Source organism: Amblyomma americanum, chromosome 3, assembly GCF_052857255.1.
Source record: "Amblyomma americanum isolate KBUSLIRL-KWMA chromosome 3, ASM5285725v1, whole genome shotgun sequence".
Taxonomy (NCBI): domain Eukaryota; kingdom Metazoa; phylum Arthropoda; class Arachnida; order Ixodida; family Ixodidae; genus Amblyomma; species Amblyomma americanum.
Window position 1 is genome coordinate 42,082,853 of NC_135499.1, and position 72,089 is coordinate 42,154,941.

Below are 72,089 nucleotides of genomic sequence, written 5' to 3' on the forward strand. Positions count from 1 at the left end.
AATGGCACTGCACTTGAACAGCAGTGAAACTGCACTTGAACTGCACTGAAATTGCACTGATACTGCACTTGAAGTGCATTGGGACTGCACTAGAACTACACTGGAACAACAAAGGAACTGTACTGACACTCCACTTAAAATGCACTTATACTACACTGTAACTGCATTGGCACTGCACCGAAACTGCACCTGAACTGCACAAATACTGCACTGGAACGGCACTGAAATGGAACTGAAAATTCACAAAAACTTTACTAACACTGCACTGAAACTATGGAAAATGTACTGCCACTACGCTGAAACAGCACTGGCACAACATTGAAACTGCACTGGAAGTGTGGAACTGCACAGGAACTGCACTGCCACTACACTAAAACTGCACTGAGACTGCAGTGACACTGCATTGAAACAGCACTGACACTGCGCCGACACTGCACTGTAACTGCATTGAAACAGCACTAAAACTGCACTTGAACTGTATTGTGACTGCACTGAAACTGCATTGAAACTGCACTGAAACAGCAAAGACCCTACACTAAAACTGCACTGCAGCTGCACGTACACTGCACTAGCACTGCACTTGAACTGCCCTGGAACTGCACTGAAGCTACACTGAAACTACACCGGAACTGCACTGAAACTGAAATTGCACTGAAACAGTACTGAAACTGCACTGGAAGTCCACTGTGACTGCACTGGAACTGCGCTGACACTGCAATGACAATGTACTTGAATTGCAATAAAACTGCACTAAAACTGCTCTGGAGCTGCGATTTAAGTGGACTGATACTGAACTGAAACTGCACTGAAGCTGCAGTGAAACTACACTAAACTACACTGGTACTGCACTGAAATGACGGCAATGAAACTGTACTAGAACTGCACTGGAACTGCACTGACATTGCACAGGAATTGCACAAGAACTGCAATGAGAGCACACTGCAACTACACTTGAACTGCACTAGAACTGCACTGAAACTACGCTGAAACTGCAGTGGGACTGCACAGTAACGACACTGAAACTTCACTGCAACTGCACTGAAAAGCACTGAAAGAACGACGAACTATAATTGAACTGCACTAAAACTGCACTGACACTACGCTGATACTGCACTGGAACTGCACAGAAACTGCACTGACACTGCGCTGACACTGCACTTGAACTGCACTGCAACTGCAGCGAAACTGCACTGGGACTGCACTGAAACTTCACTGACGCTCCAAATGAACTGCACTGACACTACACTGATATTGCACTGGAACTGCACTGCGACTGCACTGAAACTGAAATGAAATTACACTGGACGTGCACTGAAAGTGCACTGACACTGCATTGAAACTACACTGGAACTGCACTGGGAGTAAACTGGAACTGCACTGGGACTGCACTAGAATTGCACTGAAACTGCACTGACACTGCACCGAAACTACTGACACTCCACTTCAACTGCACTGACACTACACTGAAACTGCATTGTAACTGCACTGAAACTGCACTTGAACTGCACTACAACTGCACTGAAACGGCACTGAAATTACACTGGATCTGCACTGAAACGGCATTTAAACCGCACTGGAAACAGCACTGGAACTGCCTGAAACTGCAAAGAAACTGCACTGACACTCCGCTTGAACTCCACTGACACTACACTGCGCAGGAACTGCATTGGGACTGCACTGAAACTGCACTGTTACTGGAACTACATTTGAACTTCACTAAAATTGCACTGACACAAAGCTGGAACTACACTGGATATGCACAGAAACGGCACTGAAATTGCACTGGAACTGCACTGACACTGCACATGAACTGCACTGGAACTGCAGTGAAACTGCGCTGGAACTACACAGGGACTGCACTGAAACTTCACTGAAACTGCACTGACACTCCACTTGAACTGCACTGACACTAATCTGATATTGCACTAAAAGTGCGCTGGGACTGCACTGAAACTGCATTGAAACTGAAAAGAAATTTCACTGGAAGTGCACTGAAAGCGCACTGACACTGCATTGAGACTACACTGAAACTTCACTGGAAGTGGACTGGAACTGCACTGGGACTCCACTAAAATTGCAGTGAAATTGCACTGGCACTACAACGAAACTGTACTAACCCTCCGCTTCAACTGCACTGACACCACACAGAAACTGCATTGTAACTGCACTGCAACTGCACTGTAACTGCACTGAAACTACACTTAAACTACACTGGCGCTGCAACTAAAACGGCACTTAAACCGCACTGAAATTGCAATGAAACAGCACTGAAAAGTGCACTGGAACTGCACTGGAACTGCAAAGATAATGGACTGACACTCCACTTGAACTGCACTGACAATACACTGAAACTGCACAGAAACTGCAGTGAAGCTCCACTGATACTGCACTATAACTGCACTGACACTGCATTAAACTGCAATCAAAATGCACTGAAACTGCTCTGAAACAGCACTAGAACTGCAATGAAAGAGCACTGACACTACAATGGAACTGCACTGAAACTGTACTGCCCTACACTAGTACTGCATTGACACAACACTGACACAAGTCAGACTGCCCTGATAGTACACTGAAACTACACTGGATATGCACTGAAACGGCACGTAAACCGCGCTGAGATTGCACTGAGAACTGCACTGGAACTGCGCTGGAACTGGACTGGAACTGAGCTGAAACTGCACAGAAACTGCAGTGAATTGCACTAAGCTACACTGGAACTGCACTGAAAAGGCGCTGAAACGGCCCTGAAACTGCACTGACACTGCACAGGAACTGCACTGAAACTGCACAGAAACTGCAAAGAAACTGCACTGACACTCTATATGAACTGCACTGACACTACAATGAAAGTGCACAGGAATTGCACTGGGACTGCACTGAAACTGCACACAACTGTACTAAAACTACACTGGAGCTGCACTAACTCTGCACTGCAACTACACTGGGACTGCACAGAAACGACACTGAAACTGCACTGAAAGGGCACAGGAACTGCACTGAAGCTGCACTGGAATAGCACTGAAATTGCACTGGAAATGGACTGAAACTACACTTGAACTGCACTTAAACTGCACTAAATCTACACTGAGACAGCACTAAAAAACTGCAATAAAACTGCAGACACTCCACCTGAACTGCACTGGCACTACACTGAAACTGCACTGGGACAGGACTGGAACTGCACTAAAACTGCAATGATATTGCACTGGAACAACACTGAAACTGCAGAGAAACTGCACTGGAACTGCACTGATACTGCACTGACACTGCACTGACGTGCACTCCAATTACACTGACACTGCTCTGTAACTGCACTGAAAGAGCCCTGACACTAAACTGAAACTGCACTGACTGCACTAAATACTGCACTGAAGCTGTACTTCCACTACACTGAAGCTGCACTGACACAACACACACGAACTGCACTGGTACTGCATTGAAACTGCATGTACACTGCACTGACATTGGTCCTGAACTGCACTGAAACTGCACTGGAACTAGACTGGATCTGCACTGAGACGGCACTTAAAGCACACTGAAATTGCACTGAAACTGCACTGGAACTGCAGTGTGACAGCACTGATGCTGCACTTGAACTGGAAGAAACTGCACTGAAACTGCGCTGGAAGTGGACTGAAACTGCACTAAAACCGCACTGAAACTATACTATACTATACTGGAAGTGCACTGCAATGGCACTGAAACTGCACTAAGAACTCCACTGAAACCGCACTGAAACTGCACTTGACCAGCAGTGAAACTGCATTGACACTGCACTTGAACTGCACTTGAACTGCACTAGGACTGCACTGAAACTAGACTGGAACTGCGAAGGAACTGTACTGACACTCCGCTTAAAATGCACTTACACTGCACTGAAACTTCATTGGGACTGAACCGAAACTGCACTTGAACTGCACTGATACGGCACTGTAACAGCACTGAAACGGAATTGAAAATTCACAGAAACTGTACTGGCACTGCACTGAAACTGTACTGGAACTGTACTGCCACTACACTGAAACAGCACTGGCACAACAGAGAAACTTCACTGGAAGTGCACTGCAACTGCACTGAATCTGCACAGAAACTGCACTGCCACTACAATAAAACTGCACTGAGACTGCAGTGACACTGCATTGAAACAGCACTGACACTGCGCAGACACTGCACTGGAACTGCATTGAAACTGCACTAAAACTGCACTTGAACTGTATTGTGACTGCACTGAAACTGCATTGAAACTGCACTGAAACTGCAGATAACCTACACTGAAACTGTACTGAGGCTGCACATACACTGCAGTGGAACTGCACTTATACTGCACTTGTACTGCACTGAAACCACTGAAACTACACTGGAACTGCACTGAAACGGCACTGCTACTGAAAATGCACTGAAACATCACTGGAACTGCACTGGAAGTGCACTGTGACTGCACTGGAACTGCGCTGACACTGTACTTGAACTGCAATAAAACTGCACCAAAACTGCTCTGGCGCTGCACTGAAGCTGCAGTTAAACTACACTGAACTACGCTGGTAGTGCACTGAGATGGCGCTGAAAGAGCACTGAAACTGTGCTGGAGCTGCACTGGAACTGCACTAGAACTGCACAGGAATTGCATTGGAACTGCACTGAAAGCGCACTGAAACTCATGAACACATGAACTGCACTAAAACTGCACTGAAACTCCACTGAAACTCCACTCAGACTGCACAGAATGACACTGAAAATGCACTGAAACTGCACTGGAAAAGCACTGAAACTGCTCTGAAGAAGGACACAGGGGCGCAACAAAAACACACGGACAAGAAGTAGACAGGGACGAGCGCTCGTCCCTGTCTACTTCTTGTCCGTGTGTTTTTGTTGCGCCCCTGTGTCCTCCTGAAAAGATATGAACCAACACGCCCAAATACAAGTGCTCTGAAGAAAGGACTGGAACTACAATTGAACTGCACTAAAACTGCACTAGCACCACGCTGAAACAACACTGGAACTGCACAGAAACGGCACTGAAACTGCACTTACACTGCGCTGACACTGCACTCAAGCTGCACTGTAACTGCACTGGAACTGCACTGAAACTTCCCTGGAACTGCACTGACACTCCACCTGAACTGCACTGACTCTACACTAATATTGCACTGGAAATGCACTGGGACTGCACTGACACTGCACTGAAACTGAAATGAAATTTCACTGGAAGTGCACTGAAAGTGCACTGACACTGCATTGAAACTACACTGAAACTGCACTGGAAGTGGACAGAAACTGCACTGGGACTGCACTATAATTGCACTGGAACTGCACTGACACTACACCGAAACTGTGCTGGCACTCCACTTCAAATGCACTGATAATACATTGAAACTGCACTGGAACTGCACTGGAACTGCACTGAGACCACTAGAACTGCACTACAACTGCACTCATATGGCACTGACACTACACTGGAGCTGCACTGATATGGCACTGAAAAGGAACTGGAACTGCACTTGTAATGCACTGTAACTTCACTGGAATTGCACTTAAACTGCACTGACACTGCACTGGGACTCCACTAAGACTGCACTGGTACTGCACTGCCGCTACACTGAAACTGCGCTGGAACTGTACTGCCACTACACGGAAACTGCACTGACAACACTATAAATTGCACTGAAACTGCACTGGAACTGTACTGCCACTACACTGAAACTGCACTGACACAACAGTGAGAGCAGACTGGAGCTGCACTGGAAGTGCACTGGTACTGCACTGAATCTGCACTGGAACTGCACTGAAAGAGCACTGACGTTACACTGGAACTGCACTGAGGCTGCACTGACACGGCACGTACACTGCACTGACAGTGCACTGAAACTGCTCTGAAAATGCACTGAGACTGCGCTTGAACAGCATTAAAACTGCACTGAAACTACACTGGAACTGCACAGAAAAGGCACTGAAACTGCACTGCCGGTGCACTCGCACTACACTAAAGCTACACTGACACTACACTAATATTGCACTGGAACTGCAATGAAAGGGCACTGAAACTGCACAGAAACTACACTGCCACTGCACTGAAACTGCGCAGAAACTGCAATGGTACTGCACCTGAACTGCACTGAAACTGCACTGGGACTGCACTAGAACTGAACTGAAACTCCACTGGGACTGCACTAGAACTGAACTGAAACTCCACTTACACAACACTGCAACTGCACTGGCACTGCACAGAAACTGCTTTGAAACTGCACTGCAACTGCACTGAAACAGCAGACACTACACTGAAACTGTACTGGAACCGCACGTACACTGCATTGACCCTGCACATAAACTGCACTGAAACGGCAGTGAAATGGCACTGAAACAGCACTGAAACTGCACTGTGACTACACTGTAACTGCACTGATACTGCACTTGAACTGCATGAAAACAGCACTGTAACTGCACTGACACTGCATCGACACTGCTCTTGAACTGCACTGAAACTTCCCTATAACTGCACTGAAACTGAATTTAAGCTGCACTGGGACTGCACTGATACTACACTGAGACTGCACTGAAACTGCAAGGAAACTGTACTGACACTCCACTGACACTGAAACTACACTGACACAACACTGACAGAACAGTGAAACTGCACTGGAACTGCACTGAAACTGCAGAGAAACTGCATTGCCACTACACTGATACTGCACTGACACTACGCTGAAACTACACTGGAACTGCACAGAAACGGCACTGAAACTACACTGAAACTGCGCTAACACTGCACGTGAACTGCACTGACACTGCAATTAAACTGCACTGAAACTGCACTGAAACTTCACTGGAACTGCACTGACAATTCAATATTGCACTGAAATTGCACTGGGACTGCACTGAAACAAATGAAATTTCACTGGAAGTGCACTGCAAGTGCACAGACACTGCACTGAAACTACACTGAAACTGCACTGGAAGTGGACTGGAACTGCACTGGGACTGCACTAATATTGCACTGAAACTGCATTGACACTACACAGAAACTGTACTGACATTCCACTTCAACTGCCCTGACACTACACTGGAACAGCACTGTAACCGCACTGAAGCTGCACCTGAACTGCACTACAACTACACTGAAACGGCACTGAAACTACACTGGAGCTGCACAGAACCGGCACTGAAAAGGCACTGAAACTGCACTGGAAATGCACTGTGACTTCACTGGAATTGCACTGAAACTGCGCTAAAGCTGCACTGACACTGCACTGCAACTCCACTAAGACTGCACTGGAACTGCACAGTAACTGCACTGCCGCTACACTGAAACTGCGCTGACACGACACTGATATTACACTGAAACTGCGCTGGGAGTGGAATGGAACTGCTCATTTTCGCCCTCAGCACAACACGAACGGGACACAAGACGAAGGACTAGAACAAACAGGCACTAACAGGTGCTAGTCCTTCGTCTTGTGTCCCGTTCGTGTTGCGCTGAGAGCGAAAATGGACACTTACCAACTTGCCCAAATTTCCGCCTTGGTGAATGGAACTGCACTGGTACTGCACTGAAACTGTACTGCCACTACACTGAAACTGCACTGACAACACTAAATATTGCACTGAAACTGCACTGGAACTGTACTGCCACTACACTGTAACTGCACTGACACAACACTGACACAACACTGAAAGCAGACTGGAAGTGCACTGGACGTGCACTGGGACTGCACTGGAACTGCTGTGAAACAGCACTGACACTACACCGAAACTGCACTGAAGCTGCACTGACACTGCACGTACACTGTACTGAGAGTGCACAGAGACTGCTCTGAAAATGCACTGAAACTGTTCTTGAACTGCACTAAGACTGCACTGAAACTACACTGGAACTGCACAGAAATCGCACTGCAACTGCACTGAAACTGCACATATGGTGCACTGACACTACACTCGAACTACACTGACACTACAGTGAAATTGCACTGGAACTGCAATGAAAGGGCACTGAAACTGCACAGAAACTACACTGCCACTGCACTGAAACTGCACAGAAACATCACTGGTACTGCACTTGCACTGCACTGAAACTGCAGAGACACTACTGCAGAGAATGAACTGCACTGAGACTGCACTGACACTGTACTGCCACGACACTGAAACTGCACTGACAACACTAAAGAATGCACTGAAACTGCAATTAACCTGTACTGCCACTACACTGAAACTGCACTGACACAACACTGACACAACAGTGAAAACAGACTGGAAGTGAACTGGAAGTGCTGTGGAACTGCACTGAAACTGCACTGATGCTGCACTGACACTGCACCAACACTGCACTGAGAGTGCACTGATACTGCTCTGAAAATGCACTGAAACTGCACATGAACTGCACTAACACTGCACTGGAACTGCACAGAAATGGCACTGAAACTGCACTGGAACTGCACAGAAACTGCACTGCCACTACACTGATGCTGCACTGAGAATTCACTGACAGTGCACTGAAACAGCCCTGACACTGCACTGACACTGCACTGAAACTGCACTAAAAACTGCACTGAAACTGCACTTGAACTGTACTGGAACTGCACTGGAACTGCACTGCCACTACACAGAAACTGCGCAGGCACGACACTGATATTACACTGAAACTGCACTGGCAGTGGAATGGAACTGCACTGGGACTTACTGAAACTGTACTGCCACTACACTGGAACAGCACTGACACAACACTAGAACTGCACTGAAACTGTACTGCCACTACACTGAAACTGCACTGACACAACACTGACACAACACTGACACAACACTGAAAGTGCAATGGAACTGCACTGGTACTGCACTGAAACTGCTCTGACACTGCACTGAGGCTGCACTGGAACTGCATTGAGACAGCAGTGACACTACACTGAAACTGCACTGTGAATACATTGGAACTGCACTGACAGTGCACTTGAACTGCAAGAGAACTGCACTAACGCTGCACTGCAACTCCACTGGAAGTGGACTAAAATTGCACTTAAACTGCACTGGAATTGCAGTAAAACTTCACTAAGCTAGACTGGAACTGCACTGAAATGGGACTGAAACAGCTCTGAAACTGCACTAAAACTGCACTGGAATTCCACTGAAACTGCACTGCCACTGCACTGAAATAGCACTGACACTACACTGGAACTACACTGAAACTGTACTTAAACTGCACGTACACTGCACTGACAGTGCACTTGAACTGATATGAAACTACACTTGAACTGCACTAGAACTGTTCTGAAACCGCACTGCACTGCACTGAAACAGCACTGACAGTACACTTAAACTGCACTGAAACTGCACGTACACTGCACTGACACTGTACATGAACTGCACTGGAACTGCACTGATACTACACTGAAACTACACTGAGACTGCACTGAAATGACACTGATGTCGCGCTGAAACAGCACTGGAACTGCACTGTGACTACACTGGGAGTGCACTGACACTGCACTTAAACTGCAGGAGAACTGCACTAAAACTGCACTCCAACTGCACTGGAATTTCACTGAAACTGCACTAAAACTTCAGTCAAACTTCACTAAGCTACAATCGAACTGCACTGAAATGGCACTGAAACGGCCCTGAAACTGCAATGAAACTGCACTAGAACTCCACTGAAACTGCACTGACACTGCACTGTAACTGGACTGAAACTGCACTGAAAATGCGCTGAAACTACACTTGAAGTGCACTAAATCCGCCCTGAAGCTACACTGACACTACACTGGAACTGCACAAAAATGACACTGAAACTGCACAGAAACTGCACTGACACTGTACTTGAACTGCACTGGAACTGCGCTAGGACTGCACTGAAACTGCAATGAAACTGTACTCACACTCCACATGAACTCCATTGACACTACACTGATACTGCACTGGAACTGCACTGAAAGTGCACTGAAACTGCACTTGAACTGCACTATAACTGCACTAAACTACACTGAAACGGCAATGTAACTGCACAGAAACTGCACTGAAACTTTACTGACACCGCACAAGAACTGCACTAAGAACTGCACTGAAACTGTAATGCCAATACACTGAAACTGCACTGACAAAACTGGAAGTGCACTGGAACTGCACTGGAACTGCACTGAAACTGCGCAGGAACTGCACTGCCACTACCCTGAGAATGCACTGACACTGCACTTTAACAGGACTGAAACAGCTCTGGAACAGCACTGACACTGCACAGACAATGCACTGGAAGTGCTCTGAAACTGCATTAAAAACTGCACTGAAACTGCACATGAACTGCAGTGTGACTGCTCTCATACTGCACTGCAACTGCACTGAAACTGCACGGACACTGCACTGAATCTGCACTGACACTCCACTGGAACTTCTCTGAAAATGCACTGGAACAGCACTGACACTACACTGAAACTGCACTTAAACTGCACATACACTGTACTGACAGTGCATTTGAACTGCACTGGAACTACACTTGAACTGCACTGAAACTACACAGAAACTATTCTAAAAATTCAAAGAAACGGGACTGAAACTGCACTGATGCAGCACTGACACTGCAATTGAACTGCACTGAAAATACACTGGAACTGCGCTGTAACAGCACAGAAACGGCACTGAAATTGCACTTTAACAGCATTGAAGCTGCAATGGAAAGGAACTGCACTGTGACTGCACTGGAACTGCACTGACACTGCACTTGAACTGCAATACAGCACTAACACTGCACTAGAACTGCTCTGGAACTGCACTATAAATGTACTGTGATTGCACTGAAAATGCACTGGAAGTGGAATGGAGCTTCACTGAAACTACACCAGACTACACTGAAACTGCACTGAAACTACACTGAAACTGCACTGAAACTGCTAAAAACTACTGACACTGCAGTTCAACTGCACTGAAACTGCACTAGAACTGCACTGATACCGCACTTGAACTGCACTGAAACTACAATGAAACAACACTGGCACTGCACTGACACGGCCCAGAAAAGGCACTGAAACGGCACTGAAACTAAACAGAAAATGCACTGAAGCTGCACTGATACTGCACTGATACTGCACACAAAACTGCACTGAAACTACTGCCACTACACTCAAACTACACTGACACAACACTGACAGAACAGTGAAATTCCACTGCAAGTGCACTGGAACTGCGCTGAAACTGCACAGAAATTGCAGTGCCACTACACTGAAACTGCACTGAAACTGCACTGACACTGCACTAAAGACTGCACTGAAACTGCACTTGAACATGGAAAGAAAAATGATAGGTGTGACGTTAAGAGATCGGAAGCGGGCAGAGTGGGTGAGGGAACAAACACGGGTTAATGACATCCTAGTCGAAATCAAGAGAAAGAAATGGGCTTGGGCAGGGCATGTAATGCGAAGGCAAGATAACCGCTGGTCTTTAAGGGTAACGGAGTGGGTTCCAAGAGAAAGTAAGCGTAGCAGGGGGCGGCAGAAGGTTAGATGGGCGGATGAGATTAAGAAGTTTGCAGGCAAAGGGTGGATGCAGCTGGCAAAGGATAGGGTTAATTGGAGAGACATGGGAGAGGCCTTTGCCCTGCTGTGGGTGTAGTAGGGCTGATGATGATGATGATGCACTTGAACTGTACGGTGACTGCACAGAAACTGCAATAGAACTGCACTGAGACTTCACTCACACTGCACTGGAGCTGCACCGAAACTGCACTGGAACTGCACTGCCACTACACTAAAACTGCGCTGACACGCCGTGATATTACACTGAAACTGCACTGGAAGTGGACTGGAACTGCAATGGGATTGCACTGATTCTGCACTGAAGCTGCAATGAAACTGCACTGAAACTGTACTGCCACTACACTGAAACTGCACTGACACAACTGACACAACAATGAAACTGGATTGAAAGTGCACTGGAACTGCATTGAAACTGCTCTGAAACTGCACTAAAACTGCACTGAAACTTCTCTGAAACTGCACTGAAACAGCACTGACACTGCACTGAAACTATGCTGAAACTGCATTTAAACTGCACGTACACTGCACTGAAACTGCACTGAAACTACACTTGACTGCACTAAAACTGCACTGAAACTACACAGTAACTGCACGGTAATGGCACTGAAACTGCACTGAAACTGCTCTGGAATGGAACTGCATTTTGACTGCACTGTGACAGCATTGCAGAGGTAGCGATGGCGTAGAGGTAGAACATCCACCTCGCGTGCAAGAGGACCGGGGTTCAAATCCTAGTGCCGCGCAATTCTCCACCGGGTTTAAAAAAAATCCGCGTGTCGATGGAATTGCATAACCAGGCCTGGAGTGAGGCCTGATCTCGGTAACCAGAACCGACAGCGCACTCTCACCAGAGCAGTATTTGGCCACCCTGGTGTAGTACTTGGCCACAACCTTCTATGATCAAACCAATTAACCCTCGGCCCTCAGTCCCCAGCGGCTGCAGAGCAACTGACCACGGCGGCGGTCAGACCTGTGACGCAGCGGAAGGTGCTAAGAATCTCTGGCTCCGGACAGGCCGCCATTGGAAACTGAACCTGGCAACGTTTAACGCTAGAACTTTAGCTAGTGAGGCTAGCCTAGCAGTGCTGTTTGGGGAAATAGCGGGAATTAAATGGGATGTGATAGGGCTTAGCGAAGTTAGGAGGACAGGTGAGGCGTATACAGTACTAAAGGACGGACACATACTGTGCTATCGCGGGTTAGAGGATAGACGAGAACTAGGTGTGGGTTTCCTCATTAATAAGGATATAGCTGGCAACGTAGAGGAGTTCTACAGTATTAACGAGAGGGTAGCAGCTATAGTAATTAGGCTGAATAGGAGGTACAAGCTGAAAGTGGTGCAGGCCTACGCACCCACATCCAGCCATGATGACCAGACCGTTGAAAGCTTCTATGAGGACGTAGAATCAGCAATGAATAGAGTAAAATCACAGTACACTGTACTGATGGGCGACTTCAATGCGAAGGTGGGCAAGAAGCAGGCTGACGACCACGCGGTAGGTGACTATGGGATAGGCTCTAGAAATAGCAGGGGAGAGTTATTAGTCGAATTCGCGGATAGAAATAATTTACGGATCATGAATACCTTCTTCCGCAAACGAGAAAACAGGAAGTGGACCTGGAAAAGCCCCAATGGTGAGATTAAAAATGAAATCGACTTCATACTATGCGCTAAACCTGGCATCATTCAGGATGTGGCCGTCCTCGGAAGGGTGCGTTGCAGCGACCATAGAATGGTAAGGTCTAGAATTAGCCTAGACTTGAAGAGGGAACGGAAGAGGCTAGCGAAGAAGAAGACCATTAACGAGTTAGCCGTAAGAGGGAAAGCACAGGAGTTTAGGATAGCGCTGCAAAACAGATACTCGGCTTTAACTGAGGAAGATGATCTTGATGTTCATTCAATGCACGATAACCTGACATCAATAATTACGGAGTGCGCAGTAGAAGTAGGCGGTAAGACAGTTCGAAAAGATACCGGGAAGCTATCTCAGGTGACGAAAGATCTGATTAAGAAGCGCCAAAACATGAAGGCATCTAACACTACCGAGAGAATAGAAATAACGGAGCTATCAAAGTTAATAAATAAGCGCAAGGTAGCCGACGTAAGGAAGTTTAATATGGAGAGAATCGAGCATGCTATAAAGAACGGAGGTAGCCTAAAAACAGTGAAGAGGAAACTAGGCATAGGTAAAAACCAGATGTATGCATTAAGAGACAAGCAGGGCAATGTCATTAGCAATATGGATAACATAGTTAACGTAGCCGAAGAGTTCTACACAGACCTGTACAGTAGCCAATGTAAACAGAGCGCTAATGAGAAAGACAGCAGTGCACAGCAATGCGTCATCCCGCCAGTAACGAAAGATGAAGTAAAGAAAGCCTTAAAAGCAATGAAAAGGGGAAAAGCAGCTGGGGAGGATCAGGTAACAGCAGATCTGTTGAAGGATGGAGGGGACATCGTGCTAGAAAAACTAGCCACCCTGTATACGCAATGCCTTATGACCTCGACTGTACCAGAAGCTTGGAAGAATGCAAACATTATCTTAATTCATAAGAAGGGAGACGCCAAGGACTTGAAAAATTACAGGCCGATCAGCTTACTATCCGTTGCCTACAAAGTATTTACTAAGGTAATCGCTAATAGAGTGAGGGCCAAGTTAGACTTTAATCAACCAAAAGATCAGGCAGGCTTTCGTAAAGGATATTCCACAATAGATCATATTCACACTATCAATCAGGTGATAGAGAAATGCGCAGAATATAACCAACCTCTATATATAGCTTTCATCGATTACGAGAAAGCATTCGACTCAGTGGAAACCTCAGCAGTCATACAGGCATTGCGTAATCAGGGGGTAGAAGAGCCTTATGTCAAAATACTGGAAGATATATATAGCAACTGCACAGCTACTATAGTCCTCCATAAAGTCAGCAATAAAATTCCAATAAGAAAGGGGGTCAGGCAAGGAGACACGATGTCGCCAATGCTGTTCATCGCATGTTTGCAGGAGGTTTTTCGAGGCCTGAATTGGGAACAGTTGGGAATAAGAATAAATGGAGAATACCTAAATAATCTGCGATTTGCTGATGACATTGCCTTGCTGAGTCACTCAGGAGGTGAACTGCAAATCATGATCAACGAGTTAGACAGGCAGAGCAGATCGATAGGTCTAAAAATTAACATGCAGAAAACCAAGGTAATGTTCAACAGCCTAGCAAGGGAACAACAGTTCACAATTGGCAGCGAGAGCCTAGAAATTGTGCCGGAATACGTCTACTTAGGGCAGGTAGTGACAGCTGATCCGGATCATGAGAGGGAGATAACTAGAAGGATAAGGATGGGGTGGAGCGCATATGGCAAATTCTCGCAGATCATGAGTGGCAGTTTACCAATTTCCCTCAAGAGGAAAGTGTACAACAGCATAATCTTACCGGTACTCACCTACGGGGCAGAAACGTGGAGGCTAACGAAAAGAGTTCAGCTTAAGTTAAGGACAACGCAGCGAGCCATGGAAAGAAAAATGATAGGTGTAACGTTAAGAGATCGGAAGCGGGCAGAGTGGGTGAGGGAACAAACACGGGGTAATGACATCCTGGTCGAAATCAAGAGAAAGAAATGGGCTTGGGCAGGGCATGTAATGCGAAGGCAAGATAACCGCTGGTCTTTAAGGGTAACGGAGTGGATTCCAAGAGAAAGTAAGCGTAGCAGGGGGCGGCAGAAGGTTAGGTGGGCGGATGAGATTAAGAAGTTTGCAGGCAAAGGGTGGATGCAGCTGGCAAAGGATAGGGTTAATTGGAGAGACATGGGGGAGGCCTTTGCCCTGCAGTGGGTGTAGTAAGGCTGATGATGATGATGATGATGATGATGATGATGATGATGATGATGATGATGATGATGATGATAGGGCTTAGCGAAGTTAGGAGGATAGATGAGGCATGTACAGTACTAAAGGACGGACACATACTGTGCTATCGCGGGTTAGAGGATAGACGAGAACTAGGTGTGGGATTCCTCATTAATAAGGATATAGCTGGCAACGTAGAGGAGCTCTACAGTATTAACGAGAGGGTAGCAGCTATAGTAATTAGGCTGAATAGGAGGTACAAGCTGAAAGTGGTGCAGGCCTACGGACCCACATCCAGCCATGATGACCAGACCGTTGAAAGTTTCTATGAGGACGTAGAATCGGCAATGAATAAAGTAAAATCGCAGTACACTGTACTGATGAGCGACTTCAATGCGAAGGTGGGCAAGAAGCAGGCTGACAACCACGCGGTAGGTGACTATGGAATAGGCTCTAGAAATAACAGGGGATAGTTATTAGTCGAATTCGCGGATAGAAATAATTTACGGATCATGAATACCTTCTTCCGCAAACGAGAAAACAGGAAGTGGACCTGGAAGAGCCGCAATGGTGAGATTAAAAATGAAATCGACTTCATACTATGCGCTAAACCTGGCATCATTCAGGATGTGGCCGTCCTCGGAAAGGTGCGTTGTAGCGACCACAGAATGGTAAGGTCTAGAATTAGCTTAGACTTGAAGAGGGAACGGAAGAAGCTAGTGAAGAAGAAGACCATTAACGAGTTAGCCGTAAGAGGGAAAGCACAGGAGTTTAGGATAGCGCTGCAAAACAGATATTCGGCTTTAACTGAGGAAGATGATCTTGATTTTCATTCAATGCACGATAATCCGACATCAATAATTACGGAGTGCTCAGTAGAAGTAGGCGGTAGGACAGTTCGAAAGGATACCGGGAAGCTATCTCAGGTAACGGAAGATCTGATTAAGAAGCGCCAAAACATGAGGGCATCTAACCCTACCGATAGAATAGAACTAACGGAGCTATCAAAGTTAATAAATACGCGCAAGGTAGCCGACATAAGGAAGTTTAATATGGAGAGAATCGAGCATGCTATAAAGGATGGAGGTAGCCTAAAAACAGTGAAGAGGAAACTAGGCATAGGTAAAAACCAGATGTATGCATTAAGAGACAAGCAGGGCAATGTCATTAGCAATATGGATAAGATAACGTAGCCGAAGAGTTCTACACAGACCTGTACAGTAGCCAATGTAATCAGAGCGTTAATGAGAAAGACAGCAGTGCACAGCAATGCGTCATCCCGCCAGTAACGAACGATGAAGTAAAGAAAGCCTTAGAAGCAATGAAAAGGGGAAAAGCAGCTGGGGAGGACCAGGTAACAGCAGATCTGTTGAAGGATGGAGGGGACATCGTGCTACAAAAACTAGCCACCCTGTATACGCAATGCCTTATGACCTCGACTGTACCAGAAGCTTGGAAGAATGCAAACATTATCTTAATTCATAAGAAGGGAGACGCCAAGGACTTGAAAAATTACAGGCCGATCAGCTTACTATCCGTTGCCTACAAAGTATTTACTAAGGTAATCGCTAATAGAGTCAGGGCAACGTTAGACTTTAATCAACCAATTGATCAGGCAGGCTTTCGTAAAGGATATTCCACAATAGATCATATTCACACTATCAATCAGGTGATAGAGAAATGCGCAGAATATAACCAACCTCTATATATAGCTTTCATCGATTACGAGAAAGCATTCGACTCAGTGGAAACCTCAGCAGTCCTACAGGCATTGCGTAATCAGGGGGTAGAAGAGCCTTATGTCAAAATACTGGAAGATATATATAGCAACTGCAAAGCTACTAAAGTCCTCCATAAAGTCAACAATAAAATTCCAATAAGGAAGGGCGTCAGGCAAGGAGACACGATCTCGCCAATGCTGTTCACCGGATGTTTACAGGAGGTATTTCGAGGCCTGAATTGGGAACAGTTAGGAATAAGAATAAATGGAGAATATCTAAATAATCTGCGATTTGCTGATGACATTGCCTTGCTGAGTCACTCAGGAGGTGGACTGCAAATCATGATTAATGAGTTAGACAGGCAGAGCAGATCGATGGGTCTAAAAATTAACATGCAGAAAACCAAGGTAATGTTCAACAGCCTAGCAAGGGAACAACAGTTGGCAGCGAGAGCCTAGAAATTGTGACGGATTACGTCTACTTAGGGCAGGTAGTGACAGCTGATCCGGATCATGAGAGGGAGATAACTAGAAGGATAAGAATGGGGTGGAGCGCATATGGCAAACTCTCGCAGATCATGAGTGGCAGTTTACCAATTTCCCTCACGAGGAAAGTGTACAACAGCATAATCTTACCGGTACTCACCTACGGGGCAGAAACGTGGAGGCTAACGAAAAGAGTTCAGCTTAAGTTAAGGACAACGCAGCGAGCCATGGAAAGAAAAATGATAGGTGTAACGTTAAGAGATCGGAAGCGGGCAGAGTGGGTGAGGGAACAAACACGGGTTAATGACATCCTAGTAGAAATCAAGAGAAAGAAATGGGTTTGGTCAGGGCATGTAATGCGAAGGCAAGATAACCGCTGGTCCTTAAGGGTAACGGAGTGGATTCCAAGAGAAAGTAAGCGGAGCAGGGGGCGGCAGAAGGTTAGGTGGGCTGATGAGATTAAGAAGTTTGCAGGCAAACGGTGAATGCAGCTGGCAAAGGATAGGGCTAATTGGAGAGACATGGGTGAGGCCTTTGCCCTGCAGTGGGTGTAGTAAGGCTGATGATGATGATGATGATGGTGACAGCATTGACACTGCACTGACACTGCACTCGAACTGCAAGAAAACTACACTAAAACTGCCTTTGAACTGCACTGTGACTGCACTGAAACTGCACTGGAAGTGGACTGGAACTGCACTGAAAAAGCACTGAAACTACAGCGAAACTGCAGTGAAACTACACTAAGCTACACTGGAATTACTGAAATGGCATTGAAACGACAGTGAAACTGCACTGACACGGCAGTGACACTTCACTGACACTTGCTCAGTTGAATTGCAAAGTCAGTCTTTCGTCGCTCCGTTTCGCTTGGCGTTCCTTCTTTATCTTCGTCGTACTTGACACGGCGCATGCGCACAGCTGTTGCAGCTCGGTTTCGCCGGCGCACCGCGCCGCCGGCAGCAGCAGCTGCTCCGCACCACGTGGCTGGTCACCTGACCAACGACGGGACCACGTGGCGGTGGCGGCGCCGCCCCGTTCACGTGCCACCGCCACGCTGAAGGCTCAAAATGCTACTGTAATGTAGCTATCGCTACAAAACACCTTGACGGAGCGTCTGACCGCCCTAAGAATCTTCAACGCCTTTACGGAATTAACAAAAGCCATCCGTGCATCTGAAACACTGACTTCAGACCACCCAAGCTTGACGAGCTCTCCTACGCCGAGTAGGCACAGTTGCGGACATCCGTGCACTACCTGCTCTGTCCTACCTAGAAAAAATTAATGTGGATTAGCGCAGCTAATCCAGAATATACAAAGCGGAAGATGTCGGCGTTCACTGTGTTCATTGGCGTTGGCGTTGACAATGTTCTAGACGGCGATGTATTTGAACAAAGGAAGGGCGCATAACTAGCTCCCTGGATATGCGCACGCCTCATTCGTGCTATGATACATGTGGCGGTGGTGAGAGAATGTGGCCTTAATGCAATAGCGCTGACAGCGTTGTGGATGACATGCGGCACTGCAGCAATAGCTGGGCCGCAGCGTTCATTTGGTGATCAATCTCTCGCGATCACCCATTCAACTGCAAAAGCCTCCTTTGATTGCGTTCTGCACACTGGATAGGCAGCGTGCCCTCCCTGCCACCCTGGGAGGTGGCATGCAGCTAATGGTTTTGGGGAAAGGAAATGCAGGAAAACCATTAGCTGCATGCCACCTCCCAGGGTGGCAGGGAGGGCGCGCTGTCTATCCAGTGTGCAGAACGCAAAGGAGGTTTTTGCAGTTGGACACCAACGCCACGTACTTTTTTTTATTTGGTTTTTGGGGAAAGGAAATGGCGCAGTATCTGTCTCATATATCGTTGGACACCTGAACCGCGCCGTAAGGGAAGGGATAAGGAAGGGAGTGAAAGAAGAAAGGAAGAAGGAGGTGCCGTAGTGGAGGGCTCCGGAATAATTTCGAACACCTGGGGATCTTTAACGTGCACTGACATCGCACAGCACACGGGCGCCTTAGCGTTTTTCCTTCATAAAAACGCAGCCGCCGCGGTCGGGCTCGAACCCGGGAACTCCGGATCAGTAGTCGAGCGCCCTAACCACTGAGCCACCGCGGCGGGGACGCCACGTACACGAAACGAGATTGAGGTCTCCACTGACCCACGGAACCGGTTGTGCACCTTTCCTTTCGTGAAAATTAACGGCCTTTGCAAAGTTGTAAACGCTAATGAACTCTATGAACGCCGTCGGCTCACTTGTTTTGTTTTTAAAGGAAAGGAAATGGCACAGTAACCGTCTCACATATTTCGGTGGACACCCGAAGCGCGCCGTAAAGGAAGGCATAAAGGAGGGAGGGAAAGGAGAAAACTGAAAATTGAAAGTTAATAATAATTGGTTTTGGGGGAAAGGAAATGGCGCAGTATCTGTCTCATATATCGTTGGACACCTGAACCGCGCCGTAAGGGAAGGGATAAAGGAGGGAGTGAAAGAAGAAAGGAAGAGGTGCCGTAGTGGAGGGCTCCGGAATAATTTTGACCACCTGGGGATCTTTAACATGCACTGACATCGCACAGCACACGGGCGCCTTAGCGTTTTTTCCTCCATAAAAACGCAGCCGCCGCGGTCGGGTTCGAACCCAGGAACTCCGGATCAGTAGTCGAGCGCCCTAACCACTGAGCCACCACGGCGGGTAAATTGAAAGTTGCATTTTGAGGAAATGCGCGGCGCTGCGCAGCGGCGGAACACATGTGGCTCGGTGCTACTAATGGCGCATGCGCAGTAGTGACTAGAGCTAGAGAAATACCCGCGGCGAGTGAGTGAGTGAGTAAGAACTTTATTTTCCACCGATGTAGGAGACCCCCTACTCCCCATCCCCGGCACGCAGGCCTGGAGAACGGGGGCCGGGGTCTCCGCGACTAAAGACAGGCGAAGCGACAGTGTTTCTTCGCGGCTTCAGCCGCCAGGCGGATGGCTTGCTGCTGGTGGGCGAGGGACTCGCTTCGCAGCATCAGTTCCCAGGCTTCTCTACTTCTTATGTTCTCCTTGGCGCCCGGGGAACCAGGGCATTGCCAGATTATGTGGTCTAAAGTACCCCTCTCTCCACATGTCGCGCATTTATCGTCGGCTCTTTCCTCCACTTGCGTGTGGTAGAGCCAGACGGGGTTCGGGAAGTTCCCAGCTTGCAGGCGCCGCCATGCGACTGCCTCCCTGTTTGTTAGCGCTCGGTCCGGTGGTGGCAGGGACCGTCTACCAAGTCTATAGTGCTCTATGATCTCTTTGTATGTCTGCAGCCTCTCGTCCATCCCTTCGCAACCAGGCGGCTCTGCGGCTGCCCGGAAGTAGAGTGCTTGGGCTAGCTCGTGCGCCGCCTCGTTGCCGGGGGCGGATTCGTGCGCGGGGGTCCAAATTATTCGAACTCGTCTATCGAGTTTTCCCTTTTCCAAGATTTTGACTGCCTCCTTCGAGACCCTCCCTTTTCCAAAGTTCCAGACAGCTGTTTTGCTGTCGCTAATGATCGTACTGGCTTCCGTGCCAACGCAAGCGAGCGCTATTGCAACTTCTTCGGCCGTGTCTATGTTTCGACTTCTAACGGAAGCGGCGGCGACGGGTACGCCGCGGCCGTCAACGACCGCAGCCACCGCCGCCCCCAACTTTCCGCTAGCCGCGTCCACGTAGGCGACTCCTTTCGGCCCTATTTTGTCCGCGTTTTTTGCGAGAGTCTCGGCCCTCTTCCGTCTCCTCTCCCCGTTGTATGTGGGGTGCATGTTTTTAGGTAGCGGGGGCACTGTTATGTGTCCGCGGCATCCTCGTGGAATGTCCGCGTGTTGGCATGTCCCCCTGTCTGACTGCAGCCCCACCCAGCCAGGGATGGTTCTGCCCGTGGTAGATTTGCTTAATCTTTCCAGTTGTGCCATGCGCACAGCCTCCGCTAGCTCCGTCCAATTATTGTGCACACCCATTTCGAGGAGGCGTTCAGTAGAGGTCGAGATGGGGAGCCCCAGAGCCCTCTTCACGCATCGTCTGATGAGTGCGTCTATTTTCTGCTTTTCGTCCGATCTGATGTTTAGGAATGGTGTGGCGTAGCATATGCGGCTAGTGATGTAAGCCTGCATTAGTTTCAGGAGGCTTCGTTCTTTAAGGCCTCGACCCTTGAGTGCGATTCTCCTGAACAGACCCATGACTTGCGTGGCGTACGCACTCAATTTCTTTATCGTTGTATCATTGTACCCGTCCGCTTGTAGAAATAGCCCCAGGATCCTAATCTGCTAGACTTTTGGCACTGTTTGGCCCTCTACTGTTATGTTGATGTTTATCTGGCGTTTGTGCCTGAGCGCCTTCGGATTGTTGATAAAGAGCTCCGATTTTGGGGGAGCGCACGAGAGGCCACTTTCAGCCGCATAGGACACTACGGTGTCTGCTGCCGTTCGTAAGCGCTCCTCGATGTTCGCGTCGCTGCCCTGGGTGACCCATAGGTTGACGTCGTCCACGTACATGCTGAATTTCAAGTTTTCCACTTTTCTCAATTCTGCCGGGAGATTTCGCATGGCAACATTAAAGAGGAATGGGGACAGCACTGAACCCTGCGGCGTACCCCTACTACCTAGTTTGACGGTGGGGGATTCAATGTCCTGAAACCTTATTTTTATCGTTCTACCCGACAGGATGGTGGTGCAGGCCTACGCACCCACATCCAGCCATGATGACCAGACCGTTGAAAGCTTCTATGAGGACGTAGAATCAGCAATGAATAGAGTAAAATCGCAGTACACTGTACTGATGGGCGACTTCAATGCGAAGGTGGGCAAGAAGCAGGCTGACGACCACGCGGTAGGTGACTATGGGATAGGCTCTAGAAATAGCAGGGGAGAGTTATTAGTCGAATTCGCGGATAGAAATAATTTACGGATCATGAATACCTTCTTCCGCAAACGAGAAAACAGGAAGTGGACCTGGAAGAGCCCCAATGGTGAGATTAAAAATGAAATAGACTTCATACTATGCGCTAAACCTGGCATCATTCAGGATGTGGCCGTCCTCGGAAGGGTGCGTTGCAGCGACCATAGAATGGTAAGGTCTAGAATTAGCCTAGACTTGAAGAGGGAACGGAAGAGGCTAGCGAAGAAGAAGACCATTAACGAGTTAGCCGTAAGAGGGAAAGCACAGGAGTTTAGGATAGCGCTGCAAAACAGATACTCGGCTTTAACTGAGGAAGATGATCTTGATGTTCATTCAATGCACGATGACCTGACATCAATAATTACGGAGTGCGCAGTAGAAGTAGGCGGTAAGACAGTTCGAAAAGATACCGGGAAGCTATCTCAGGTGACGAAAGATCTGATTAAGAAGCGCCAAAACATGAAGGCATCTAACACTACCGATAGAATAGAACTAACGGAGCTATCAAAGTTAATAAATAAGCGCAAGGTAGCCGACATAAGGAAGTTTAATATGGAGAGAATCGAGCATGCTCTAAAGAACGGAGGTAGCCTAAAAACAGTGAAGAGGAAACTAGGCATAGGTAAAAACCAGATGTATGCATTAAGAGACAAGCAGGGCAATGTCATTAGCAATATGGATAAGATAGTTAACGTAGCCGAAGAGTTCTACACAGACCTGTACAGTAGCCAATGTAATCAGAACGCTAATGAGAAAGACAGCAGTGCACAGCAATGCGTCATCCCGCCAGTAACGAAAGATGAAGTAAAGAAAGCCTTAGAAGCAATGAAAAGGGGAAAAGCAGCTGGGGAGGATCAGGTAACAGCAGATCTGTTGAAGTATGGAGGGGACATCGTGCTAGAAAAACTAGCCACCCTGTATACGCAATGCCTTATGACCTCGACTGTACCAGAAGCTTGGAAGAATGCAAACATTATCTTAATTCATAAGAAGGGAGACGCCAAGGACTTGAAAAATTACAGGCCGATCAGCTTACTATCCGTTGCCTACAAAGTATTTACTAAGGTAATCGCTAATAGAGTCAGGGCAACGTTAGACTTTAATCAACCAAATGATCAGGCAGGCTTTCGTAAAGGATATTCTACAATAGATCATATTCACACCATCAATCAGGTGATAGAGAAATGCGCAGAATATAACCAACCTCTATATATAGCTTTCATTGATTACGAGAAAGCATTCGACTCAGTGGAAACCTCAGCAGTCATACAGGCATTGCGTAATCAGGGGGTAGAAGAGCCTTATGTCAAAATACTGGAAGATATATATATAGCAACTGCACAGCTACTATAGTCCTCCATAAAGTCAGCAATAAAATTCCAATAAGGAAGGGCGTCAGGCAAGGAGACACGATCTCGCCAATGCTGTTCACCGCATGTTTGCAGGAGGTATTTCGAGGCCTGAATTGGGAACAGTTGGGAATAAGAATAAATGGAGAATACCTAAATAATCTGAGATTTGCTGATGACATTGCCTTGCTGAGTCACTCAGGAGGTGAACTGCAAATCATGATCAACGAGTTAGACAGGCAGAGCAGATCGATGGGTCTAAAAATTAACATGCAGAAAACCAAGGTAATGTTCAACAGCCTAGCAAGGGAACAACAGTTCACAATTGGCAGCGAGAGCCTAGAAATTGTGCCGGAATACGTCTACTTAGGGCAGGTAGTGACAGCTGATCCGGATCATGAGAGGGAGATAACTAGAAGGATAAGAATGGGGGGGAGCGCATATGGCAAATTCTCGCAGATCATGAGTGGCAGTTTACCAATTTCCCTCAAGAGGAAAGTGTACAACAGCATAATCTTACCGGTACTCACCTATGGGGCAGAAACGTGGAGGCTAACGAAAAGAGTTCAGCTTAAGTTAAGGACAACGCAGCGAGCCATGGAAAGAAAAATGATAGATGTAACGTTAAGAGATCGGAAGCGGGCAGAGTGGGTGAGGGAACAAACACGGGTTAATGACATCCTAGTCGAAATCAAGAGAAAGAAATGGGCTTGGGCAGGGCATGTAATGCGAAGGCAAGATAACCGCTGGTCTTTAAGGGTAACGGAGTGGGTTCCAAGAGAAAGTAAGCGTAGCAGGGGGCGGCAGAAGGTTAGATGGGCGGATGAGATTAAGAAGTTTGCAGGCAAAGGGTGGATGCAGCTGGCAAAAGATAGGGCTAATTGGAGAGACATGGGAGAGGCCTTTGCCCTGCAGTGGGTGTAGTAGGGTTGATGATGATGATGATGATGACCCGACAGGAAGTCCTTTATGTAGCCGTACGTTTTGTTTCCGATCCCCAGCTCTCGGAGGCCAGAGAGGATTGCCGCGTGTTTTACGTTATCGAAGGCCTTCGTCAGGTCGAGACCTAATATTACCCTCGCGTCCTTGGTGCTATTTTCTATGATGTCGTGTCTCAAGCGGAGCATTACATCTTGTGTGCACAGGCCGGCTCGGAACCCTACCATTTCGTGCGGCCACAGATCGTTGAGCTCCATGAAACGCGTTAGGCGCGTTTGGACTACCCGTTCCATCAATTTCCCAATACAGGATGTTAGAGAGATTGGCCGTAAGTTTTCTAGCTTAGGGGGTTTGCCCGGCTTCGGTATTAAAATCACGTTTGCCGTCTTCCACTGTTGTGGGAGGCGGCCTCTGTCCCATACGATGTTCATGTATTTGGTGAGCATGCGGATGGAATTATCGTCCAAGTTTCGGAGGACCTTGTTTGTAATGCCATCTGGACCAGGGGCCGACTTTGTTTTTAGGCCTAATATTTCGGCGCGAACCTCCGCTTCCGTGATCGGCGCATCTAGGGCCTCGTTTGGGGGTCCTTCGTACTCCGGCAGGAGTGAGGTTTTTGTATCTCCTATGTACATATTAATTAATTTTGCCATGAGTTCTCTGTCCGAGCCCTCAAACGTGTGCCTGGCTTTCGTAAGTCTTATGCCCGATTGGGTTTTCGAATTATCAGGGTCAAGCAGGTGTCTGAGTAGACTCCACGTATTAGCTAGACTCATGTTCCCTTCCATCTCGTCACATCTATTGCACCAATTTTGTTCGCAGAGTTTTGCTGCGTAATCCTCAATCTCTTTGTTGTGCCTTGCTATCCTTCTTCTAAGGTTCCTGTTCCATCTGTGACGTTCCTTGTGTGTGCTACGAGGTTCCGCGTTCGACGGCGCGGCGTAGACGGAGACCCAGATGACAGCGGCATCATCAATTACCCAGCCATGCTCGTTGAGAGTGACGACCAGACCGGAGGCGTTTCTCCATGCCGCATTTCGCTTCCCACATGTGAAGGAGTTTGCTATCAACCGTCGCTGGCGCATAGTCTTCTCGCAGGGTCGTGGTTGCCCTCTCGACTTGTTGCTTAAGTTCCTCCGCCCATTGCTCTATGTGTTGGATATCGCCTTCCGATTCACCATTTTCTCTAATTTGCCTGAACATGTCCCAATCAGTGATCTTGGGTTTTTTGAGGCGACGTGTTTTGACGCCCTTGCTGAGGGTGAGAGCCAGAATAAAGTGGTCGCTGCCTAAATTTTGAGCCGTGTTTTTCCAGGCCGCGTCTCTCGTGTTTTTCCCAAGGGTGAGATCCGGGGTGGTGTCTGCACAGACGCTGTTTCCCACTCTGGACGGGCAGTTAGGGTCCGTCAGGAGGGTGAGGCCAAGTTCGTGTATGTCCTCCCATAGTTGTCTGCCCTTGGGATCGTGTCTATTGTAGCCCCATTCTTGGTGGGTGGCATTGAAGTCCCCTAAGATTATGAGTGTGTTGTTTCCAGCTGCTCTAATCGCCTTGCGGAAGAGGGCGCGGAAACGTGCCTTTCTTTGCTGGGGGGTGCTGTACACGTTTAAGATGGAGACTAGCCTTGTCTTTGCGACCGGTGATAATTTCTACTAATACGGCTTCGATATCCCGTGAGTTGACCTCATGCTCGACTACCGCTATATGTATTTTAACTAGCGTGGAGACGCGAGATTTTTCTCCTCGGTCACTGTGGAACGCTTGATATCCCGATAATTTTGGTGGTCCCTTTCCCGTTTCCTGAAGGGCTATAGCTAAAGGTTTTTCTTCAATCTGCTCTAAGTGCTGCTGCAAGAGCGCTCGCTTTCGTTGGAAACCGCGGCAGTTCCACTGCCACACCAGTGTTTTCATTTTTGCTGCGCCTGTCCATTTTGCTGTATTTGAGTAACCGTCTTTCCTAATGTAGTTAGCCTCTCGTTGAAGGCGTTCTGCACGGCAGTGAATTGCGCGAGTTGCGCCTGTATTTGATTCATTGCACCCATTAGTTGGGTGAGGAGGGTCTCGATTTTTTCGAATCTTGCTTCGTACTTAGCATCTCTAGCCTCTGGTTTCTTTTCTACTCTACTTTCGAGTGCCACCAGCGGGTCCGTCTCATCCCCTTTGCGTTTTTGCGGGGGTGGCCTGATTGTTTAAGTAGTCATTTTCTCCCCTTCGTTGTCCCTCGGCTCGGGGCGCGCGATTACTGCCTTCGCAGGCGGGAGAGAGGGCGTCTGTTTCTGTGCCTGTTTTTGGGGTACCGATTGGTTCCTCGGTGGAGAAGGAGGGGTACTCTTTCCTATTTTTAGATTTTGGATCTCTGCAGTGAGTGTGCGGAGCATGCTCTTGAGTTCTTGATTCTCTTTTTCTAGCTTTTCGATTCTCTCATCTGCCTCTCTATTTGCCTGGGGACTGCTGGCTGTGAAGCTTACCGATTTTCGATCTCCACTCGAACCGCGTCTGCTTGCAGGTGGCCCCCATGGCGCCTTGGGGTCCCGTGTGAAGCGCCCGGGACTGCTGGCCGTGGAGGAGGAGTCAGCCGAGGTTCTCGAGCTAGAGCGCCTTCGCCCTGAGCTGGATCGGCTCCTGGTACCGGAGCTCGAGCGGCGGCGCATGGAGTTGGCGGTTGCTCTTTCCTCCAGCCTTGGGAAGTCTCCCTCCTTGGCAGTGAAATGGTTGTAGTCTTGCTATTGGATCTGGATCTTCTTCCCGGTGTTCGGGATTCTTCGTCACCCTTCTTGGCTCTCGAGCGGCCCTCGCGTTCGCCGGCCCGTGGTGTATCGGTCATTTTTTGTTGGTCCTGCTGGTCCAGCTTCCTCTCCCATTGTCTCTTTTTGGAGATATATGGGGCCCTATATATTTCCCGGCAGCGTTTGTCGCCGAAAAGGTGTCCTTTTCCGCAGAGCTGACATTTCGGCTCGCATTGGGTGGTCATCTTTAGGGTTTTCTATGCCGCACCCCCGGCACTTCCTATTCGTCGGGTCCGGGCAGACGTCTTCTCGATGTCCCATGCGGCCGCACGCGAGGCAGACCTCATACTTCTTGTATAAGACGCATCTTTGTGCGAAGGGAGATAGATATACCGAGCGCGGCACCTTCTGGTCCTCGAATAGGATCAGTATTGACTTAAAGGCCGCTCCCAGTCTTCGAACGCCAAGTACTGTAGGGTTTTCCTTTCTCCTGCGTATACGCTCCAGGAGCTCTTCATTGGAGTAGTGCAGTGGGACGTCGTGCACAACTCCCTTGCCACAGTCTTCAGGCATGGTGGGGTACGCCGTTACCTCGATGTTTTCATTGTCGTAAAGGACGGTGAGTAAAATCGAGTATCTTCTTCCACGCTCTTCGCTGGTTGTGGCGATTAGTATGGATTGTTGTTTTACGTTTGCCGAGAAGATGTCGTCCTCAGCGTCCTTAGGCTCGATGCCGGCGGCGCGGGCAATTGATTCTGCGAGCTCGATCATTCCTCCTTTTATAAGGCGGTTGACTCCGCCTCGGGGGCGTATTATTATTTTCTCGGCGTCCTTGGGCATCCGCACTGCTTGTCTTTCCACTGACTTTTCCGCCAGTCTCCTTCCGATGGCGGCCTTATGTCCTGTAGTCTGTCGCTCCTCCCCATCCCTGGTAGCGGCCCGGGTTTCATCTCCGAGGGGCACCACGCGGCCCTTTTTCTTGGTGAACCACGTCCCTGTCTTCAGTTCTACAGGGTCGATGGTTTCCCCCTCCACACATTCCATCGAGCTATTCATGTTCCTTTGCCGCAAACGCCGCCGAGAATGTCTCTCCTCTGCTGGGCCTACGAGTCGGCCTAGCGATTAGGCCTAACAATCCCGCGTGGCCGCCGAGAAATAGGCAGATAGCGTGCCTACCTTCGAGAGTTGCGGTCCCCCTAGACTCCTTGTCACGATGATAGTTGATTCCAACGATGATTTGTGCACTGACGGTCCAAACTTGGGCTAGAGCGGCCGTGTTCGACGGAGCTCATCGAACATGCGTCCGCTCGCTCCGGCTGCCTGGCGTCCGAATGATACCCGCGGCGAGGCGCGCGTTGTGACGTCATGTGCCTCCTCGGAGCACCGCCACGGCGAAATCGCAAGTTCGCGGCCAGTAAAGCTTTCGCTTTAAAAATTGGCGGTGGTTTAGCTCTGGTTAATCCTGGAGTGACGCGATAGCTACAGCTGGCCGAGTGGAACTTGCTCAGTTGAATTGAAAAGTAAGTCTTTCGCCGCTCCGTTTCGCTGGGCGTTCCTTCATCTTCGTCCCACTTGACACTGCGCATGCGCACAGCTGTTGCAGCTCGGTTTCGCCGGCAGCAGCAGCTGCTCTGCACCACATTGATGGTCACGTGCCGCCGCCACGGTCACGTGCCACCGCCACGCTGAAGGCTCGAAATGCTACCGTAATGCAGCTATCGCTACAAAACAACACAGCCAACATATCAGTGTGGCTCCGATACCGAAACCCATGCTTAAAAGACGTTCGCACAGGCAAACGACGAGCGCGAGCCTCCTACCTACGCTGACGCCTAGCCAATTCCTCGAACGTGGTTTATGTAGACGCCGCAGCTTACCCGCGCCATGACAAGTACGCAGTGGCGGCAGTGGACCACCACTTCACCATGTTCACTGCTTCTGTCAGAGCCGAAACACCAGCGGCCGCGGAGACCACCGCCGTGGCCTTTGCCATTAGGTATTACGAGTCCCAAAGCCAAAGCGCTCACGTGATAAGACTCGCAACACGCGTGTCGAAACTGAGAGGCCGAGTTCCCAAGCACGTCAGTCGGCTCATGGGAACTACACCCCTCACCCAGCACCACCAAATCACCTGGACCCACGAGGGACTGGAGGGAAACGAGGGCACAAATTCTAGCTCGAGGCATCATCAACCGAGCGGGGCCACACACCGTGACCGCATTTACCCCTCTACCTTCGAGGTATAACGAACGCCTCGAGTTTCATCGCCTTCAAAGGCGATGAACCCCCCCCCCTTCTCATAGGAAATTAAACACCCCAGATGCCACCTCTTGGTGGCAAATACAGGCGAACATTTCCAAACCTCCATAGACTACATCTCATAAACCGAACGTTATACACCGACACATATGTCCCTGGTGCCAGGCCCGCCCTACACTCTTCCACATTTCGTAAGGATGCGGGGCCAAACCAAACTCTGCAGACGGAAAATACGTCTTCTGACCGGCGAGAGGCGCTGCTGACCAGCGTTAACCTGGAGGACCAACGGGCCCTCATACAATAGCTCAAGACAGTGCTGCCCTGGAATGAGGGCCCCACCATAGGCTCGCACAACTCCCCTTCTTTTTATTAATGTTTTCCTCCTCCTCCCCCGTACCAGTCGTGCAGTAAACTGACCTCGTGCCGTGACCAAGCGCAGCCAATGGGTGTCGCGGTGGTGAAGAGAAAACCAAGAAAACTAACGTTCACCACCCTACATATGGTGCTCACGTCTCTTTAAGCGGCGACAGAATGGGTCCGCATCCCCGGAGCAAGTTTTCAAGTGCCTTTATCTAAAAACGTTCGCACAAGTGGTAAAAAACTTTTCTACCTTCAAATCAGACGGACCAGCTCGTTCGAGAACGCTGTCGCAAAAAGAATGCGCTTGAAACTGGTGTCCGCGTCCATTGTTAGCGGGCTAGCGATGGTCATTGGGCGCAATAGGTGAATAGTTTAGATATTCACCACCCTCACACTACTCGTTAAAGTCATTAAGACCCCTTGACCGATGCATATGACAATGACTGGAAAGATATCAAGTCCCTACGAGAGGGTGTCCCTTTTAATTGGAATTTCCAATATGCTTACCTCTTCAATTTCATGGCTCCTGCTAGGCTTATGTGCTCGAAAAAATTCATTTCCTCCTGAAGACTAAGCACGAACTGAAGTCAAAAATTTTCATCTTTTCACGCTTGTCTTCATCACAGAATTCACCTATGATGCATTTTCGATAAAAGTTGGTCAGATCTTGCAAGGATCCATAACAGCGCAACAGACGGGACACAGAAGCGAGGACACAACACAGTGCTGACTCACAACTAAAACGTTTATTGGCCGCCAGCCAGTATAAATACTGCCCTTCTTGCCGGGAAGGATACAAGCACGCTTGACTTGCGTGACATTCAACATCGCCAGTACAAAAAGGCACGTGTCAACAGGTAAGTCATAGGTGGGAAATATCACCGCTATAGCAGGCACAGGTTTTTATTCACAATCAAGGTAACGGTTTTCCTTATCTGACAGTGCCACAGAGGGAGTACTGTTACATTGGTCTGAGGTCCTAGCTATCAAGTGGGCTTCTATTATTTCCGTAGCTAGCGAGTCGCGGTTATTTGCTATCACAGAACATTTATTGTAGAGTGGAATACAGGCTTTAGAGCCGTCATCGTCTTCCTCATCTTCGTCATCTTTGCAGTGTCTGCAATGTTTTGCTACGTGGCCTGTGATGGCGACAGAGACACATTATATTCGTGCTCCTTCAATCTTTCGTTTACACATCGCCAAGTTTGGCCGATGTAACACTTGCCACATGACAGAGGCAGAGAATAAACCACTCCTTCCTGGCAAGGCACGAATTGTTTCGAGTGTCTTATCAAGCAGCTGCGTGGTTCTCTTTCCACTCCATTTACTTATCTGACCAGGCTAGACAGTCGCTTAGGCGCCGAGAAGACCACTTCAACGCCAGCATGTTTTCAAATTCTTTTCAAGTTGTGCGAGATTTGGTGCAGATACGGTACCACGGCAATCCTTTTCTTTTTCTCTTGTCTCGCTTCACCTATCCTATCAAATCCAAACTTTTTCTTCAGTTTTTTCTTCAACGGAACCTATACCTTCTGCATGGTACCCAGCCTTTGTCAGGAGGAAAAGTTGGTTGCAGAAGCAGTGCTCCAACCTGTGCACACAAGATTTCATAACAGCGTTGTAAAGCACAGAATAAGCGATGGCTCTCTTTACCAGCTTTGAATGAGCAGATGAAAATGGCAAGATTGGCTTTCCACCACGGGGCTCAAAAGCCCAGCAAACATGAGATGAAGTGAAATGAAGCGAAAGATCTAAACTCCTAACAAAATCATTCACTGGAACTTCGTGTGTTAAAATTAATGGATTCAGGCACTCTGAGAATACCGAAAAAACGTCATGCAATTGCTGCTCAAAATCGAGGTTGCCAATCTAAAAACACGTAGTAGTCGTCCACAAACCTAAAAATGCGACAAACACTGGACCTGTCAAAATGCTCTTTCAACATTCACACTGGCTGGCGGCCAATAAATGTTCTAGTTGTGAGTCAGCGCTCTGCGTTGTGTCCTCTCTTCTGTGTCCCGTCTGTCACGCTGTTATGGATCCTCATGAGCACCAACTCGCTCAACAAATGGTATTGTCAGATCTTGCACTTTATGCTGCTGAGGCGCCCCTGACCGCCTGAGCCAAAGGGAAGCGCACTTTCTTTTCTCCGCGCTCTTCTGAAGCCTTCACGCTTCTGTCACATGCGATGCACGCCAATTTTGTTTAAATTTCTGCTTAGTGCGGTCTCCCGAGCAACTTGAGAGCCCTGCAGTCAGGCAGGTTCCTTTTCTCCCTCTTTTTTCTCTTCTCCCGATTCAGCCAGACCACATAAAAAAAATCAGACTATACAGTGCCGAATTTATTGACTATTTACAGCTGCGGTCAGAGCTTTGCCGTCAGGATGCGGCCTCTCTGCACGGTGTCCAAAACCGTCCTCCATTGTCCCTCCGGCCGTGTCCTCCTCAGCCTTTCCTTCCCCCCTCGGGGTCCTCCTCGCCAGCCAGCTCTTGGTCGCTCTCTCCTTGCGAATGAAACATGTTGGCTTGTTCCCGAAACCCGGCGGCCGTTACGGAGGCATCCGCCGATCCCAAGCGCAGACCGCGACTAGATCGGATGACACCTTGCCCGGGCGGCGTGCCTCACAGAGTCCAGCATCCCTCCGCGGCTGCCAGCCCTTTCCGGCGCGAACTTGCCGCCACCTCGGACAGTCATAAGGCTGGTTCTGTGGCACGCAGGACCGGCCCGCGCGCGCACACACACACCCACGATGGGGGTGCCGCTGATCGGCAAGCACACACACACAAACACAACGCACCGGCCGTTTCTGCTGGCTACGTTCGGATGAGACGCGGCCGGGCACTCGACACCTGCTAATGGCATAATCTGCTGTGCATATTTGGTCTTACAACCAATTACATTTTCGCAAATTTTCATATTTATTACACTTTAGAAAGCAAGTGCAACTTGAGAACACCACAATCCTTGAGCTCGCTTGGCAAACAGCATGAACTCAAGGGGGGGCCAACGCACTGGTTTATTTCAGATCAACACAAGTCACAGCAGCAAGATTAAAACACTGACTACTCGCTTGAACGTAGCAACGGTGGCTGACTGGCTAACAGAAGGGCGCTTGGGCCGTGCCAAGTGCCGCACTCCTGGTGGAGTGCCGAGCACAGTTGGGAGCACCACAGCATTTAGTCCATTCAGCGCCTTTGGGCACTGCGCCAAGTCTCCCTAAATGTCACCGCACGGCGTGCTCACTGCCTAGCCGCAGCAGCGCTCGGCTGATCATGGTCTGGCTTGTCTTCCAAAGAAGCCCCGCCAGCACTTCGTCCTGGGCCGCCGCCGACGGCTTGCACTGGCAGCAGTTATTGAAGTATCCACCTCCGGCATCGGCCAGATCGGGCGCCGTGGCACAGAGCGCGGTGGTGGCGGCAGCCTGTGGCAGCGACTTGGTGAACGGACGCGCAAGCAAGAACAGCATCCAGTACAGCCAGCTGTCGCGAGTCAGGCCACTGAACACCATGTTTCCGGGATGCACAGCATACGCACGCACACCACGCGGACCCCACCGCCGGTCGAGTTCAGCCGCAAACAGCAAGTTGCAGAGCTTGGTGTCGTTGTAGACCAGCATGGGGTAGTGGCCGCGCCCCGTCTGATTGGAGAGGCGCTCCTCGGAAAAATTGGCAGCCGTCAGGAAACTGAAACGGTGGCTCTCGGAGGAAAGCACGACGACGCGCGCAGGTGCCGATGCAACCAACAGTGGCTCTAAGAGGATGGTCAGGTAGAAGTGGCCCAAGTGGTTCACCTGCAGGTCACAAGGCCGATTCAGAAACAAAGTGTGAAAACTGAGACAAAAACATTCGTCACACAGGGCAAGTTGTGTGCCTTTTGTTCCTTGCTTCCGAGAGAGAGACAACTTTATAGAAACAGCAGTCAATGAACGCCAGGAGAGAAGTCCATCTCCCCCGTCGGCAGTAGCCGTCGGCCTGGAATCCCTTGGGACACATCAGCAGCAAGGGCTTGAAAGTTGATGTCCTTCTGGACGTTAGCGTCTGGGCCGCAGAGCAGAGCCTTCCATGATTCTGAAGTCCGCGAGATATCTTACCTAGTCGGACACGCCCACACCGTGTGGACCAAAATTGCTGCCTTGTCACAAAATTGGCACTTTTACCTGAAGACTTCAGGCTGCCACTTGCTGTAGGGTACTAGGTTGGGAAAAACCTCCGTCTGTAATGTTCTCCACATAACCTCCTCTTTCTTTTTAAGAGTTTTGTCCGCTGGCAGATAAATTTGCGATTTAGTCTATAGTATAGTGTGATTTCCTGGTATGCGCGCATATCCTCTCTGCTGCTTACATTTTCGAAAAAAAAATCATCCGTTTCTGTTCGTCAGACAGTTGACTAGGGCGCACAAACCTACGCATTTTGCATGCGAGTTCCACTGCCCAGTCAGCACTCAAGCATGCAGCTTCAAATTACCCCCTGCTTCTGTACTGTAAGAGTTGCACGACAGGCAGCACACGACTGAAACAAGCATATACTAAGGACTACCTGCCTGCAACCTGTTTGACCCAGCAGTGATGCGCTCTCATTAGCAAACATGAGATGCCAATGGTGTGCTTGCATTTCTGTGCCCTTGCACTCCTATTATTAGAGAAATGCCCATTGCAGTCGAGGGTAACCGTGCTCCCAAGCGTTCGCTACTAGAACCATATGTCCACCTCTAATAACCCGCACTGCTGAAGAAACTTCAAAACTCAACATGAATTGTTTGCCTCCTAAAAACAGGCTTACACTGTGCTTCCAAACAACTCACCATTAGAAGTTCACACCTTGCCATTAACACAGGTAACCCGCCAACACCTCGGAAGAGCCGACGCCACTCAGGCGTTTCTTTGCCTCTGACGCATTTGGCACAGCTGTCGGCCACGTTTTGCTGGCGTGCTTCCGCAACAGTGACGAGTTCTAAGGGCCCGAAAAGCATTGGGTGCTCGTTCATGGCTACGTTCAAGAGGGCTGCAATTATTTACCCCGAAGAAACAAAACTGCATGGCGGGCCGCAAGTTCGATCTCTCGGAACGGGTGGTGCGGGAGTGGCGGCTGCAGCGAGGCAAAATCGACGGCAAGCGAAGAGGCTTCCGCGGGCCGAAGTATAGGACGCTTTCCATAGCTGTCGGCCAAGCTTGCGGCGTACGTCACTGAAATACGCAATCGCTCCCTACCAGTGAAGTGCGACATGATCACGCAACAAGCCCGGGTCTTCGCCTAAGAAGCGAGGATACCGAAGACGAAGTTTAAAGCCATCAGGGCTTAAGCATCGAAGTTCATGAAGAGGGCTGATTTCTCTCTGCGTCGGCGTGCCAGTGTGCGCCAGTAGCTGCTGTCGCATACAAGGAGAAGGTCCTCGCCTTCCATAAACAACACGAAGTTGGCCGAGTGACACTGAGGTGCTAAGGTCGAGGCAATCCTGGGCGACCTCGGCAGGTCGCCGTTCACAGCGAGGATTCCGGCCTCACTTCGGTCGCTGTCGAGGACCGGCTGCGCCCACTGCCTGACACCCGCTGAGAGCGACGGACGAACGGAGAGACAGCAAGGCGGAAATTTGGGTGAGTTGGTAAGTATTCATCATTTTGCTCACAGCGCAACAAGAACGGGACGCGAGACAAAAGGCTAACAAGAGCAAGCGCTGACTATCAACTGGTCTTTTTTTTATTAAAGAACGAGAGACGTATATATAAAGACATTGAAAGACTTATCAAGACCACAAAAGTTATCTGGAAGGCAAGTGGGAGGTCCGATAACTCAATTCCCTCTCGGATAACGCAAAGGAAAAGCTTCACGCGAAGGGGGAAGGCACGCGCTTGTATACTGGTGGCTCAACCACCACACCCACTGCCGACGTGCCGATAGAAGTAGGGACGGGATGGGGCAGTAGCCAGCGTCTTTAAGTATGCATGGAGGGGATCAGGAGGTCGAAAAAACGCCTACTTTGGCGCCTACTTTGGCGCGAGGTGACGAATAGACGCTGCAGGCCTTACATACGAATAGGGTTCACCGTTTTCGGTTTTTATATATTTTTTCGAATTCGGCGGGTAAAAATCGGGCGCTATTTTTCAACATATAATAAGGGAGAAATCCGGTTTTTCGTGGAAACATTCCGAAATACGGGATTTTTTTAGGGGGGGGGGGGGGGGTAAATGGAGACTGCTAAATTAGGGCTATGTTACAGGCTGGTAAGCTGGGAAAAATCGGAGTTCTCAAGAAAATATTCCAGAACTCTGCGTTTCTCTGCTAATTAATAACTACTGGATAAAGCGTGGATCAGTTTCGGGACATGAAACATTTTATTCACACAAGCTGGTCATCAACTTTTGACACGTCCTTGTTTAAACCAAATATCATCTGCATGATCAGCATTTTGTTTCCCATACAAGACCTGTCAGGTCATTGGAGGTATCTCGGCGGAGAGAACGTACTCTCAACATCACAGCAGCCATTAGCAATACACGACATCGTCAACGCGGCATTTGCTAGCTTTGTGTAGCGCGCAGTTCCGTCGTGCGTGCCAATAGCCCATGGCTTCAACATCTGTATTAGTGGGGCTTGCTTCCAGAAAGTTCCGGTTAAACTCATCGTGAAGCGAATCTACATCGTCGGTTGTGGAAATCAAGAGAGGTCGGTAGTAGTCAAAGGAATGACTCAGCAGCCGCCTCCGGTGTGGGATCCAGTATACGGCTCCCAATTTCCATAACGTCAAGTGGTCTCCGTTTTTAAAGGTCTGTCGGCCGCATGTCGCCCGCGCGCTAACTGGAGGCAGAGTAATTCTGCGGGCACAGTCCCAGAAATCGCGGAAGAATCGGGTTTCACCAATACCGCCTAGACTAGCTCAAGGCCTCCGCACGCGTCCGTGACGTCACACACAGCAGATGTGCCTGGAAGTCAGCTTCACCCCACGCGGTTTTTCCGGTTGCCCGTCGGGCACCCATTTCTCAAAATACTGCGTGTTTTGTGCCAGCGTAATATTAGTATTTAACGGTTTCTGATTAGAATATGTATTCTTCAGGAACAGGCGGGAACGCGAAATAATCGACGCCTTCGCTATGCATGTTGCTCCAGATAAGCAATGTGTCAGTTCCGCTTCGGTGCTGTTAGGGAGAACTGAATTAAACTACCTCAAGATAAGTAATCTTCGGCTGTTGTAAAGGCACGTGTTGTTCGTTTCTATTCGATTTTATTTCTTTCTTCATATCGCTCTTGTCAGTGCGGTGCGGTCTTCCCACTTCTGCGCATGATTTGACGTTAACATGTGTATATATATTCATGTTTCTTCATAGAATAAACAGTTGCTAGAAAGCGCTTTGTCCTGTTTGTTCGTCCCTTCTCGTATTTTGACAGCGCTTATCATCCCATTCAAGAATGCATTTCCAACTAGCCCCAGTTGTAGCTCCTTTGACTTTTAATTCTTCCTAGTCAGTTGTCTTGCATCCATAAAATGATTACACTATTCACTTCCCACTCATAACCACTTCAGTAAAAATCGAACATTCCCCTATGCTTTCCTTGGTTGCATTGACTGTCAGCTTCCTTCATATGTTATTCTATACTACTTCACGTTGCACGGATGTTTCACAACAAACCAGCAAGATTTCTAAAAAAATTTGCAATGAATACAGTGAATAAAGAGTTTATTTAAGCACTTCACACTCACACACACATACACAAAGAATATAGCTGTCACCAAGTTGTGTGATTTGGCGAGATGCGCACACAAGAATCCAGTACAATTTGTTCAGTGCCATACTGTATGAAACAGGAACAAACATACCCATTTGCATTTACATGTCCATCATACAGAAGGGAAAAAAATTTGGTACACAAGTTACCAGTCACTACAGTTCTATCAAATGTTCTATAGCTGCAGTTGCTAAGTATGAAAAGAACATGTACAGATTATAAAATGCCTTAATACAAAGCTATCTTTATAATGTAATCAGGTGTGCAAGAAAGGTCCGCTATCTCAGAAACACTTGCCATTAAACGATACAGTCATCAATCCTCAACTCTTTAGAGTTTGCATTTTTCGCTGCCCCTTCAACACTGTTGTGTTGTTTTTCGTTTTGCACAGCTTATTTAACAGCGTGTTGGCAGCAGCACTCAAAATATGGTGCATGACTTTTTCTGGCGAATGACCAGAATCACACGTACCAAGGTCTCCAGAATCGTGGAGAATGGTTGACACAAGAGAAACAAGGGCTTCCTTCTGATTTGGAAGAGCCAGAAATTTGGATGCATACTGCTCACTCCTCAATTTGTCAAGGACTATTTCTGTATAAAGTACAGCGTTCACTACGACATCTCGTGGAAACTTTAATCCTCCTCTTGTCATGCCTGAAATGAGCAGTGTGTCATCATGGTCCAAACTGGTGTTATCCAGGACGAGATTGTCCTTGCACGACATACACATGAGCTTTTTCAGTGGTGCATGGGCACAGTATCCCGCAACATACGTAACAGCGGGAATCATCGACGATTTTTTTGCTACATCAGCATTGGTCACTGCTATACTGAACTGTGCACAAAGTGATTCAACGCTTATGACGGAGATCGGTTCTGCAATAATGTCAAGATCAGGCATGTCCAGTACTTTTTGAAGCCTTAGCTTGTTCTCAGATTCATAAATCTGCCTGATCGATACATGGTATTGGGCTCCGGATAGCTGGCGATACTTCCCGAATCTATCCTCAAGGCAATCTGTTTGAAATTTTCCAAGGAGCACATACCGAAATCCCAGCTCTTCCAGGCAGTATAAAGCGATCTCATGCAGAGCATGGCTCGTGTGGCCAAAAGCCATGTGTGTTTCTTTCGTCAGGTGGCCAGCATCGTGTCTCAGGCTAGCCCAGTAGTCTAGCCACTCTGGTATTTTCCTCAAAAATTCAAGCTGTGGACATGTTGACGCAATCGGAGACTGCATTTCATCACGCAGGCGTTCACCTTTTCTTGGCGTCTTTACATTCACTATTCGCCACCATGTCAAAATGGTGTTTATGAAATCTGCTGTTCCTTTAGCATGTTGTACAGCGGAACATTGCAGTGCAGCTGCTGTCGATTCATTAAAAATCCTGAAAGCAAGATTAACGTTCTGGCGCTCCATAGTTGATGGGTTCAGTGCTTTCAGTGAGAGTGTTGGTGCCAGCTTTAAAAGGTTATTTTGCTCAGCCTCATGCAGATCACACAAAGATTTAAATGATGCCATAAGAATAGGTGGCTTTGGGTCATTGCTGCTTGGATCAGGGTAATATATACACTTTCCACTGTTTCTCTGGTTTAGCCAATTGTTCCTAATTGACTTCAAAAGGTGCACAGGGTCCAAAATGAAAAACAGTGGACGAGAGGAATCAGCTGGGTGTGTGTAAACTATACTGGCTTTGGGGGGCTAGCAAAAAATGTCATGGCTTTCCGATTGATAGCATTGTTGTCTGAAACAACAGCTAGTACCTTAAATCCAAGTGACTCAAGGTCAGTAATGAGCTTGTGCAAAAATAGATGCAGTGCTTTTGCATCTATCTGTGTGACTGGTAAAATGTGAACAACATCCTTGTTGCTTGACAAAAGGCTCTGTAGCATGAACACATATGCTGTTTTAGCCGGATCGGAACTATTGGCTGCGGCACCTGTAACGAAGCCTGCTTTGTACTCAAAATAGGTTTGAAGATGGATCTCATCCATCATTAATGTCACAGTGCGCTCATGCTCGGCCATTGCTTGAAATACAGTTTTAGCATAGTTCAAGAAACAAGGATCTTGCTGTTCAAGTGCTGGATTCATGTGATATGACGAACACAGTCGTCGAATAGTGTCTGGGTGCGGCAGCTTAATTTTAAGCGAGCTTCTGATGAACTTGTATGCATGTGGAGAAATGGTATACAGCAGACCTGAAAACACGAGTACATCTGGTGGATATCGAGGCACATTTTTCAAAACAAGCTTGACTTGGCTTCGCACAAATTTCAGTACCTGTAAGTTCCATCCATGATGTTCTTGGAGCTCATATTCCTTGTTCACCTCATCCAGGAGCATTATCACTGTTGCGAGAAGCTGGTGTTCCTTTTCGCTGCCACTAGCACAAGTCTGCAGCTTTTCGACAGACTGCAGCACTTTATCAAGCTCCCTTAAATCCTTCATTTGTGACGGCACACATTCGTCTCCAAGATTGTGGAGACGGGACCCTCCGAGAAACACCTGAACAGACAGGTCGTCTAAAACCACCACTGATGAACGCACTGCGGGAGCTTGGTCGAGGGAGAGCTCCAGGAACAAAACCTTTGCCTGCGTAGTGACCACAGTCCAGAAGTCAGAAGTCTTAAGCTTCGGAAGGGCAGAACACAGCTCCCCAAAACTGCAAATTTTGTTCCTGCGATCTTCTTCCTCTTGAGCAGCAACAGAAAGCTCTATCGCTTTTCGCAGTGACGCTGCCTCAAGTCGGGCCTTCTTTTCTGCAGGAGCTTCTCGCGAAGATGGTGGCTGAGAGAGATATTTCGGGCAGCCGGGAAACACACTCGGGACAGCAGCTGGCTTCAGGCGGACACGCTGCAGCGGAACTTCGATAACGTTTCCAGTGTTCTCGTCCGTGTATGTTGCAAACCTGACAAAGTCACTCGTTTAAAAGTGTTTTTCACACACCTAAAAACAAAGTAAAACCACAAGTCCATTAGGTTTGGGCGACAGGCTTACAAAATTCGGCAAGCGAAATAACTGGGAAATAAAACTCCGCAAGCGAAGTAATAAGAAAGTGAAGAAAAAGTCCCCTCTCCGAAGCAAGCCATAAAAAAAAATGTCGTGTGAAGCACAAAACCAAGGAAAAGGAGCAGCGCAAAAGCATGCAACCACAAGAGAAGAAAGGACAAGACACGGCACAAAACGCAAAAACAGTGCTCGTGTCTTGTCCTTTCTTGCGTGGTTGCATGCTTTTGCGCTGCTCCTTTTCCTTGGTTCAAAATGCACTAACTAGGCTAAAAAGTTTTACTGAAGCAAAATTTTAAGGCAAGCATCCTGATAAACAGCACCAAAAGCGACGCTTACCACAGTGTGCTTGGTTGGCACAAAATCTTCGCGAGAAATAGCCGTTGTCCATGCTGCCCTTTGCGTCTCGTCGGCAGGAAACTTGTAGACGCGGACACTCGGACCACCATCATAATTTGATCTGCAGCCTGGGGCGCAGCGGCAGCCAGGCATTTCAGAACTGAGGTTACGCAGGTTCAAACACGCAAACGAAGCCTCTGCAGATGAAAAAGCTTGCACAGTTCTTGAGCTCTTCCGTGAAAACGCGACACATTCACGTCAGCTAGCACCATGACCATGTGCGTGCTGGTTGTCTCAGTGTCCCCAACCAACTTAGGATGCGGACTGGCATTAGCTTTCAAGCGCAAGTAGAGTTTGATATTAAACATTGTTAAAGCCGCAGTTGACAGCAAGGATGCAAGGCTTAACACGACATTTATTTTTGCAATATTTCAAACTATAAACTCGTTAATATAAGCGTGGCAAAAATAAGAAAAGAGCTTTCTTGAGTTTTAATTGAAGCAACAAGAAAATAGCCAAGTTCGAGCCAAGCCAGGATAATTACAAATCCGATCGAGGGAACAGAATTTTTCCGCTTAGTCAGTTTTCTCCCAGATGGCGCCACGTCAATCTGCTGTGCGCTGCATCTCTTAGCAGTGACGTAGACGCTTGGCGAGGAGGTCATGCGGGGGCCTTGTAAAGTTATCTAGGTGGTATTGGTTTCACCCGATTTTTCCAGAACGCGTTCGGGGTGCAAAAACCGGGTTTTACCCGAAAACGAATAAAAGGTGAAACCCGGTTTTTGCCCCCCCCCCCCCCCCCCCCGAACGTGTTCTGGAAAAAAACGGGTGAAACCCGATTCTTCCCCGATTTCTGGGACTGTGCCCGCAGAATTACTCCGCCTCCAGTTAGCGCGCGGGCGATATGTGGCCGACAGACCATTAAAGACGGAGGCCACTTGACGTTATGGAAATTGGGAGCCGTACTGGATCCCACACTGGTAGCGGCTGCTAAGTCAGTCCTTTGACTACTACCGACCTCTCTTGATTTCCACAACCGACGATGTAGACTCGCTTCACGATGAGTTTAACCGGCAAGCCCCACTAATACAGATGTTGAAGCCATGGGCTATTGGCACGCACGACGGAACTGCGCGCTACACGAACCTAGCGAATGCCGCGTTGACGATTTCATGTATTGCTAATGGCTGCTGTGATGTTGAGAGTACGTACGGCTGCTGTGATGTTGAGAGTACGTTCTCTCCGCCGAGATACCTCCAATGACCTGACAGGTGTCGTATGGAAAACAAAATGCCGATCATGCACATGATATTTGGTTTTACCCAAAAACGAAGCGGCGGCTACGTTTTTATGGAGGAAAAACGCTAAGGCGCCCGTGTGCTGTGCGATGTCAGTGCACATTAAAAATCCCCAGGTGGTCGAAATTATTCCGGAGCCCTCCACTACGGCACCTCTTCCTTTCTTCTTTCACTCCCTCCTTTATCCCTTCCCTTGGTGCAGTTCAGGTGTCCAAGGATATATATATGAGGCAGATACTGCGCCATTTCCTTTCCCCAAAAACAAATTATTATTATTATTATTACCCGAAAAACGAAGAACCCTCCATAATAAGGACGTTTAGCACAAAATCAAAACACCTAAACAGCTGCACTCACATTTCGCATTAGAAAGTATTGTCAGTGCATTTTTTGGGGAACTTCGCCCCTTTGCACCTAGGCATCGCAAAGAAACCATCACAGCAGGTGACTGCCGCTGCATTCCAGTTCTTCTTGTTGCATGCTCCAGGTTCGACCCGCGTGAATGTTTGAGTTGTGCCCCTAGGCGCTAACATTTCAATTTCATTTCCAATCGCAGCAACCAGGCAACCGTGTAATCTGGGGACGTATTAAACGGGAGAAAAATAGTATGATTTCAGGACATCTGCAATGTTCAGCGCATGAACCGGGAGCGTATCGTGCTTACCGCATTCTTGTAGACTGCTGTCTACCAGATTGATTTTTTTCCTGTTCATGTAATTAATGCACTCACAATAATATTTTTTTTTGGGGGGGGGGCACACCTGGTATCTTTAATAAATAGATAAACTTCTGGCTCTGTACTGCTACACATAACCCAGCTATTGTTAAAAATTCAGGGGGCACTTTGACGATCTGAGAGAGAGAGAATGAAAAGGAAACGCAGGGAGGTTAACCAGATGTGAGTCTCCGGTTTGCTACCCTACACTGGGGATAAAGGAGAAGGGTTAGAAAGATGACAGAGAGGAAAAAAAAAAAGGAATGTGCACACATGGAGACACACACAAACAAGGCGTTCCAGTTAGTCTTTCACACAGGCCGGTAGATTGTAAGAAGCGCAAAAGAGCTTGCACGGCCTTCTTCTGCGACGGTAGGTCCTTTCGATGTTGTAGAATTCTTTTTTCGGATAGCGGTTGGTCGTCCAGTTGGTCACGATCTGAACTGCGTGAGGCGAAAGCCTTCCCACGGGACTTCGGCTGCTACTGTTGCTGCCTCTGTGAATTATCATTAAAGACGAAGCATTTGTTTATGATTCTTTGATTGTTTGTTCGATTGAATTACTGAATTGGCACTGGACGTTTAAAGTTGAATTACTAAACCCAGCGTTTTTTCCCATCCATTCTGTTTTTTTTTTTCACTGTGGTGTGACGACCTGCGGTGGATGTGACGTCACACAGTTTTTTCAACGCAATTTTTTGTCATTTTTATTAAAATTAATTAACTAATTATTCTACAGTCATCAAACTTGGTTTCTGAGATCATTTTTCCTCCTTTATCTGAAGCAACCATTCTTTTTGTCCTATATTTATTAGTTCCCACTAGCGCCACGGACGGACGCAGACACGATCGTGGCCGCGAGCGTGAGCCATTAAAGGCTTCCGCAATAAAAAGAGCGTGGACACTAACTGTATGTAATAGGTTTGAGTGGGTCTTTAAGAGTATTGAGAATAAAATTCTAAAAAACTATTTAGTTACGTGTTTTTTTAGCAACAGTGCATAAGATACATACATGCATCCCCATGTGGAATTCACCTAAACCCAGTGAATAAAATAACGTATAACTAATTTCTTCCTCCATGTTTCAGTTTCAGTTCAAGCAGGCACACAGTGACTATTACATCACAGATGAGTTGAGATATGGTGTCCTAGAGACATATAAAAACTGAAGTGTAATCGCTGCTTCAATGTTTTAATTCGTTCCCATGCTCATTCCAGCCTGCTCCAAGAGTCAGAGTGACAACAACAAATGGACAAGTCAAATTCAACTCACTAGTGATAGCACAGCCACCTTCAACTGTTGAAACTGTAAAACAACTACTAGGAGAAATTGAGTTATGAAAAATTTGCCAAGCATTTGAAAATTCGATGCGGCACTTGATGGTTAACAATGTCTACTGCATCACTCCATAAAATAAATGTGCAAAAAAATTGGTGTGCTTAATCCTTTAAATACACAGCCGAACCTCGTTACAGTGAACCGGTAAATTATCATAAAAAAGCTCGATATAGCCAAAATTCGTAATATAAAATTTTTGTTAATAATGCATGCAAGCGCACGGCAAAAATCAGGCAATCCTTCTAGAGAAACGAGGAGACCTTCTCCCATGCTTTAGTGCCATTTCAAAAGCACTTGTGACGATCACGAAGGTCACAAAAACAAAGCGCCAGTTAGGCTGGCTTCCCACCCAGCACCGCCAGAACGAAACGACCCCAGCCAAGCACCAGCCAGATTGGCTTCACCACATCACAGCCTTGTAACGTAGAAAATGGTACGTCAGGGCGACAGCTATCAACATTTGCACCACTTCCGTGACAGCTGTGCAAGATGGCTACTGCAAGCTACAACCATTCACGCTGATGCTTCTCGGACCCTTTCGATGGATGCAAGAGGCGTGAATGCATGCTGACCGCAAGGCTGCCAACTCTCCACATCTCTGCATCATTCATGGGTGGCGCTCTTGGCGAGTGAAAGATAAGAACACTATACTGCCACACTGTTCGCCATTTACTGTCACCGCAATGCAGCCGGACAACAGTCGGATACAACTTAAGTCTGCAGTGAAGCTTCGCCCACATTAAGCACCGCCGCACTGTCACATGTGATAGGAAGTTTGAAATAGAAGTATGAACTAAAGAATTTTTTTGGTGTGAATAACGTGCTATACACTAACAAAACGACAACTGGAACTGGGGACACAGGACAAGCGCGCACTAACAACTGAGATTTATTCTGGTACGAGGGTACATAAATACATTTCATGCACATGCTGAAACAATCAATTCATTTCCAATGGCTGTGTCGCACGCTCCTTCGTTTCTTGATTAGATGTAACTCAAATTCACACCAAATGTACAACCAACTAGCCCACATTGCTGCCTTGCTTACGCTTATTTCCAGTTCAACGGGCTTAAACATTCCTAACCTTCCGCCCCTTCCTCGTGCATATTTTCTTGTGAATTGCATTGCTCAGGAGAGATGCCGCACCCGTACCCTCACGTATGCCTTGTCTCATGGCCTTTCGACCCCCGTGCTGAACTCCTTACCGGGAAGTATGGCTCCGACGGAAAAAACAGCGAGACGCCTGTGCAAGATTTTAAGAGCTGAAAGTTGGAGGAAAATTCAGCTGTTTTGGCTAGCGATACAAGTTACCTGCAGTGCCGTACTTGACGAGGAGGAACCGCGCTTCATGGGCTGCTACTTCAGTGGTGTGGCAGAGTCGTTTGGGGAGGACCTTTGGAAGACAATGTTCTCAAGGCTACCAAGGAAAAGACAGCGGACCAAAGTAGATGACCATCTGAACCTGTCTGGCCAGCAACAACCAGCGAAGGTGAGAGATACGCTCGACAAAGGGCCCAAGTTCGCTACTGACATTTGTCCCTCGACAGAACAACAACTCAGCATGCACATGCCATTACTGCGAAGGTGTCCAAACAACAGAAAGCAGCCTGTACGGCTGAAGGTGTGCGGTGTGTCATGAGGTACTCTCCTCCAAACATGAGAAGGTGCGCCACCAAGGAGGCGCTTTACTTTTTGAAGTCAAACAACTTAGCGTTACTACTGTCGGATAAAACAGGGAAGTTTGTGGTGATGAAAGACGGTTACTGTAAGGAAATGTCGTTGACAGCGCTGGAGAAGAATTTTGCTAAGACCAACTTGAAAGAAATACACCTAAAGCGAGTAAAGAAGCAAGCAGCAGAATTATGTGCAAGTCTGGATCTGGGACACCTAGCTAAACAAGTCAAGGACTGCGAACAGCTGAGCCTCACGCCATTGTACACCGTGAAAACACACAAGGAAGGGAATCCGTTCCGGACAATCATTGATGACAGGGAGACGTGGCAGAGGTGTGTCGTACGGTTTCTACAAAGGAATCTTTCGAGATTGCAGGTAGACGAACCGTTTAAAGTCCGGGGTTCTGAAGAATTCATCGCCTTCTTGAAGGAAAGCACGCCAGTTACCTGTGTATCAGTGGATGTTAAGGAAATGTACTTTAGTATTCCAGTCGCGGCTGCATTAACTGCAGTTGAAGAATGTGTTGATCACTTTGGGGCAGTCAGGTTCCAAAATGAGTGTGGCATTAGTGTCTCAGGCTTCCTACAGTTGCTGGAAAAAAAAACTCAGTTTTTTGGTTGTGGAATTTGGCTTGAAATTGTACATTCAAAAAAGTGGTATTAGCACTGGGTCGTGCATTGCTCTGGTCATTTCGGATATCTACATGGCAAGGGGAAACCGGGCCTTGAAATCAAGATTGGCACAGTTTGAATTACTAAAGGCATTTCGTTTTGTTGATGATTTCCTGCTTTGTTTCCCTTTTGCGATTGTGAACTGATTGTAAGTAAGCAGCATATTAGATGTTTTCTGAGAGGTTTTCGCCGGGCTGGAATTTATGTTCGAGCTGCCACAAAACTCTGTGATTAGATTCTTGGATGTAGAGATAAAAGATGGTGGTAAGCACACGTGTTGGATGTACTTGACGAAAACGGGAAAAAGATTCTTAAGTTATCATTCCGCGCACTCTAAGTTGGTGAAAAGGAGTTTAGCAAGTAACAGTTTGGCGCAGTGTCTTGCGAAATCGTATTCTCATCAGGTAGAGTGTAGCATCAAGAGGCAAGTTGATAGGCTAAGGATGAATGGGTACCCCGACGCGCTAATAACGTCTGTGGCTGAAAAGAATCTACAAAAGCTACTGGATAGCAAAATACCACAGAAAAAGCATGCAAAGCAGGACGCTGGTGTGGTTGTCATTGCTTATGTACATAATGTTTTGCACGGCTTAAAGAAAGTAGCAAACAGATATGATGTTCCCCTGGTGTTTACCACACCCCGGAAATTGGTAAGCCTTCGTCATGAAATGAATAAATCGAGGAAAAAAAATTAGCTAACACTTGTGGTATCGCACACCAAGAAAAGTTCGGAAAATGTGCCACCGGTATAGTCTACAAAATTCCCTTGTCATGCGGCATGAGCTACATAGGTCAATCAGGCAGATGTCTAAACACCAGGTTGAAAGAACACAGTAATAACTAAGGAAAAATAACGAATCCTGGAAACCTCGCCCCCCATTGTGCAAATCACAAATGTTCACCTTACTTTGATCGGACTACAATTTTAGCTCGGGCAAAGGAAAAGAAAGAAAGAGAAATAAAAGAAGCCTTTGAGACATGGGAGGCTGGTGAAGACAAGTGCGTAAGCACACCCTTGGTGATGTTATCAAGTAAGGAGTTACATCTAATCAAGAAACGAAGGAGCGTGCGACACAGCCGTTGGCAATGAATTGATTGTTTCAGCATGTGCATCAAATGTATTTATGTACCCTCATACCAGAATAAATCTCAGTTATTAGTGCGCGCTTGTCCTGTGTCCCCCATTCCAGTTGTCGTTTTGTTAGTGTATAGCGAGTTATTCACACCAAATGTACAACCAACTAGCCCACATTGCTGCCTTGCTCGTGAACTAAAGAAGTTTGAAGAAGACGAGGTTGACGATAAGCACTACGTTTATTAACCCAAGAATAAAGAAGATGAAGAAGTATTTGGTGAGGTGGGAAGAGATGATTGGTGGAGAAGAGAAGACGACGACGATAAGGATGACGTGTACCAACGCCAAGGTTATAAAAGCGCAAGGGATAGCCTGGCACGGGGGGGTGGGAAGAACAGACAAGCGGAGGATCTGGCAGGTCAGGAACACCTCTGATGGAAGAGAGCAATGCCGGCTATGGCTCCGGTGATCTCGAGTTCTGAGGCGTCGAACCGTGGACTTCCTGCCGTTCCTGAGCCCGTTCTGGGGAGTCGTCGGCTGACGCAACCACTTGCTATGGCCAGGGGTGCCTCCAGCGCTGTTACCACCCATCCGTGTAGTGCCCACAACACCAACATCACCAGAAACCTCCACGGGCACTTGGGCCGGGAGCTTGTATGACGCCGCCAGAGACGTCAGCCTGAGCACTTCGAACTCCACCTCGATGCCGGCTACCTGTATGCCACTGACTGGACCCATGCAATGCTTCATCAGCACCGAACCGTGAGCACGAACGCCGAACGCTAGTAGACTGGGTGTTCCCGGGTAGTGTGTCTTGGTAGTCTGTGTGTTTTGTGTTAGATTTGTGTCCTAGTGTTTGTGTCATATAGGGTGTATTAAATGTGCGTCTGTGTGGGTACACCTGCCGAAATAGTTGGTCAGCCTGCAGGAAAACTGCTTAGCAGTTTCAGAATCCTCAGATTTCGTGGTGCGAAATCTCTCACGAAAATCCTCTGCCGTAAGCCTGAATCTTTGGAGGAGTGCCTTCTTGACTTTCTCTTAGTCCATGGAATCAGCAGCAGCCATCCTCCCTAACACATTCAGTGCCTCCCCAACTAAACACATGCTCAATGCCGTGGCCCATTCACTGCGCTCCCAGCCTTGCCCCAAGGCTATCTGCTCGATCCATTACAGATATGCGTCCAAATCATCACTTTTCTCATCAAAAGGAGCCATCTGCTTTCTTGGACAAACTCTGGCTAGTCTGAGAGATTCTGTACCCGCTAAGGAACGCTGACCATCGTCCGTGACCTCCTCATATCCTCTCGCGACATGTGCCTGTTTCCACAAAAGAAACTCCTTCTCCCGTTCTATCCTTCTTTTCTCCCGTTCTGCTGCCTCGCGAGCTCTTTTATCCTCTCACTCTTCTGCATCACGAGCTCTTTTATCCTCCCGCTCTTCTGCCTCACGAGCGTCTGCGCGTGCTTGCACCCTTTCTTCTCTGCGTCTTTGCCACCTCGTCATAAAGACTCATTGCCTCTTCCTTGCTTAACCTTAGCTTGAGAGCCAGTTCTAACGCTTTTGCCAAATCCATACTTTCTGCCATCGAGAGATCGGAAAGATCTGAGAAAAAACAAAACGAAACAAGGAAATGAATCCTGGCAGGCAGGCTTGCCACATAACTTTGTCACGGATCCCCGGAAAACACTCAGGCAGAGAGAATGGACTAGGCGACAGGTGTAACCACACAGAGACGCACATTGAATACACCCTACATGACACAAACGCTAGCACACAAAACTAACAAACCTAACACAAAACACAAAGACTACCAATACACACTACCCGGGAACACCCAGTCTACTAGCATTCGACGTTCCTGCTCATGGTTCGGTGCTGATAAAGCGTTGCATAGGTCCAGTCAGTACAATCCAGGTAGCCGGCGTCGAGGTGGAGATTGAAGTGCTCAGGCTGGCGTCGCTGGCAGCGTCGTACAAGCTCCCGATCCAAGTGCCCGTGGAGGTGATGCTGGTGATGTTGGCGTTGTGGGAACCACCCGGATGGGTGGTAACAGCGCTGGAGGCACCCCGCGCCGTAGCAGGTGGTTGCGTCAGCCGCTGACTCCTCGGAACGGGCTCAGGAACGGCAGGAAGTCCACGGTGCAACGCCGTAGCCCTCAAGATCACCGGAGCCGTAGCCGGCGTTACTCTCTTCCATCTGAGGTGCTCCTGACCCGCCGGAACCTCCACTTCTCTGATTCCCCCCCCCCCCCCCCCCCTTCCCCCCTTGCCACGCTACCCCTCACTCTTTTATAACCTTGGTGTTGGTACACATCATCCTTGTCGTCGTCGTCTTCTCTTCTCCACCAATCATCAATCATCTCTTCCCACCTCACTGAATACTTCATCTTTATTCTTGGGTTAATACAACTCATGCTTGTCGTCAGCCTCGTAGTCTTCTCCAAACCTCTTTAGTTCATACCTCTATTTCAAACTTCCTATCACATGTGACATGCACAGAATTCCTCAACGACAAAAAGTAGCCCATTATTAAAAGTTTTCCTGTTACTTAAACAAGAAGCTAATCATAAGAAAAAGTTTATGAGCTCTAGAATTTTGATACCTAAAGTGATTGAGAGTGAAACATTAAAAAGCTTATTTCGTTTACTGTTCTGGTTGGCTAGTGGAGTAATGTAGGATGCTGCGTATTGTGGCCCAGTGTTACCAACTGCTGTTTTTTTTTTTAAGCTGTATCCTATTATACGTACGTTGGCACCCGCCTGTCTTCCTCGTCTTCCCCTGCTCGAGCATTGGTTGGCTTAGCCGTGCCTGCTACGCTAATACTTTTGTGCTTTTCCTCTAGCGCTCTACTGGCTCTCGGTGACAATATTGTGAGAGATAAAACAGCGACCCTCAGTACGAATGCTTGCCACACCACCACCAGACACTTGTGGAGTGCGGCGAAGGCTGCCGCTTCCCATCCGAGCAGGCACTGCTTGGCACTGGCAGTTCGATGTATCCGCTTAGTGCCCAGCTGCGCGCAATATTCTAGGTGTTTCACCTAAGGTGTTTAGTAATACTCTTGTTTGGGCGAGTTGGTTCATCTTTGAAAGGGTACGTACTTGCGCGAAGAAGACGGGACACAACGAAGACACACACACGACACTGTATTTTGTCTACATTGCCACTGCTTTTGCTAAGAGATGTTTTAAAGCTACGTTCATCATTAACCTCATGCATCATAATTCCTTTTGTCTTTTTCTTTTTTTCTTATGGTATTGAAGGGTTTTGTATCAATTTTACACGTAATGCAATCTGGTGGCATACATGGTGGCGGTATGCTCACACCATCAGTGCGTCTTTGTCTGTTAATCTTGTGATTGCCCAGCACGGGTATAAATGCACCTGCAATCTATGAAAATGAACTAGTTGGAAGTACCGTTCTGTACATGTTTTGTGTGTTTCTTTGCTGTGTCCAGTCTTCTTTGCGCAAGTACGTACCCTTTCTAAGGTGTTCTGCAATTTTCACAATAGACATTTTGAGCTAGAAGAGCGCTTTTTTCAGCATAGCATTTCAGCAGTATAATGCATCAGAATACAGCTAAGATGTGCGAACTAGTAGGCTGGTTAACTAATATTGAATAGTAAACTTTTTAACCACTACTGTTAGTATGTTTATTAGTGTGAAAGCACTAATCATGTGGTTATGACCTGAGCAAAATCGCCTAACATTTGTCTGTCTGTCAGAGACAAACCTGGATCGCACAAATTTCACTGGTGGCCGTACCTGCCATCCCAGAGCAGTGGCTCGAAAAGAGCAACCTGGCAGCATCTGCCATCTTACCCCATGCTTTCGCATTGTGTACAAATGTTGTAAATGTTCTCTTTTAATTTTTTTTATAGAGAGACATGTAGCCAACCATAAGCAATATCCATATCAATTTTTAGAATTTTGGAAGTGCAGTTAGCCTCAGCACTGTGGCCCAACAAATTTTTGCTATTTTGACGAGTTACGTGCACGTGAGGGGTTGCTTTGCCTTCAAGCTTTTTGAAAGCGCATGTATTTTAGCACCATGTAACTGAAGGTAACTGCATTTTAGAAATTTTAAAAACTGATATGGACCTTACTTATGATTGGCAATGCACCTATCAATAAATAAGGAGACTAACAGTAACAGTCAGAAAGTTTACTATTTAATATTTTTAACCCGCCTATTAGTTAGCACACCTTAAGAGCGTGCGTTGTTGGGCTAGCCAGTCAATCAAGGTAAATAAAAGGGGGGTACTGCACACAAAAAGACTTGGATGAGAAAGGAGCACAGCAAGCGTAGACTCGTGGCTGATTTTATTTTCAAAAACGACGACGCCCCTTTTATAACTTCAAACTGTCATATCACACACTATGCGCAGGCCAAAAACCTGCCTTCATTCTGATACAGTTTGATTCATGGGTCGCTTACACAATCTTTACCCCTCTTTCTTATACAGAACGCCTCAGCCAACTCGCGTACCACCCGGTCACGGCTCCTCCTCAAAACTTTGGTATCTGCCAGCAAAGGCAGGCATGGTTTATCGTGTGTAGCATCCGGGCATGCGCCATGGTGCAGAGGTAAATTCAACCCAGTTCCTGATTTCAACGAAAGCTGGTGTTCTCTTAAGCGCTCATTTATACATCGGCCCGTGTACACCACTCAGACGGGCACGTGAGTTGGCTGAGGCGTTCTGTATAAGAAAGAGGGGTAAATATTGTGTAAGTGATTCATCGATCAAACTGAATCAGTATGAAGGCAGGTTTTTGGACTACGCATGGTGTGCGATATGACAGTTTGAAGCTATAAAAGGTGTGTCATTTTTTCAAATAAAATCAGCCGCGAGTCTGCGCTTGCTGTGTTCCCTTCTCGTCCGTGTCTTTTTGTGCATAGTACCCCTCTTTTATTTAGCACCTTAGCCATATTCTGATGCACTAAACTGCTGGTACTGCTGCTCCTAAATAAAAAACCAATTTTTAAAAATCACAAATCTTAGGTGAAACACCCGATATAAAGTAGAAATTGCGTGTTTGTAAAAAATACTTAGGATGAATTCAACATACCCAATAATTTGTAATATTAGTGTTCATTATACACCCTGCTGTGGGAGTAGTCAGGCTGATGATGATGATGATGTTAGCGTTCATACCCGCCTTAGACGCTCCTGATGGAAAGGCGCGAGTTGAAAAGCGGCCCTGCTTTCATGTCGACGAGTGTGAAACATCAGCCATCATCACGACAGGACAGCGGGCGTCAGTACTTTTGTTAGCCTTTGTGTGTAAAAGGTCACACAGGCATGTATATATCTATATGGAACTGGTGCAGCGGTCATTCTAGAGATTAAAGTGCTGTTCAGTACAAGGCTATTGTCTTAGCTCGAGGCAAAGTTGTTCCCATCCGGCAGTTTCCCCATCTTGGCAAAGCAAAGTGCAATAACAATCACACTGACCCATCAATTTCTACATAAGGATATATAAAAGTGCACTAACTAAATAAGGAAGTTACCAGAAATGTTTTGCAGTATTTCTACATCAACCACCATGGGAATGGGCTCTTCTGACACAGTGCCTTCTATTTCAGAGACGAGGGTTGCTCAAACAAGACAATCACAAGAAGAGAGAAAACAGGATGTGGGAGGATGATGATGTATCGGTCGTGTCTCAGTCTGAGATTAACTTAACTGCGTAGCATTTTTTCACTTTTACGTAAAGCTAACTGCCCAACCATGTTTCCTGTCGAACTACAGATCCTCCAACGCTGTCAATAAGCTAGGGTCCTAAAATTCAGTTGTTGCTCTACAGGACTTACGAACAAAATAATACCTAAGCCACACAGGCACATTTAATGGCGTTCAATGCTTAATGCCTTAGGTTTTAATGCTGATCACAGCATACGACATGAAAAAATTTAATGACATTAGCCTTAATGCTGTTTGAACCTACCGTGTTTGCCACAACTCGCTCGCCCAGAGATGTGTACTCTCGTTCCCATTCCACATGCAGAAAAGCATGCAACATCATCAGAACAACCTTCCATCAGGTAGTATTTCATAAATTTCACTCAGATGAGGCATCTCCATTACATTTTCGTTGCAAATGGCGGCATTTTTCCCGGAATTTCCAACTGACAGTCGGTTTTGTGCTCACATGAAAATTTATGGTCACTTTCTTGGCTTATCAGCATTGACAAGATTTTGTACAATCGGGTAAAATTCCTGACTGCCTTGCAGGCATCATCATTAACACGATGCACATATAGTGCCATTAAATCTGGATGTGCCACACCAACTCTGAGAAAAAATGACATTATCAACCTTGCGGCATTAAGCATTTACAGGAGTTGTGCACATGTGGCACGGGTGCCCATCACATTACACCTGCCACAGCACAATCTGCAATAGACATTACTCAGAAAAGAAGCAGGCCCACATTTGAATTCAAATACTTTGGAAGGTCACCAAGCATGGGACTTTTAAACTGAAGAGCGAGGCACACAAACGCTGGTCAAGCACTGGTGAAGCCGGCTGTCTGTGGCACTTTTGCAGACAAGGCACTTGATGCAATGCAGAAAAGTGTAAATGAACTGCACAATGACCACCGGCCATTCGTAAGACAAACCTGGAAAGTGCGCTCAAAGCCATCTTCAGTGAGCGAGTGCGGAATGGCAAACACTCCGGCATTGAGGATCAGGATGTCCAGATGCTCGTGTCGCTGGGCGAAGGCGGCAGCAAACTCGCGCACCGACCGCAGGGAAGCCAAGTCCAGGGGCAGGAAGGTCAGCCTGACACCCGGCCGCTCCAACTGGGCTCGAGCTATGGCCTTGGCCACGTTCTCGGCTGAGCGACAGGCAATGACCACCTCGCAGCCATGCGTGGCCAGGGCGAGCGCCGTCTCCAGGCCAATACCAGAACTGGCCCCTGTGACCACAGCTGTCTGGCCGTCCAAGTTGCACCCGTGCAGAACCTGGTAGTAACAGGCAGGTGACATTGAGCACCTCGCTCTCAGTGTCGACAAAATGTAGCTGGCCAGCTAAGTGCCACGTGTGGAAGTCTCCCCTCCAGTGCTGTCACATGGTGCTTTGTGTCAATTCAATCGACCACCCCACGGTGCTCGATCGAGCTACACTAGCAAATGTTCCCGCTGAATCTGATGGACGCCTTTGACAGCATGGCATCATATCTTTAAACGGGTTTTCAAGCGCAGTCAGGATGGCAATGAGGAGTGTCAGGCAGACCGACCTGCTCAGCTGTCGAGCTAGCGTCGAAGCGCTGTCGGGGCGCGCCCTCCTCGACGGGGAAGGCGAGCCTCGGGTCGGTGTGGCTGCGGCGCCCCGAGGCCCGCTCCACGAAGGCTCCGTCACCGCCGTGCTCCCATCCGAAGGGCAGCTGCGGCGAGACGCGCTTGCGGCGGCCCGTGCGCGGGTGCGTCCACTGGGTGCGCTGGCCGAGGTGGTCCGCGTAGTAGACGGCGCCGTCGGTCGTGGTGCGCTCCTCCCACCCCGCCGGCAGCTCGTCCTCGCTGTCAGTCTCGGGAAGCATCCTGTTGGCCTACTCGGAAACAAGCACCACGTCCGAAGGTTGGCTCGCGCTCATTCCGTGCAACTGAGTTCGTGCGGCACATAAACCGATCGTACCGATAGACGCGAACCGCTCCACCTCGAAACGGCTAGTTCTCAAGATGATGGCGATGGTGATCAAATATCAGCTGTCCTGTCCTACCGGCCGTCCTTCGGAATATGCAGCGCAAAAGCGGCAAAAGGTGATGAGGGGAAAGGTAACACACCGAAATTGAAGAAAAGGAAAATATGCGGCGCAAAAAACGCATGGACGACAGAAGAAAGACAAACACAGTCAGCGCTGTGTTTATCTTTCTTCTGTCGTCCATGCGTTTTTTGCGCCGCACATTTTCCTTTTCTGTGATGAACTATAACCACCCTTAATCAGAAATTGAAGAGAAATGAATTGACAGCTTCTTCAGTGATTTTAATAGCACTGCTCTTATTTTACTCATTTAGTTGGAGCAGAAGGCTTGTAGTGGCAGGAGCGAGGCGGGTTTCGATGGGGGCGCTGAAGCAAAAAAAAAAAAAAAAGCGGTCGGCCTCGCGCGGCGCTCCCGTCGAATAGTGGAAGGAAAAAGCTGGCACACTTGGATTTGGAAAGTAGAATTAGGATGGCAATGGAGAAGAAAGAGGTCGCGGCGTTAGTCACCTTGGATATCGCTAAAGCGTATGACAGTGTAGAGCATTCGATTTTATTGCACAAGCTGGACGAAATTCGGCCGCCTTTTTATATTCTTACATGAGTTCAGGAATTCCTAAAAGAAAGGCGGTTCTTCTGTTCGGACGGTTCCTTTACTTCCGAGTCTTTTTCACGGACTAGAGGTGTGCCGCGTTCCGTCCTGTCTCCGTTACTTTTTAACATACTTGTGCGAGATATACCTATTCAGGGTGACGTCAAGATGTATGTCTATGCGGACGACATCGCCTTTTTCGCTTCTTCTAGAGATACACATTCACTTTAGCAGATTTTGCAGACTTACCCCAATGCACTGGAAGTATGGCTGGGCAAGTTACACTTAACTCTAAACGTGAACAAATCTTCAGTTCTCATTTTTCCTCCAGCGTCCCCTCTTTATATAAGTCTACAGTATTGTGGCGCCCAAATCCCGCAAGTGGAGTCCCTAAAGTATCTAGGTGTCATTTACGACCCTCACCTCGACTGGCGACCTCATTCAAAAGTATAGTCTTAAATGGTGAGCGAGCTCTCGGTCGCCTTATGCGAATCAGCAATAGAAAGTTTGGTATGCGCAGAGACACTCTCTTATTTCTTTATAAAACTTACGTAAGACCAATTTTGGAGTTCGGTTGCGTTCTATTCTCCGGTTGCCCTAGATATCAAATTCAACCGCTGATTCTTTTGGAGAGGCGTGCTCTACGGCTATGCCTGGGTTTACCAAAATCAGTGGCGAATTGTGTCCTCTTTCTGGAAGCTCGCATACGGGACTTGAACTCTCGCTTCCAACTTCTCACAGTGCGCACCTTCTTACGGGGACTTCAGCCAATGCCTGGAGTGGCTCCTCCAATTTTTTTTTACAACCCCAGCATTCTTTCTAGATAAACACTGGCCCATTTACAAACTGCCTCAATTTGTGTTTACCGAGCACCTTCTGTATACAATTGCAGTCTCGCTTAGGTCTGTGCAATGCGTCAGCGATTTGCACGCTGCACCAGCTGTTTGCTTCGACCATGTGCTGCCACATTACGCAAAGCAATTACCTGCCAACGTGCTAAATGGTCTCCTGGAGGAATATCTATTGCAGTATCCGAGCCATGCTGCAATTTTCACAGATGCCTCTCAACAAGCCGAAAAGGCAGGAGTAGGTGTTTATTCACAAACACTAGATTGGCGTTATTCTCTCCGGATCCCTGATTATACACCAATTTTCACTGCTGAATTTCTCGCTATTGGTTTGGCCCTTCAAAACATTCCCAGCAATATTTATCAAGTCATCATTCTCTCGGACTGCCGCTCACTCTTGGCTGCACTAGAAAGCTCGCAAACTACTCTCCTGTACCGATCCCTACTGTACTTTGTGCCTCGTCATGTCCTAGAGGTACGTTTTCAGTGTATCCCAGGACACTGTGGCATTTCTTCAAATTCTATGGCCGATTTCTTAGCAAAATCTGCCATCAATGGCCCTATTGCCCAGGGCGTTCCAAACCTTACACTTCTGACCACGTCCCGTTATGAGCGTTTCCAAATTCACCATTACCTGAGCCATGAGCCCATCGTTGGTACAGCGGATTTCGAACATTTGAAATTCGCATGGAATATACGTTACTGCGCATCAAGACAATGTGAGGTTTCTATGAAGCTGCTGCGTTGTAGGATTCCTCGCCTTAATCTATATTTATGCCGTATGGGGTTCACGCCGTCGAATCTGTGTGCGTCATGCGGGGACGTTGAATCAATAGATCATTTCATCCTCTACTGCCGGCGGTTTGCACGGCAGAGAATTCCGTTTTTGGTAAATCCTCTCGCTCAATTAGGTCTGCCGTTTACTCTTCCCGTCCTCCTCTCATTCGGTGCAACCGTCAAAGGGCATGCCATTTGGCAGGTGTGTCAGATACTCCACAAGTATATCATTGCAACCGGGAGATTTTTGTGTTAACCTTTCGTTACCTTTTCTTCTCGCTCCAAATTATTTGCTTTCTTATCAAATCTCAAAATTCAATAATTCTACTCGCACCGCTTGTTTCCTTGATTTTCAATTCTATTTCTTCATGTTCAATCTAAGTAAGGATTTCCTTTTCATTAATAGTCCTCTTAATTGATAAGCCGTTTGAGATTCACTTGGATTAGAACTTCCCTGTTTGGTTCTGCACCAAACCCTGGCCAATCCCCCACCGTGGGTATGTGCCATCATCTTTCAGGCAACAACAACAACAAAAAGCTGGCCGTCTGCGTTGCTGCGTCGTTGCATTCAGCAAGTTTGAGCGTTGCCGTTGAGAAAGGGTGGCGCTTTAAGCTCATTGGGATAATAAAAGCGGGTAAGCCCGTCCCTCGGAGACATAAAAATATGCAAAAAGTCTACAAAACGCGGGTACCGCTCCACACCCAGCCTACCGCTAACATTTCGCCTGAGCGGGGCAACGTGAGGATGCATTGCCAACCAAAGGCACATAGAGCAAAGAACCATCTGGACCTGGGGCACGGAAAGTGCACTGCAGAGCAAGTAGGCGGCCAGCGAACGCGGGCAAAGTTGAACAATTACGAGCGATGAGCAGTGAACCTCGAGGAGGAGGTGAAAGGATTAAGGTTGGCTAAATGAAATGGAGGTGAAACCACTCGGCAAAATTAAGCACGAAACAAAGGCAAAGCAAGGATGAAATGCTGTGGGCGAAGAGTAAAAGGAACGAACGGAGGTGTTGGAGAAGATAAAGTGAAACGTTTGGGCCGGCTTTATGGGGTTCAACCTGGGGTTTAACCTCGTAACCTGAAAGGCTATTGGGACAAGTGACTCGGGTTACGAAGGATGCCGTAGCCACTCTGGACAATTTCGAACCCCTGGGGTACGTTCTTTACTGTGCACTGACATGCACACTACACGCGTGCCTTTATATAGCACTTCGCCTCCACCTAAATATGCGACCGCTGCGGCCGGGGCCCAACCCGAATTTTTTTTGGTCAGCAGCCGAGCGCGCACTACAACCACTGATCAGTCGTCACGGCGGCAAAAGAAAAGGGAAGCGCGAAAAAATTACAATAATGCAAGTGCTCATTAAGAAGGAAAAGGAAGGCATTAAATAAAACTATGGGAAGAGACAAACAGATTAGAGGCCTACGTCCGCCGACGCGGACAGAAACGACATCTCCCTTTCTGTAGAGAATGAGAGAGAGAGAGAGAGAGAGAGCTAATGCGGCAGAAGTAATTTGAACCATTTCTGTTGTTTCTTTGGTAAGGCGGTCACTATTCGTGATCACTGAGCAGCTCTCAAAGACTGGCAGGCCGCCGCAGTCCCTGCAGTGACACTATTAAGGCGACGTCCGCCACGGTCCCTTACTCTTTCCATCACTTGAGCACCAGCACAAAGTGGAAAGGGGGCGGTTTTGTGCGTATATGTATCATGTGAACATATAACAGCGGTTATTTTATTAGTGAATATGCCCCATCTGAGAATGTACCTCCAAGCCCCAAATGAATGTTGTATTAAAAACGAAAGGTCATGCCAAATTAGCATTTTATAATTCTAAAACTGAATTTATTGGGCTTGGTTGAGTTATTAAACAGAAATTTCGAAAAACAATTATTTCTAAGACCATGCAGGAGCGACGCGGAACTCAATTATAAGGTCTGCATTAATTAATTAGAAGTGGAAACCTTAAGCGTTTTGAGAAGCGGGAATTTGAAGAACAAGCAACAGTATGTATAGGTTGGCCATTATAATTATTGGCGCAAGCAATTCAAGTGAACTTGAAGAAAGAATAAGCATTGACACCATGGGCAGAAAATGGCGCACTATGAGGCGATTTGCATGAATGCATGAATTGCCTTCATGTTGAAAATAGTGGGCGTCGTACTCCCATGCAGCTGATGCTACATCCGCCCGTTCCACCAGCCATGAAATGTCCAACTATGGAAGGATAGCTGTAAAATCTCAGAGTAGCGTTATAAGAACACCCTGAGCGCGTGATATTTTAATAGCATTATAAAATTTTCAAGCATAGAACTACAATAAGAACGGTGGTGCATTAATGCATAGGAATAAAATCAAGGATCCGGTGTCCTGTGTTCTGAACTTCAACGAGTGTAGAGAAACAGCGGAAGGCACTTGCGGACTCATCGTTCAAGCGCTATCCTATTTCGTTTGGATTCCACCTGACCTTCTCGAAAAAAAAAATCAAACACTACCCCGGAAAACCACGACTGGCAGTTGCCTTTTTTCTAATAGAACAATCTTGCAGCCAAAAGTTGTAGGTTATGGTTTACCATTCCAAGGGCTGCCCAGGATATCCTACGGGGGTGGCGTACGTCGAAGGGGGAATTAATTTTTGGGCATTATTCCTCTTCAAGACAAAATAAAAGGAACAAACTGCGGCATTGAGACAGCGATGTATTGGTTTCGCATAACGCAACGCAAAAATTAAGCCGCTTAGGTGCTCGTGAGCGAACAAAATCAATACCTCCGTGGACAGAAAGGAGCGACGGGCAAATTTTCGAGGTAGCGGCCGCCATGCCTTGCCTCCTGTTTGCGCCGTCACTGAAACAAAGCCACTGATTTCCCTTTGAAAAGTTACAAATAATTATCCATTCGTTTTGTGCATCTTCATTGGCAGCCAAGCAGTGATGCATTAAAAAACAGGATACTTATGTGATAACGCCATAACAAACAGCGCGACTGTCCTGTTGGCTCCTCGTAACTGTGCGCCGCACGTGCCGACAACGCGCTATTTCTGCTCCGATCGATGGATGGACGGATGGACGGATGGACGGATGGATGGATGGATGGATGGATGGATGGATGGATGGATGGATGGATGGATGGATGGATGGATGGATGGATGGATGGATGGATGGATGGATGGATGGATGGATGGATGGATGGATGGATGGATGGATGGATGGATGGATGGATGGATGGATGGATAAGGCTGAACCCATTAAATCGGGCGATGGCTCAAGCCACCTAGTCATGACTTATGAAATTTTACTCTTGTCTTGATTTTAGCCACCAATCAGATAACCTTCGCCTGGTTACTTCTACCCGCTTAAAATCTACTTTCCCTTCTCTGTCCTTAAACCCCAATGCCTTGGATAAATCAGCCCCTCTGGTTTCCACTGTAGGGTGAAGCCCTTTATAGAAAAGTATCAAGTGTTCAGCCGTTTCCTTCTCCTCTTCGCAAGCAACGCACAACGTGTCTATCTCGCGGTACCTGACTCGACCTATATGTCTTAGTCCGCAAAACTCCCGTTCTGGCCTCAAACAACAAAGAGCTTCCCCTACAATTATCATAGATATTATTTGGCAATTTCCTGCTTAAAGATCCTGCATGTTCCCAGTGCCAATTTCGTCAGCATCCCTGTTTTCCACAGAGATCTCTGTTTCTTTAACCTTTTTCTTAACCGATAATTGCAGATTTGCCCCCTACTGCTGTCCAGATATTTGCTTGTCAATTTTCTAGTTCGCTTTCTCCATTTCCTGAGGGGTGCCTCGCGTGCATCGAGGCGCCCTAAGCAAGACTAGACTGCAGCGCTGTTAGTTCTCGTGATAGCCACCGGGACTACCTTCCGCCGCTTGCTAGGGTGCCGTTACCCCGTGGAGGAAGGGAAAATGCGTTACCCCTACCGCTAGCCGGTATGGTAAGGGCGGTGCCTGGCGGCGCGTTCAATCGCTGTTGTCGGTACAAGGTACATCTGTAGATCTTCGTCAAACTAACACATACGCCGCTGGTGTTGTTATCGCTGCACTACACGATGGCCCGGAGGTACATTCCGGCCGGTTGATGGCATTCTCTGTCACGTCTTTCTTGCATTACATGGGCTGATCGGGGCATTTTTATCATGCTGATAAAGGCGCGTACTGTAGGGCCGGCAGTTTCGAAAGCTGGAGATTCGATCCTTGTGAAGCACGACGACGTCTGTAAGATATATCTGCGCACATCTCTCGTTCATCGCCTTGGTTACCTTGGTTATAGAATCTTACCCTCTACCATGGTCACTTGGAGGAAAATAAGAGCTATGGGCTAATAAGAAGCAAGTTTCGCAACGCCAGAAAAACTGCCTAGTGGTGGCCACGAGAACTAACGGCACTCATTTCTTGCTTGCGATCGCTCCCGGTCGAGTGCATCGCCTGCTACACGCGAAGCGAGAGGCTGCGAGCATCTGCTTAATTTATGAAAGCACTTTTCTTTGGAACAAAGCAGGCAAGTCACAGCTACAGTCGAGCCCACTTACAACGAACGTCAAGGTCACACGGACTACGTTCGATCCGAAGTTCGCAGCAACTGTACTTGCCTTACTGCCGCCAAAAAATACAAATTGAGACAAAAGTGGCATTGATTTCTTTTAAAAAGCTTGTTGTGCACGTCTGTTTCTTCAAAGCAGACCGTATATGAAGCTGTTTTCTAAGCTATCCAGTGGGGTCATATGCCTGGCCGAGGGCATTGCTGCGGACGTGCCGCTTTAGCTAGGGACGCAGTGATACTGCATAGCGATTGAGGCGTTCACGGCAACGGTTGGCAAGTAAGTCGGCAACCTCTTCTTCGATCGTCGACAAAGCTACGCCGTGACGAAGCAACCGCAGCGCATGAAGGCGGAGGAGATACATTATTTGGGCAGGCGACGCACGCCATACGACGAAGTGGGCAAGCAATGCGCACCTCGTGACTGGCATTCAAACTTCTCAAATCTGTCCTATTGATGAGCGGCCGTGTGCAGGAGTTTCGCTTTCGGTTTTCGACGTACGCTGCCCCTTCTCATGCTTACCACGTGTCTGCCTCCATTTTAGACGCTTTGCTTAGCCGGCACACACTCATGCACCGATCCACCTTGTAGCCTGAGGAGGCGCGCTTGGCAGCGGTTAACTGAGGCGACAGTTTCAAATCCATCTTTTCATTGTTTGTTTGGGGATTCAGCACTTTATTTGGTGAGCTCCGGGAACCACGGCACCTTGAAGACGCTCTTCAGCCTCCGCGATGGCGGGAAGAGCGCGTTTTTCGACCCCGGGACAACCCGGGGTTACGACACCTCCAGATGCGACCATGGTTGATCATTTTATCTGAGAGTGTGCTCGGTGTGCTTTGTGTGTGCTCGTCTGAAATACGCGCTCTGAAACAATGGTTAGACAATCCAAGATTCTCCTGAAAAAGCGGATACAAGGGCGAAGGAGCGAACTGATCTCATGCATTTTGTTGGGTCTTTTTGCAGACAGTAACTGCGGCAGAGCACTTATAATTTATCCGAGAGGTAATTGCCGAATCACCTTTGGTTCTGGCTGCACAGTGATTGCGATCGTTCGCGTGGCGTGCTGTTTGCCTCCTTGCGAATCGTCAGCTGAAGTACGCGTATAGGCGCGGAGAAAGCACAGCAGCCACGGTATACCGACCCGTCAGTTGAACTTTCCTTGCCGGCCGAATCCCGCCGCACTGTAGCCAATCGAGGTGCGCACGTCAAATTTGGGAGAGGTTTAAAATACGCCATATACGCTGCTTGCTACGCGCTCTTCTCCACAAAGCGTACGCAAGTTACATGCTTTTTGGCGGCTTTGGAGGATCTCAAAGAGAACTGTTCCCCTATTATATTCCCGCACTCTCTAAATAGCACATGCACGAACAGCTCGTATATTGCTGGCGTACTCGAAGTATGCGCATCGAAAGCTAGTCGCCCCATTCCGCGAGCATCAAATTGAATGTTCCTTTACTACGAATAACAGTGGACGGAAACACAACGCCTCACCCGTCATACCGAACCTGCAAGAAAAATTCATGAGATGCATACATGCGACGGACATTAATGAAATTAATACACATTGGTCACTTCCACGTAGCTGCAGGGAATGTGTACGTCGGACGTGTAGCAGCTAGACGTCACAGCTATCGTTCGGTTGATGAAACCGAAACAGCATGAAAGGAGACATTCAGTTGTAACTTATTCAGCTGTCGTAGGCGCACACCACGTTAACTAGTACCCTTGTATTTTTATGTCTAACTCATCATTTTAAAGACGAAAACGCACAATTCGTGTTTCTAGACCTTTAGGTGTCCGAGCTCGGCTATATAATGCTTACATTATGTAGAGAACAGGCCACCGAGTGTTCATGCCGCGTACGAGACCTCAAAGGCGAGCGGGAAATTTACAATATATTTTTACATTTCCGCTTGCGACCTTTGCGGCGATCAGTGGTGGCGGGCTTTCCCGCGAAACCTGGCATCTTTTGCTGTAGTATTCACAGTGTTCGACAGGTTCTAATAATCGGCGTACAATGAAATAAATTGAGATAATGAGGAACCTACAACGTGAAATATATACAGGGTACTAAATGAAGGCACAGCGCACGAAATACGGGACTGAGAAAGAGACAAACACAGCGCTGACTTACGACTGAAATGCTTTATTGCTAGCACGCAATAAATAGGCGAAAAGGAGCACAATCAACAGAAGAACAGCATCAGTGATGATTGTAAAAAAAAAACACAACAAAAAAGCACACAATCACAACCTACGCAAGCGAACTTAACTGTTAAGATAGTCAATTTCTTTTTGTGTTCGCGCGACGGAAGGTTTGCTGACGCAGTTGTCAAGTCCCCGGTGAATTAAAAGACCTTCCACGATTTTCCGCGTACGTTGGTCCTTGTGTTTATACAGTATTTTAGTACGGCCGAAAAAAGGAGTCCATTTACAGGATAGCCAATGTATAACCATATTGCTTTTGGGGGGTGGTTTTAGGGAGCGTTTATGCTCACTTAGGCGATCATTGAGGAAGCGCCATGTCTGGCCAATATAAAATCGCCCACAGGATAGCTCTATCTTATAGACAAAATTTTTACGGCACTGCACATAGGGTGATTCGTGATTTTTTCCGCATTCGGCAGGGGGAGGTCCTTCACGGTTTACGGTTTTACACAAGCGCTGCAGTTTGTTCGGGGCAGAAAAGATCACTCTGACACCGGCTTTTCGTGCAATTCTTTTCAGGTTATGTGATACCTTGTGCACATAAGGTATCACCGCGTAGTTTCGGTTTTCTGCTTCGGCAAGAATTTTCTCCGCTACAGCACGCAGGATGTGGTCTGGAAAGCCGGCCTTTTTCAGCCTCATGATCTGGCTTCTGAAGCTAGATTGCATTTGATGGGAACATGACCTGGAAATGGCATTTTTAAGGGCGGCTGTCGCGACGCCTCGTTTTTGCTATCTTTGAATGAGAGGATGAGTAAGATAGAAGCCCTTTTTGTGCTCGGGGTGAGTAGCGCCAGCATACCCCTTCGTCGCACATCATTTTCTGTAGGTCCAGAAAGCGAATGCCGTCATGATCCGGAACTTCCATCGTTAGTTGAAATGGTTTTAGACTAGATCTGAACAAGGTGAGGATGTCACTGGCTTGATGTGCAACACTGTGGCCGCTTCTTAATCTAAAAATAATCAGAAAGTCATCAACGTAACGGGACACACGTACCACTGAAGATCCAAGTAAGACTTTTTGCAAATGTTGGTCCAAGGAAGCTAGTAGACAGTCACTGAGGACCGGAGTGAGACCCGAGCCTATACAGACGCCCTCCTTCTAGATAAAGTGGCTGCCGTTGAAAGACACGACTGTCGAGCGCATACAGATCTAGTAGATCAAGGAGGCTGGCAACGTCAATTCCGCAGTGGTTTTGGAATTTGGTGGCACCGTACAGGTCAATCGCTTGACTCACGGCAATGTGCACAGCATCTTGAGGAAGGGAATAGAACATGTCCTTGATGTCAACAGACAAGGCGCTGACATTTTTCAAGGGCTTCTCCTGGAAAAATTCCGACACAGTTGCCGGGCGGCGCACAAGGAAAGGATCATTGATAGTTAGTTCTGAAAAACAGTTTTTAAGGTATGACCCGAGGGCATGTTGCCAGGTGCCTTTTTAGGTTACAATAACCCGGAAAGGACATTCCTTCTTGTGGGTTTTGGCTGAGAAGAAGCATTGCAAGCTCGAGCCGGTGCTTTTGTTTACATTGGTTGCCAGCTTGTCCAAACCAAGCCTTTCACATCTGAGCAGTGCTTCCTTTTTTGCCTTATTCGGCCGGAATTTTTTCACAAGATGAAAATTTTCGCTTATGGCATCTTGAGCTTTCTTGTGGTAAATAGCCAACGGGAGGACGGCAAAACCATCTTCTTTGTCGGCCAGGACTAGCTTGAGATCGGCATTTTTGAGAGAACTGGTCAGCTTAATTGTGTAGATCCAAATGGTTTCTGTTTACCTTTGTGGCGGGAAAGGATTCCACTGAGTCTAAGATGCACCGGGCGGCGTCTGTCTCGTCCTTTGCTCTTCCCGCTGCCTTTCTTGCCATGGCCAGTAGCTCCGGTTTACTTAGTGAGGGTGCTGAGCAGAGCTTCGCGCAGCTTCACTCGGCACTGAATGGCTGTGGCAACAAGTCTGGGCTGCGCTCCCAAAGAAATAGCGACAGGCACAAGCGGAACAGACCGTTCACCTCGTGGGAAACCCGAACATCCACGCAGACGATCTGAAAATACTGCAAAGAGGAGTGAAGTTCTGCTCAGCACCCTCACTAAGTAAACCGGAGCTACTGGCCATGGCAAGAAAGGCAGCGGGAAGAGCAAAGGACGAGACAGACGCCGCCCGGTGCATCTTAGACTCAGTGGAATCCTTTCCCGCCACAAAGGTAAACAGAAACCATTTGGATCTACACAATTAAGCTGACCAGTTCTCTCAAAAATGCCGATCTCAAGCTAGTCCTGGCCGACAAAGAAGATGGTTTTGCCGTCCTCCCGTTGGCTATTTACCACAAGAAAGCTCAAGATGCCATAAGCGAAAATTTTCATCTTGTGAAAAAATTCCGGCCGAATAAGGCAAAAAAGGAAGCACTGCTCAGATGTGAAAGGCTTGGTTTGGACAAGCTGGCAACCAATGTAAACAAAAGCACCGGCTCGAGCTTGCAATGCTTCTTTTCAGCCAAAACCCACAAGAAGGAATGCCCTTTCCGGGTTATTGTAACCTAAAAAGGCACCTCGCAACATGCCCTCGGGTCATACCTTAAAAACTGTTTTTCAGAACTAACTATCAATGTTTTCAGGTGGACACAGGGGCGCAACAAAAACACACGGACATAGAAGTAGACAGGGACGAGCGCTTACTATCAACAGGCTTTATTTGACGTAGACCGTTAATATACTTTCGCCTACCCAAGCGCCACTGTGCGAATCACAAGCACGTGGGTAACAGAAAACACCAAAAGAAATCGAAAAGAGGCGATTACAGAAATCTATCTAAGAAAACCGTTTCAGATCGGCGAAGCATTACAGACGAATCACTGATGCAGTTATCTCCTTTTTTTCTGATGTAATAGGCTTCCACCAGTTCCCGTTCAATCTGATCGCGGCTTCTCAACAATACTCTACAGTCCGATAATCGGGGAAAACAGCCGACCTTAGTCTTCTTAGTGCATTCTTGGCAATGGTCCGGGAGATGGGAGCCTGTCTTCTTTAAAGAATTTTTGTGCTCCAGAAGGCGCTGGTTGAGGCAGCGTCCAGTTTGCCCAACGTAAACCTTCCCGCTGCCTCAACCAGCGCCTTCTGGAGCACAAAAATTCTTTAAAGAAGACAGGCTCCCATCTCCCGGACCATTGCCAAGAATGCACTAAGAAGACTAAGGTCGCCTGTTTTCCCCGATTATCGGACTGTAGAGTATTGTTGAGAAGCCGCGATCAGATTGAACGGGAACTGGTGGAAGCCTATTACATCAGAAAAAAAAAGGAGATAACTGCATCAGTGATTCGTCTGTAATGCTTCGCCGATCTGAAACGGTTTTCTTAGATAGATTTCTGTAATCGCCTCTTTTCGATTTCTTTTGGTGTTTTCTGTTACCCACGTGCTTGTGATTCGCACAGTGGCGCTTGGGTAGGCGAAAGTATATTAACGGTCTACGTCAAATAAAGCCTGTTGATAGTAAGCGCTCGTCCCTGTCTACTTCTATGTCCGTGTGTTTTTGTTGCGCCCCTGTGTCCACCTGAAAAGATATGAACCAACACGCCCAAATACAAGTACTTCTAACTATCAATGATCCTTTCCTTGTGCGCCGCCCGGCAACTGTGTCGGAATTTCTCCAGGAGAAGCCTTTGAAAAATGTCAGCGCCTTGTCTGTTGACATCAAGGACATGTTCTATTCCCTTCCTCAAGATGCTGTGCACATTGCCGCGAGTCAAGCGATTGACCTGTACGGTGCCACCAAATTCCAAAACCACTGCGGAATTGACGTTGCCAGCCTCCTTGATCTACTAGATCTATATCTGCGCTCGACAGTCGTGTCTTTCAACGGCAGCCACTTTATCTAGAAGGAGGGCGTCTGTATAGGCTCGGGTCTCACTCCGTTCCTCAGTGACTGTCTACTAGCTTCCTTGGACCAACATTTGCAAAAAGTCTTACTTGGATCTTCAGTGGTACGTGTGTCCCGTTACGTTGATGACTTTCTGATGATTTTTAGATTAAGAAGCGGCCACAGTGTTGCACATCAAGCCAGTGACATCCTCACCTTGTTCAGATCTAATCTAAAACCATTTCAACTAACGATGGAAGTTCCGGATCATGACGGCATTCGCTTTCTGGACATACAGAAAATGATGTGCGACGAAGGGGTATGCTGGCGCTACTCACCCTGAGCACAAAAAGGGCTTCTATCTTACTCATCCTCTCATTCAAAAATAGTAAAACGAGGCGTCGCGACAGCCGCCCTCAAAAATGCCATTTCCAGGTCATGTTCCCATCAAATGCAATCTAGCTTAAGAAGCCAGATCATGAGGCTGAAAAAGGCCGGCTTTCCAGACCACATCCTGCGTGCTGTAGCGGAGAAAATTCTTGCCGAAGCAGAAAACCGAAACTACGCAGTGATACCTTATGTGCACAAGGTATCACATAACCTGAAAAGAATTGCAGGAAAAGCCGGTGTCAGAGCGATCTTTTCTGCCCCGAAAAAACTGCAGCGCTTGTGTAAAACCGTAAACCGTGAAGGACCTCCCCCTGCCGAATGCGTAAAAAATCACGAATCGCCCTATGTGCAGTGCCGTAAAAATGTTGTCTATAAGATAGAGCTATCCTGTGGGCGATTTTATATTGGCCAAACAGGGCGCTTCCTCAATGATCGCCTAAGTGAGCATAAACGCTCCCTAAAACCACCCCCCAAAAGCAATTTGGTTATACATTGGCTATCATGTAAATGCACTCCTTTTTTCGGCCGTACTAAAATACTGTATAAATATAAGGAACAACGTACGCGGGAAATCGTGGAAGGTCTTTTAATTCACCGGGGACTTGACAACTGCGTCAGCAAGCCTTCCGTCGTGCTAACACAAAAAGAAATTGACTATCTTAACAGTTAAGTTCGCTTGTGTAGGTTGTGATTGTGTGCTTTTTTGTTGTGTTTTTTTGACAATCATCACTGATGCTGTTCTTCTGTTGATTGTGCTCCTTTTCGCCTATTTATTGCTTGCTAGCAATAAAGCCTTTCAGTCATAAGTCAGCGCTGTGTTTGTCTCTTTCTCAGTTCCGTATTTCGTGCGCTGTGCCTTCATTTAGTACCATGTACCGACTAGCCCAGACAGACACCTTATTATATACAGGGTGTCCCAGCTAACTTGGACCAAGATTTGGAAAAAAAAAAAGCCTAAAAGTTCTTCACAACTGAAATCGCTTGGATGTTGTTAAGGTTTAACTAAAGTTACAGTACCATTTTTATCGTCCTATACTTCAATGGTTATTCGAGATAAATTAACTTTTTATATGTAGCTTTAAATGTTCAGGCGTCGATAGGAAATTTGTGGAGCTCCATAAATATTGTCCAACCTCGACATTTCCAACGAGATAGACTTAGCGTGGCCGTTTTAATTCGGGAAAAACAAAAGCCTGCGGAGTTTAAAAAACACCACGTGACAGCGCACCGTGCGCCCGAACGCGCCGCGATTACAGCGCTCTCATTCGTGCTTTGTAAAAACATAGCTCGCTTCGCGCCTTTCATGCTGCACACGACAGAGCTTCGCGCTGTGGTTGGCTCCAAGGTAAGCGCCAGTGGGTTCGGGTGGCACTTGAAAGAGAGCCGGCTCCCGCTTCTGCGGCGATAATTTCGCTCCAACGCTAGCAGAATGCACAATGCGTCGCCAGCCGCCGCCGGTAACGTCTGAGCCGAGCAAATATTGAAGCCCTCTCTCGTAAGCGAAGAGATGGCGCTGGCGATGTTTTTTTTACAAATCACGGATGAGAGCGCTGTAATCGCGGCGCATTCGGGCGCACGGAGAGCGCTGTCAGGTGGTATTTTTTAAACTCCGCGGGCTTTCGTTTAAAAACGGCCACGCTAAGGCAATCGCGTTGGATTAAGTGCCTGGGTTGGGCAATATTTGTGGAGCTCCTCAACTTTCCTACCGATGCCTGAACGTTTCAAGCTATATTTTAAAAATTAATTAATTTATCTCGACTGATTATTCAAGTAGGACGATAAAAAAATGGTACTGTGACTTTAGATACACCTTAACAACATCCGAGCGATTTCTGTTCTGAAGAATGGTTAGGTTTTTTTCAAATCTTGGTCCAAGTTAGCTACACCCTATATATCGCTTTCTAGGACCGGTGTTTAAAATAGACACTCGTTGGAAGTGAAAACGTGAAAATAGAGAAAAAATACACGTCATACCACGACTGGAGTCCGTACGTGCTGCTTGGAACTCAGCTCTAAACAGCTCGCTGAACGTCGAATCAAAGTGACTGGCACCAGCTGGTTCGCCTTATTTCCGCGAATAGAGGCTCGGCACGTAGCCCGGGTAACTTAAAATGGCCCCCTTAACTGCAATCAACTGAGGATCACGCGTATCGCAAAGCGAGCACCGCGTCTAAACTTATAATGTTGGGAGTACTAGAATGCGAACGAGTTGCTGGCGTTAATTGATCCTTGCATCTGCTACCGTGTGACCGAAGAGCAACCGCGCGGATTAACGAAATGAAATACTGTACAGCCGCGAAACCGACCTGTCGACGACCGCTGCCCATCGCTGAAACTTCGTATTCCTCCCAGCGGCCACGAATTGCGGACGGTAGCGCCAACTCCTCCTTCAGTTACATTCATAACGGTTGGCGGCGCAGTTGCGGAGTATTAATAATGACAACGGGCGACCGAAACACGACGGCGCGGTGGGGGGTGCTCGCATGACGTTTGCTTCACGCGCGGACTGGTCCAAATTAATTCGGGCCCGCTAGGGGAGAATGGTGGATGTATCGTTTGGTTTTTTTTTAGGGAAAGGAAATGGCGCAGCATCTGTCGCACGTATCGGTGGACACCTCAACCGCGCCGTAAAGGAAGGGATAAAGGAGGGGGCGAAAGAAGAAAGGAAGAAAGAGGTGCCGTAATGAAGGGCTCCGGATAGTTTCGACCACCTGGGGATCTTTAACGTGCACTGACATCGCACAGCACACGGGCGCCTTAGCGGATGTATCGTTGTCCGCCTGCTCTGCGCTTAATCACGCGCACAGCCCTAAGCGACTCCAAAAGAGCGGTACAAAATTACTCGGCAGTTTTATTTTATCTGCCGCCCCGCTGCACGCATCATTCGCGGCTGCACTCCCGACCGTATGAGATCAACCTAGTCTGGGCACCCGCACACGCCAGAAACTCTGGAAGTGAAGGGGTCGACCGAACAGCCCGAGACCTAGCCAACCAGGCGGCCGGCCCCACGGACCCATCGCTCTTGCCGAGGCTCCGCAGACCTTTGCCGATATCACCAATCTCCACAGACGATGACGCCAATTCCCGCCTACCCACCCGGACTTTATAAATCGAGCGCAAGCCACCATGCTCCGCAGGTTGCTGACACACTCGACCCTTAGCCATTCTATAGACTATCATCACAGACGTGGAATACGACCCTACATGCAAAAATTGTAACTAGGGAGAAATCGCCACAGAGGGGCATATGCATT

General features: G+C 47.8%; 1 protein-coding gene and 1 long non-coding RNA gene across 2 annotated transcripts; both read right to left on the reverse strand.

Moving 5' to 3' along the window:
• Positions 1-33,076: 33,076 nt before the first annotated feature.
• On the reverse strand, positions 33,077-55,742 carry Wwox (WW domain-containing oxidoreductase). Its single transcript, XM_077657291.1, has 4 exons — positions 55,560-55,742; positions 55,165-55,473; positions 54,545-54,889; positions 33,077-33,874 (listed from the first exon to the last, which is right to left on the reverse strand). Exons 2-4 carry the CDS (start codon positions 55,462-55,464, stop codon positions 33,308-33,310), a joined length of 1,212 nt encoding a protein of 403 aa, XP_077513417.1. The 5' UTR covers positions 55,465-55,473; positions 55,560-55,742; the 3' UTR covers positions 33,077-33,307.
• On the reverse strand, positions 37,737-41,945 carry LOC144124549 (uncharacterized). The gene is made up of 2 exons (XR_013313227.1): positions 41,148-41,945; positions 37,737-40,748 (listed from the first exon to the last, which is right to left on the reverse strand). It is a non-coding gene; the product is annotated as an uncharacterized LOC144124549 (long non-coding RNA).
• Positions 55,743-72,089: the final 16,347 nt, after the last annotated feature.

Excerpts from the sequence above, each read along its gene's own strand:
- Wwox (XM_077657291.1), bottom strand. The coding sequence starts at position 55,464 with ATGCTTCCCGAGACTGACAGCGAGGACGAGCTGCCGGCGGGGTGGGAG. Across the intron at positions 54,890-55,164 it reads CTAGCTCGACAGCTGAGCAG|GTTCTGCACGGGTGCAACTT; the intron begins GTCGGTCTGCCT and ends TGTTACTACCAG. Across the intron at positions 33,875-54,544 it reads GCTTTGAGCGCACTTTCCAG|GTGAACCACTTGGGCCACTT; the intron begins GTTTGTCTTACG and ends TGTGACCTGCAG.